Genomic DNA, 72,089 nt, shown 5'->3' on the forward strand with positions numbered 1-72,089 from the left:
GAAACCATACTGTTGCTCGAGGATACTTACTTGTGTCTCGAGTCTACCTACACTACTCTTTCCCATAACTTTATTGTGTTGCTCATCAACTTTATTCCTCTATAGTTCCCACAGCTCTGAGCATCGTCTTTGTCCTTAAAAATGGGAACTAGCACACTTTTCCTCCATTCATCAGGCATCTTCTCGCCCGCTAATATTCTGTTGAATAAGTTGGTCAAAAACTACACTGCCACATCTCCAAATTGCTTCCATACCCCCACCGGTATGTCATCAGGACCAACTGCCTTTCCATTTTTCATCCTTTGTAGGGCCTTTGTATCTTCCTCCTTACTAATCATTGCCCCTTCCTGGTCCTTCACACTTGCCTCTTCTACTCTTCCTTCACTCATATTTTCTTCATCAACTTCTCAAGGTATTCTTTCCATCGATTTAGCACAGTCCTGGCACCAGTCAACACATTTCCGTCTCTAACCTTATTCCCCCTTACCTGCTGCACATCCTTCCCATCTCTATCCTTCTGTCTGGCCAATCTGTACCGATCCTTTTCTCCATCTTTTATGTCCAACCTGGTGTACATGTCGTCATATGCCTCTTGTTTAGCCTTCGCCACCTCAACCTTTCCCCTATGTTGCCTCTCAATGTATTCCTTTCGCCTCTCTTCAGTCCTCTCGATGTCCCACTTGTTCTTCGCTAATCTCTTTCCTTGTATGACTTCCTGTATTTTGGGGTTCCACCGCCAAGTCTCCTTCTCACCTTTTCTACCAGAAGTCACCTGAAGTACTCTCCTGCCTGTCTCTCTGATCACCTTGGCTGTAGTAGTCCAGTCTTCCAGGAACTCCTCCTGTCCATCAAGAGCCTGTCACACCTCTTTCTGAAAGCCCGCACAACATTCTTCCTTTCTCAGCTTCCACCACATGGTTCTCTGCTATACCTTTCCCTTGTTTCCTTTACCAAAATGTCCATTACAATCTGCACCATTCAGAACTCTCTCTATCTGGGATGCTCAGAACTACTTCATCGAGTTCCTTCCAGAATTTGTCTTTCAACTCTAGATCACATCTTACCTGTGGTACATAGCCACTAATCACATTATAAACAACACCCTCAATTTCAAATTTCAGCCTCATCACTCTATCTGATACTCTTTTCACCACCAAGACATTCTTAACCAGCTCTTCTTTTAAAACAACCCCTACTCCATTTTTCTTCCCATCTACTCCACGGTAAAATAATTTAAACCCAGTTCCTAAACATCTAGCCTTACTACCTTTCCACTTGCTCTCCTGGATGCACAATATATCAACCTTTCTCCTAATCCTCATGTCAACCAACTCCTGAGCTTTTCCTGTCATAGTCCCAACATTCAAAGTCCCTACACTCAGTTGTAGGCTCTGTGCATTCCTCTTCTTCTTCTGCTGACGAATCCAGTTTCCTCCTCTTCTTTGTCTTCGACCCACAGTAGCTGAATTTCCACCAACGCTCTGCAGGTTAGTAGCGACGGGGGCGGGTGTTGTTAACCCGGGCCACGACTGATCCGGTATGCGATTCTTAAGCTGAACACTCCTTTTTCTTTGGCACAGTTTTATGCCGGATGCCGTTCCTGACGCAACCCTCTGCATTTATCCGGGCTTGGGACCGGCCTACAGATTGCACTGGCTTGTGCCCCCATAGGGCTGCATTAAACATTGTGCTTAGATATTGGGGGGAAATGTACTTAATGATTCCATTACTATGTATTGCACAAAAGTTAAGAACAGTGGTTCAAGATGAAATGCAAATGTATTTTACTAAAAAATAAAATACAATTAAATTGTACTTGAACAATAACTCAAAAACACAAGAGGGAGCCCAAATACCACTCATGGTACAAGTACCCCACTTTTAGAACCACTGATTTGAAGAATTGATGTTGAATGTGCTTTACTTTTTCTTTCTCTGTTTTGTGATGTAGGAGAGTTGTGTGCACATCCCTGCCATGTCCTGACAGTGATTAAGAAGGTGCACAATACTGCATGTTTTGTGGTAAGCCTTTTCTGCTAGATTAATGAAGTAATTGTGTTGCCTTGGCCTACTTGTGACCAAACAACCCTTCGGCCCCTTCTACTGTACTTTATATACAGACAAAGAATGAATATAATACTTGGCCAGTGTTCAACAAGGGTGAGAGGCATTCTAGGTGAATTGAATGCTTCCAGTTATGTGTTAAATGAGATTTTCCTCAGAATAGAAGCAAAGCACCAAATGTCAAATAGGTAACCTTTCCTTTGTTATAGCACTGACACAGTATACAGCACAACAGATTTAATGAACGACAACGCATTATCTCTCTGTACTACAATATCTGTACAAATTTGTATAGGTTCAATTCAAAGCGTTCATGTTAAAGTGAAACGGGAAGTATAGGTCTAATTAAGCTTTGCAAAGCTGCAGTCTTCTCTCACTGATAATGATTACCTGCCGTGGACTTGAGCTCATGCAATTTAAATGCATCCATGCTGTAGCCCTAAATTTGACAGAAGCAATAAATTGTTTGAATTCACAGTATATAAGAAGCAAGGTATTTTGGGCTACAGCAGGTAGTGAAATGATTAAAAAAAAAAAAAAAAAGATACAGCAGAGGTATGTACTGGAAAGTAACAGAAACAATCCCATTGTATCCTTTACTCTCCTGACAAGATGGCACACCACAGGAAAGAGGAGTCCTCTGCTGTTATTGTCAGAAATTCAGCAGTTCATTAGTCAAATAATGAGAATGAGGTGAAAGAGCTTAAAGGTAATCTATTTAACCAAGTCATGAACCATCAGCATGGTGAAATATTGATCTTGTCTGGTGGATATCAATGAATTGTCAATTACCATCTGCCGTTGCAAATGCACATTCCTTTGTGTTTGTATAATGTCATTTGCATTATCAAGGACACTTGACAGCATGTATGACGGCACAAAGTAAGGGTGCCAGATAGGGCAGTGGGGTAGGTTTTGATGCCGTTGCGGCTTTCTGGCTGGTGATTGCCTGCCTACTCTCACTGCTGAATAATGTAACAAATGCTGAGTGGTGTGGGTGGGAAAAAGGGATGGCCTCAACTTAAAATAGACTCTGGTCCACTGCAAAAGAGGAGTACTTCAGAGACAAGAATTCTAGTACTGCAGACTAGCTGCAGTGCAAGGATAGTTCAAGTAAAAAGAGGTCATAATTTAATGAGGAAATAACATCTGCAAAATCCTTTTTGATGGTGCATTGGCTTTTAATTGATAATAAATGCTTGCCCTTAGCCCTTACTTTATTGGTCAATAACAGGGGTCGGGAACCTTTTAGGGAAGGAGGCTGTTCCCCAAAATTTCACAAAACATGGCCCCGGTTGTCCTCCCCTTAATACGGTGCAGTCATCCTGTCCCATGTGCAGACCGTCCCTCAAAGCATGATGCTTCCTTCCAGCCGAATGCTTGGGGTGGTGTTTTTGTGATGGTATGCCTCAATCTTGTTCCTCCAAAGATGTTGAGTGGAATTAATACCAAAAACGTCTATTTTGGTCTCATCTGACCACATAACTTGCTTTCATGACTCCTCTGGATCATCCAAATGGCCATGGACAAACTTAATACTGGCCTGGACGTGTGCTAATTTAAGCAGGGGCACCTTTGGTGCCATGCGTGATTTTAAACCATGATGTCTTAGTGCATTACACGAATACATATCATATATACGAGGACATAATTAAACATATTTACAACACCTACTTTGATGATAGCACACAAAAACGTCTGCACACAAAATATTATATTTTCCTTCTTTTACTGACATTCAAAGTGTTCTGAGGAGAAAATCATATTACAATTACAATTGCATGTTGTCATTTCAGAGTTAGCTAACATTGGCTTGACTTTCATGCTATCAAAACAATGTGTTACCATAGCTTTGCTACCATTGTGAACAATTTCTGTTCCACTCAGGGTTGAGGGTGAGCTGGACCCTCTCTGAGCTGACATTGTGTGAGAGGCAAGTACACCCTGAACTGGTCACCAGCCACTCACAGTGATTGGCTGACATTATAGATAGGTGCATCCATCCATCCATCCACCCATCCATCCATTTTCTGAGCTGCTCATCCTCACGTGCGCTGCAGGAGTGCTGGAGCCTATTCCGGCAGTCATCATGCAGGAGGCAGGGTACATCCTGAACTGGTTGCCAGCCTATTGGAGGGCAACTATAGATAAGACAGAGTTTTAATGCCATAAACTAGTGTTAATTAGGCTGCTCCAAGACAACACATGAAACCGAAATCATTAGTCTTATCACCAATTTCCAACAGTTCTCTTAAGTAAAGCCATGGATGGGAAATATTTTGTTCAAAATCTGTTGCTGTTCATAATGCTCCCTGGTTCACCTGCCTCCAAGTTGCTGCCATCCCTGTTTTAGGCAGCCATGTATCACCCCAGGATCTCATCCAATCAAGACCTCAGCTAATCAAGAGCTTAACTATTTACGCGTTTTTCCCCCCCTGTTGTGTCTTTATCTGCGGAGGTTGAAAAAAGTACCAAGTTAATTTTGAAGTGGGAATATGAAGTACCGATAGCTGAAAAAATCTACTTAAAGGAAGATTTTGTTGAAACTAATAGAAATGGGAGCACACATTAAAATCCCACATATGGACAGGAGGTTTGATGCTTTTCTGAGGAGTTGGTTTCGATATAGAGATTATACTGCAAGCGTGGCCATACTTTTTTCCCCCCAAATTGTACTTTTCAAGCAAATGACGTGTGGAGGGCGGGGGCTTTGCACCCGCGGATCGCCATAAATAGTAACCAGGTTGTGTGCTCAGAGCCAACAAAACGAGTATAACAACGATTCGATGCTCTGTGCTATTACTACTCTCGCCATTGAGCAACTAAAACAAAAATAACAATTTTCAAGCGTTTGAGCCAAAATACACACACGCGGAAGTCGATGTATTGGGAGGAGCGTGGTGTTGATGACGAAACAATAACAGTCCCATTATATGAATGGCGGAGATTTGGTGCTTTTCTGAGTTGGTTCAGATGTAGACAATGTATAACGTGTGGGCAGACTTTTTTTTTAATACCATGTTGTACTTTTAAAGCAGCAAAACCTCTCATGATCCATCGGCGGTGAGGGTGCGGGGGACGGGGGGTTGCATGCGCACATCACCGTAAATACTAACAGGGAAGTGTTGTGTGCTAACACGTATAAATCCATTCATCTATTTTCTTAGCTGCACGATAGTCGCAGGAATGCTGGGTCCCAGCTGTCAATGGGTAGGAGGCACGTTTACACACATGCAGAGAACATGCAAACTCCACACACGGATGTCCAGGATTGAACAGCTGCGCCACCCTCATAATGTATGTTGTTGCTTATACAGTATTAGCAAGAGAGGCTATAACTCAGCAGCTAATAACCAATAATGATTAGATGTGTGCAAATTTCCCCTGCAGGTGTCACAACCCATCGGAACGAAGGTAGGACCCAAATGCAGGATTCGTCAGATGCAAGGTAGTTCGGGGAAATACGTTTATTATTAGAAGGTCGGGGATCGGGCAGGGAGTCAAGTGCAGCAACGGTAGTTGGGACGTAGGGTGAAGAGAGCAGGTGAGCGGGCAGGCAGGAGTCGGTACACGGGAGATCGATCAAGGCAGGCAGAAGTGTCAAAGGAGACAGCCTTACAGGGTCGGTCGGAGAACAGGCGAAGGGCAGTAGCAGAGCACCAGTCGTCATCAGGGTCCTATATATACACGGGATAATTAGCCCGCATGAGGCGCAGGTGTGTGCCTCCCAATTAATGCGAGCGCGCGGGCACCCGCACAGCCCGCGCTGGAGTGGCAGGATCATGACAGTATCCCCCCTCTGAGGCACGGCTCCCAGACGACCTCGGTGAGGAACCAAACGGCGAAGCAAGAACCAGATGGAGGCAGGCAACTGTTCCGGACAAGAACCTCCCATGCCGTGGTTGCGAGACGACCAGGGATTGGTCGCCACCGAGGTTTGGTTAGGAGGCAGCCGTGGATTGGTCACCAACGAGGCCAGGTCATGTGAAGCAGCTGGGAGCCAATAGGAGTGAAGATGATGATGGAGAGAAGGACCAGAGCCATGACCGCCACCATCACAGCCATCCCGAAGTCTCTCCAGCTCCGGGGTGGCTCAACAGAACTCCCCAGCTCCTGTCGCCGTCGAGACAGGGACGTGAGAAGGCGGCCGCGAATCGCCATCGCCACCTCCTCCTGGACGGGAACGTGAGAAGGCAGTGGCAGCGCAAGCATCACCACCTCCTCTTGGACAGCAACGTGAGAAGGCGGCGGCAGCGGCATCACCACCTCCTCCTGGACAGCAACGTGAGAAGGCGGCGGCACCATCACCACCTCCTGGACGGGAACGTTGGGCGTGCCCATCGCAGTCGGAGCAGGAACGGGGGGCGACCGCGGACCGGTCGCAGACGAAACAGGAGCGTGGAGCGGCCGCGGACCTGTCGCCACTGGTACTCCTGGACACGGACGAGAAGCGGTTGCGGAGACGTCGCCACCTCCTGGACAGCAACGTGAGGCGGCATCGGGTCAGTCTCCACTGCCACGTGAGCTTGCAGTGCATTCGTTGAAACAGCAACGTGGGTGTGGCGCGACGGCGGGTCCGTTTCCACAGCGACGTGAACAAGAGTAGGCAGAGAGTCAGTCGAAACTGACACGACGGCGTGTCTCTGGAGCGGGTCAGTTCCAACAGCCGCGTGAGCATGAGTCAGAAACGAGTCCGTTGAAACCGCAACGTGGGCGTGTCGAGGTGGCGGACCCGTTCGCATTGCAACGTGCGCCTGGCTTGGTAGTGGATCAGTTGCCACTGCCGCGTGAGCAAGAGTCAGTAACGAGTCAGTAGTAGTCGCGACGTCAGCGTAGCTCGGCTGGTTCTTCAATCCTTGCTGAACCTAGGCCCTGAGAGCCACCAATTCAGCGCTCCGCCACTCTATCTCTGCCTGGATTTCACAGCAGAACACCTCGAGATTTGGTGGCTCCTCCTCCCTCTGGGCTGGAAGCTTCGGCACCAGCTGCGGGTCTGCCGGTTTCATCGTTGCCAGCGAGGAGTGGGAGGACGGTGTCTTAGTTGCCGCGCAGCGGGAGGCACAAGGGAGCGCCCGGCCGGGGCGTCTCCTCTGGCTGCCACGCGGAGGTCCATTGGTATTGGTAGATGGCCAAGCGGGTTCCCACAAATGGGTTGGTTTACTCGGACCTACCGGGTGAAGACGCTCGGGTGCTGGAAACACGGGGAGGTGAAACAAACTGGCCGGGATTGAAGACCGAGCGAAGAGATACATAATCGAAATAATTAGTCGTACTCAGGCAGCCGTTCATACAAATCAAGGTCCTCCTTATAGTCCGAAAAGTCAGAGTCCAGAAGAATAAGCGGTGCCGGATGGGTCATGGTCGGGACGTATTCGTAGCTCGCCGGTGGAGCATATGACACGGAAGCGGAGGACGTCATGGAGCCTACCCGGATCGGACAGGCTTGGTCCTCCGGCAGTCGGTCTAACTTGTGTCGGTCCCGGCGACGCCGGTTCTTTCCCGCTGGGTCCTGTTTTGGCCAGATCGTTCTGTCACGACCCATCGGAACGAAGGTAGGACCCAAATGCAGGATTCGTCAGATGCAAGGTAGTTCGGGGAAAAAAACGTTTATTATTAGAAGGTCGGGGATTGGGCAGGCAGTCAAGTGCAGCAGCGGTAGTTGGGACGTCGGGCGAAGAGAGCAGGTGAGCGGGCCGGCAGGAGTCGGTACATGGGAGATCGATCAAGGCAGGCAGAGGTGTCAAAGGAATCAGGCTTACGGGGTCGGTCGGAGAACAGGCGAAGGTCAGTACACACGGGTTGACGATCAGGGATACGAGAGTGCTGGAACGGGACATGAACCTCAACAATGTGGCAGAGCACCAGTCGTCATCGGGGTCCTATATATACACGGGATAATCAGCCCGCATGAGGCTAAAGGAATATAAGAGTTTGAGCTTAAAGTAGTTCATTAGATGTTGCTACATCCCGTGTATGAAAGTGTGAGACTGTAAAGTGCTGAGCGTGTGACTGGTGGAACGAAACAGGGTATGTGGTGCAAGAATGGAATGTTTTAAAACAGACGGTGCTAACTCCAAGGAGGATGCGGAGACGAGAGGACTCAGAGGGAGTTGGTGGAAAAACTACTGTCAGGAAACCACCACCAGGAGGAGCCAGCACGCGAGTCTGCAGGGGAGGAGTCGGGCCAACATCCGGTGGACCAAAGGAGACCAATAAGAAAGCGCCAAGGATAACTGCAGGAGACACAGAACCAATAGTTAGTAGATTGTACTTTAAAAATTGTTCTGGGAAACTCGGATGTAGAGTACGTCTGCTGGTGGCAACAGAGACGTACAGGGTTGTAATGGGAGGGACCCGAGACCCAGGTGTGTGTTGAAGGAATAAATCCACTCTTGTGTGAAAATGCCAGCTTCCTGATACCTTTCTATTGCAGAACGAGCGCGCGTATTGTTGGATGAGTGGCAGTTGGGTAAGGTCACAAATTGGAGACAGATTACTCACTTAAGTTTATGATGATTTAGAAATAAATTTCCAACAAGGCGCAGGTGTGTGCCTCCCAATTAGCCCGGGCTGGAGCGGCAGGATCATGACAGTAAGTGAACGACCCTTAACTGTGACAGCCACAGTTTTATCCTGTCAGGTTAACTCCATGGGAGGTTAAAGAAGGAGAAATTTGGGTGCGTTTTCTCAGTTTTTTTGCACAACACGTCGGCATCTTGGCTTAGCTAGAACAAATGGTCTGTAATGCTAAGCGCCTGCGATGTCAGAGGCGGAGTCACTGTTTCTTCCGCATTTGCCTGTGGAAGCTGGCACACATCCAGATTTTTCTTGGATTTCAAAAATATTGTTTATTTTCATTTTTTTTCAATTAATTCCAAAATATATGTAATAATAATATTTCTTCACATTGTAGGGTTTATTGTACATATGCATTTTGGGGAGAGTCTTCCTTTAAGTACAATACTGGCCACCACTGCTGATGCATGCACTGTAATAGAATTATTCATTTTATAGATAGGAGATAGGTAGATCCTGTTTTACCCCCCCCCCCCCAATCCCCGGTCACTGCCAATTCGCAGCTGCAGACGAGCATGCTTGTGTCAACTTGAGTTCAAGGAGACATCGATATGCGTAAAGGCTTTCTGACAATTTGTTCACACTGTGCAGACGGCGAAGCATTAAAAAAAACCGTGCCAACATAAACTCATGTTCTGTTTTTCTAAAGAGCCAGAGAATCTGAGGAGCGGTCACTTGAAGTGACAACTTGAAGTAAACTTAAGTAGACTGTGAAAAGATGCGCGTCTCCGGGAATGCACTAGGGAGTCGAGAGACCGGTACGATGGCACACGTATCAAAGCGTGCACCTCATCAGATTTCCGTGCATGTAGTCGGCGGGTGCGTGTGCGGGTGCGTGCACTGTGTGAGGTAACCACATTGTTACTATTTTTAGAAGCAACGTTGCGGTAGTGAAATCAATCAAAGCGGGTTGGCATTCACTGTCATATGGTGCAGTTTTTAGTGCCTCCCGCACATTTTCCGTGCACTTGATCATCATGGGACCAGGTGTCGCTGACGTCTTTTCATTTCATCTCATGTTTGCTTCCGTCTTGCCGTGAGAAAGAACACCGGTGGATCGCAAACTTTTGCGCCATGGAATCTGCACGACTTCGTGGCAACCACACGTTGCTCGCCTTTGGTAGCTCGTATAGTGTTTTGCAATTTCTCTACATGTCAAGACGACGTTGCATACCGGAGTGAAATGACGAGTATTCAATGACAAATCACGCAGGCGTCCGGAACGCGGGAGGTGCAAGCCCTTTTCTCACCTGTCAAGTATAAAACAAATTTTCTTATGGGAATTAAGCACTCTACCCGTTGCATGCTCCTCAGGAGAAAAATGGCGGATTCTGAGAGCATTGAGGTAAGTCAGTAACTGTTTTTTTTTTTTTTTTCCTTGCGTAAAACTGCTCCGCTGCACTGAGTTGATAGGACTCTAATCCTTACATTTGCCATGATCAGGAGGTCCTGCCTCCGGTTTGAAAGTTGCATCTCGAGCAATATGTTGCAATGTCGTTTAATTCTCAACTACTATTTATTTAGTGCAGCCGGTGATGGAATGAATATTTTTCAAAATATCCAATAGACAGGTGATGCCCATCCTTCACATTAGCTGCATCGTCCGGTCTACATCATGCTCGCCATATTGTTAACGGTGCAGCTTCTGGGATTTCTTAGAGTCCATTGGGGTTTCAGCACGAGGAACATGATACAGCTTACAAAAAGTCATCAATACACTGCTCTCGTTGTTTTTTATATATATATATATATATATATATATATATATATATATATTCACACACCTTTTCTCACGTCCATTTTCAAAGACCCTTATCCTCACAAGGGTCCCACTGACTGCTGGAGCCTAACCCAGCTAACTCCGAGCAAAAGCCAGATGACACCCTGTACTAGTCACCAGTCACTCGCAGGGCAAATATTGACACGATCACTAAGTGGAAATTGATCCCCTTCATCAAATTCAGGCATGTGTACCACTATACCACCAGTTACACATATGTATATATCCATCCATCCATCTATCCATTTTCTGAGCCACTTATCCTCATGAGAGTCGCGGGAGTGCTGGGGCCAATCCCAGCTGTCATCGGGCAGAAGGCAGTGTACACCCTGAACCAGTTGCCACCCAATCACAGGGCACATGGAGACAGACAACAGTCGTGCTCACAATCACACCTACGGGCACTTTAGAATCTTAAATTAATGCATGTTTTTGGGATGTGGGAGGAAACTAGACCACCTAAAGAAAACCCACGCATGCTCGACGAGGATTCGAACCCTGGTCCTCAAATGAAAATCTCAACACTATGGAGCTGCAGCACCGTGTCACCTATATATTTATATATGTGCACACACATTGAGCTGCTGGTCAGTGAAAAAAAAAAAAAAAAAAAAAAAACACTACACTGCACAGGATCTTTAAAAATAGCATTTAACTGCAGCATTGGGCACACATGTACCAGTGCAATGCATAAGACATTCTGCCCTTATAAAGATAATTGTGATAATTATATAAACAGATTTTATCAGAAATGTGTTAGTTTATTATTGTTTAGTTAGTGTAGTTTACATGAGAGCATTATACGACGACATGTCTCCAACATTCTGTAATATTTAGCTAGATGGGTGCTGCAAGATATTTGAATTCGGTACACATTGTTTACAATTACTGTTGTTTTGCTTATTGTTTGCTTATTGTTTCCCCTCTTTTCAACGAAAAGCCTATAGCGCTGTCCAAGGTACTGCAGTACCTTGCTGATGGATCCCACGGATAATGAGAAACACCTTGCTTCGAACATCCTGTATCTATCACTCTATCCTCTGTGTATGCATGCAAACCAAAGGGTCAATAAATGCAGTGCAGTTTATTTTGAAGCGCCACACCACTTTAAAAAGGAATTGTATATGGCTCTCTTGTGGGTCAAGAGAAAAGGAATGCAGATGTTTTCTTTTTCTTTGTGATTGATTTGTACTTGTATGTTTGCGTTGACTATAGAAAAATTGGTACAGCAGTAGAGGTGCACTTGATGTCTTGAGTATCTCGCATATAAGGACAGTGGTGCCTTGCGGTTGATCATTCCGGTCCATCTGACATTGGGCCCAGCTCACACACAACTCCAATAATGATAAGCCGGCAAGAAAATGGATGTGAACAGTCGTATACTTTATACATTGTCTGTACAGTTAAAAAGTTTGATGATTGCAGCAGTTCTCTGCAACAAGTTCTTCGTCTATTGTTCACAAAAATATTTTAATCCAAGCAAAGTGTGTACTATTCTTGGATGGATTGGATTTTTACTTTAGATATATCATTATTCTTATTTTTGGGGGGTCAAAATCAAAATGGACTTTTTTTTTTGTTTACAAACATGAGCATCACCTCATGGGTCCAACAGTATGGCCTTTATTTTCAAATTTTGCTCATCTGTGGCACAGGACAAATATGTGTGTAAATATCTTGACTGACAAAACAATCATGGTGGGGAGAGATACATTATGTTCACTGACATATTTCAGTTGGTAGCGGTTATAACTTAATTTAATAATGCTCCAAAAATTTGTGGAACACTGCATCCTCTTCACACAGAGATGTGTCCATGTGAGGCTGCCATTGTACCGCATTTTAGGGGAATGTGACGAACTGCTTTAATTGGTGGTGAGTCAAGTAGGCTGTTTTAATTCCCACAGCAGTGTAGACAGCCCCTTTTTTCATCACACTGACTTGTGCGTATTCTGTGACATTACAGAAACCTGGTTTTAACCTCCCTGCTATTCCACATTTATGCCGGTCACACAAAAATGAGGCCATCCTCTGTCTCTGCCCTCACAGCCTTTATAAAGTCGAAAACAAATCAAACTACATTCCGCTTTAATTTGCTGTGCGCGTATGTCGGCACTGGATGCAAACAAGAGCAGTCATGTTTATATATTTTTTTAAAATTGAAATGAGAAGTTCATATTTATTCAGTAGTAGTTTTGTAATTATTTCACTGTGTATTTTTTACTCAATACATTTTTGGAGGACTCCTCTTTACTTCGGTCACATTATTCTCAAATAGCAATAGTCTCACTTGAGTACAATGCAAAATTTGGCTACTCTACCCACTTCTGGCTCGGACATACTCTATTGCTAATCTTGCGTTGAGGCAACATTTTTGCTCATCAGATTAGCCAGTGTGATAGTTGTAGCATTGGTCTTTTGTATTTTCACATCGAGGTGATGTAGTCATGGCCCTGGTTGTGGTCCCAATGCAACTGTGAAGCACACCTGACATCGGCGGCAATCGTTTATCCGCTAATACATCCATCCATTTTCTTTGCCGCTTATCCTCACACTGGTTACGGGGAGTGCTGGACCCTAACCCACCTGTCAACAGGCAGGAGTCGGAGTACACCCTGAACTGGTTGCCAGCCAATCGCAGGGCACATTGAGACAAACGGATGTAAATGTATACATCAATATGTACTTTTTTTTTTTTTTTTTTTGCCTTAGTGTACTTATCAATTTTTCAACCCCCTACTACCATTGTTATACAGTAGTGGTAAGGGATCCTGATTTACCAGGCCTTTTTGGCCTTCGGGACTCATAAGACACCTGATGGGTACTGACTGGCCAAGCAGACTTGCAGCTTTGGTGGTCGCTGTCACGTCCCATCGGAACGAGAGTAGGACCCATGCAGGAACTCGGAAGACACAAGGTAGTTCAAGAAGAGACACGTTTATTGTATGCAGAGGTCAGGGATCGAGCAGGCAGTCCGGTGCAGCAGCGGTAGTTCGGACGTCGGGCGAAGAGAACAGATGAGCGGACAGGCAGGAGTCGGTACACGGGAGAACAATCAACGCAGGCAGAAGTATCGAGAGAGTCAGGCTTACGGGGTTGGTCGGAGAACGGACGAAGGTCGGTACACACAGGTTCGATCATACCGGAGCACACGAATGGGACACGAAGATTATTACGAACTGGCGGCGGCCAGTTGTCATCGCGGTCATATAAATCCATAGTATGATCAGGCTGCATGAGGCGCAGGTGTACACCTTCCAATCAGCGCACCTGCGCGGACACCCGCACAGCTCGTGCTGAAGCGGCAGGATCATGACAGTACCCCCCCCCCTCAAAGGCACGGCTCCCAGACGTGCCTAAATGAAAAAAAACAGACAATAATTAACACAGGCAGGGGTGGGCGGAAGGGGGTCCGGAGGAGGGCATGCCCCCCCCTGAACCCCAGACTGGTGGCCATCCAGGCCACCAAACACGAGGCGTCTGGGTGGACAGGTCAGGAGGACGACCCGGACGCCAAGCACCAGGGTCCCCGCGGGGCGATTCGGGCGGACGACCTCTGTGAGAAACCAAACGGCGAAGCAGGAACCAGAACAAGGCAGGCCACTGCTCCGGACGAGAACCTCCCACGCCGTCATTGCAAGACGACCAGGGATTGGTCGCCAACGAGGCCAGGTCATGAAGTGGCTGGGAGCCATCTGGAGCAAATAGGATGATGGAGAGAAGGACCAGAGCAATGACCACCACCATCCCGTAGTCTCTCCAGTTCCAGGGTGGCTCCACAGAACTCCCCAGCTCCTCCTGGACAGGAACGTGAGAAGGCGGTGACCCCATCGCCCCCTCCTGGACAGGAACATGAGAAGGCGGCGACCCCATCGCCCCCTCCTGGACAGGAACGTGAGAAGGCGGCGGCGCCAGTACCGCCCCCTCCTGGACAGCAACGCGAGAAGGCGGCGACGCCATTGCCCCCTCCTGGACAGCAACGCGAGAAGGCGGCGACACCATCGTCCCCTCCTGGCCAGCAACGTGAGAAGGCGGCGGCGCCAGTACCGCCCCCTCCTGGACAGCAACTTGAGAAGGCGGCGCCAGTACCGCCCCCTCCTGGACAGCAACTTGAGAAGGTGGCGCCAGTACCTGCCCCTCCTGGACAGCAACTTGAGAAGGCGGCGCCAGTACCGCCCCCTCCTGGACAGCAACGTGAGAAGGCAGCGCCAGTACCGCCCCCTCCTGGACAGCAACGTGAGAAGACGGCGCCAGTACCCCCCCCCCTCCTGGACAGCAACGTGAGAAGGCGGCGCCAGTACCAGCCCCTCCTGGACAGCAACGTGAGAAGGCGGCGACCCCATCGCCAACTCCACCTCCTCCTGGACGGGAGTATGAGGCGGCTGGGGAACTGTCGCCACCTCCTGGACAGGAACGTATGGGCGTGCCCGTCGCCGACAGAGCAGGAACGGGGAGCGACCGCGGGCCGGTCGCCACTGCCACTCCAGAGCGTGGACAAGAAGCGGCTGTGGAGACGTCGCCACCTCCTGGACAGCAACGTGAGGCGGCATCGGGTCGGTCCCCACTGCCACGTGAGCTTGCAGTGCATCCGTAGAAACAGCAACGTGGGCGTGGCGCGGTGGCGAATCCGTTTCCAGGGCAACGTGAACCTGAGTAGACGGAGAGTCAGTCGAAACTGACACGTGGGCGTGTCTCGGGAGCGGATCAGTTCCAGCTGCCGCGTAAGCTCTGCTCGGAACCGGCAAAACCTTGACGTTCACTTGAGATGGCGAGTCCGTTCCCACTGCGGCGTGCACTTGGCAAGGGGGCTGGTCGGTTTCCACGGCAACGTGAACCTGAGCAGGCGGAGAGTCAGTCGAAACTGACACGTGGGCGTGTCTCAGGAGCGGGTCAGTTCCAACTGCCACGTGAACCTGCATCAGCAGCGAGTCCGTCGCCGTTTCGACATCAGAGTAGCTTGGCTGGTTCGCCAATCCTTGCCGGACCTGGGCCGTGAGAGCCGCCAATTTGACGCTCTGCCGCTCCATCTCCGCCCGCATTTCACGGTAGAACGCCTCGTGATTTGGCGGCTCCTCCTCCCTCTGGACTGGAAGCTTCGCCACCAGCTGCGGGTCTGCGGGCTTCACCGTTGCCAGCGAGGAGTGGGAGGACTGTGTCTTAGTTGCCGCGCAGCGGGAGGCACAAGGGAGCGCCCGGCCGGGGCGTCTCCTCTGGCCGCCACGCGGAGGTCCCGGGTAGATGGCCAAGCGGGTTCCCTCGTACTGATAGGTGTACTTGGACCTACAGGGTGAAGTCGCTCGGGTGCTGGAAACGCGGGGAGGCGGAGCAAACTGACTGGGATGAAAAGCCGGGCAAAGAGATTCAAACTCAAAGTCGTCGGAGTCGTACTCAGGCAGTCGGTCATACAAATCGCGGTCCTCCTCATATTCCGAAAAGTCAGAGTCCAGAAGAATATGAGGAGCCGGACGGGTCGTGTTCGGGACGTATTCATACCTCGCTGGCGGAGCGTAAGACACGGGAGCGGAGGACATCAGGGAGCCTACCCGGATTGGACAGGCTTGGTCCTCGGCAGACGGTCTACCTTGCGTCGGTCCCGGCGACGCCGGGTCTTTCCTGCTGGGTCCTGTATTGGCCAGTTCGTTCTGTCGTGTCCCATCAGAAACAAGAGTAGGACCCAAATGCAGGAACTCGGAAGACGCAAGGTAGTTCAAGAAGAGACACGTTTATTATATGCCGAGGTCGGGGATCGAGCAGGCAGTCCGGTGCAGCAGCGGTAGTTCGGATGTCGGGCGAAGAGATCAGATGAGCGGACAGGCAGGAGTCGGTACACGGGAGAACAATCAACGCAGGCAGAAGTATCGAAAGAGTCAGGCTTACGGGGTTGGTCGGAGAACGGACGAAGGTCGGTACACACAGGTTCGATCAGGGATACCGGAGCACACGAATGGGACACGAAGATCATTACGAACTGGCGCCGGCCAGTTGTCATCGCGGTCATATAAATCCATAGCATGATCAGGCTGAATGAGGCGCAGGTGTACACCTTCCAATCAGCGCACCTGGGCGGACACCCGCACAGCTCGTGCTGAAGCGGCAGGATCATGACAGTCGCTGAGGCAAAAACCCGGGCATGTAAGGTGTTTGTTGAGGCCATGAAGAATGACTTTTGAAAAGCTTTGAGGAAAGTCTGGTGCAGCATCTGGCATCTTAGGAGGGGTAACTAGTGGACCATTAACACTGTCTAAAGTGATGATGGAGGAGGGGGGGGGGTGCTGCCCTCAACTCGGGACATTGTGAGTCAGTAGGAAGAATATTTCAAAGACCTACCCTTGAAGAAGCGAAGTGTGGAATCTCTGAGGCAAGCTTTCCTATATCTGTGGTTTTGGTCACCGTGGTGATGAAAAAGCTTCTTGTTGACAAGACCCAGGGGGTGGATGAGATCCTCCTGGAGCTCCTATAGTCCCTGGATGGTGTAGGGCTGTCCCGGGTGACATGCCTCTTCAACATCGCGTGGACATCAGCGGCTGGAATGGTGGGTTCCCATTTTAAAGACCGGAGGGTGTGTTCCAACTATAGGGGGACTCATACTCCTGAGCCTCCCTGGTAAGGTCTTTTCAGGTGTGCTGGAGAGGAGGGCCTGTCAGGAAGTCGAGTCTCCAATTTAGGAAAAGTAGTGTGGTTTTCGTCCTGGCTGTGAAACAATGGAGAGGCTCTCCCCCTTCTGGCAGAGTCCTTAAGAGTGGATGGGAGTTACCCAACCAGTCTACATGTGCTTTGTGGACTTGGAAACACTGTTTGACCATCTCCCTTCAAGAGCATGGGGTACAGAACCCCCTGATATGGGGTGTTTGGCCAAAAGGCAATGCTCTCAATTTACCAGTTGATTGACATCCGTTCCCTTGCCTATGGTCATGTAGCCAGCAAGCCCTTCCACCAGGGGACCCACACAGAGTGATTACTTACTTACTTACTTACTGATCTCCCGCACCCAGGGTGCTTCTGACTCCTGAGCCCAAACAAAGCTGCCATACCAGTCCCAAAGGTAGGGGCACAGGCACCGGGCTTCTGCCCCCCATGGAACCCCCTACCCACCCACACCCAGTGGGCCATGCAGCGGCCTTTGCCCCCTCAGCTAATTTTGACCTGATACCCCAGTGACCAGAACAGGGCCCAGAAGGCGGACCCAACAAAGGCGCCAAGCCAGATGGGAACCTCACACTGCCTGAGGGAGAGAAGGACAATGACCACAGTGGAGCACCTCAGCGAGAGGGAAGAGGACACATGCCCAGGATACACCGCCTCCTACCCCCCACCTGTAAACCAGAATGAGACCCCTGCAGCGGGGGCCAGTGGGCACCTCCCTGGCACCCAGTGATGAACAGCCTCCCCGGGACTGGCATCCCCCAGGAAGGCAACACGGACGCAACCAGACCCATAGGAGAAAGAGACTCTGTTTTCTGATACATTTATGCATTTAGCTAGAACTATCAATTTTTAATGATTGAGCTATTAATGGCGGCACAGTGATTGAGTGGTTGGCACATCCACCTCAGAGTTCTGAGAACCTGGGTTCAAATCCAGCCGCACCCGTGTGGAGTTTGCATGTTCTGCCCATGCCTGCGTTGGTTTTCTCCAGTTTCCTCCCACGTCCCAAAAACATGTACAGTAGTTTAATTTTCCCCAATTGTCTGTAGGTATGAATGTGAGTGCAAAGGGTTGTTTATTCAAATACATCACGATTGGCTAGGAACTAGTTCAGGGTATACACCGTCTTCTGCATGCAGTAAGCTCGGATAGACTCCAGCATACTCGTGGCTCGAGTGAGCACAAACAAAAGCAGTGTGTAAAATGGATGAATGGATGTATAAATATAAATAAATTATAGATTGGAATGTATGTAATAAAGAGCTACTATTACATCTTGATTTTGCATAATGTATCAACCCCTCTTATTTTTCTTGCTAAGGTCAAACTTTTATTATATAATATTGTCTGTCTCCCCATCTGTATCCTTTAAATTTTGAGTTCATGGGATTCCACTGAAATGAATACATTTCAAATTGGCAAGCATGGCATGACTAAACATGATGGTGCAGTATAGCATCAACAAACCACATATATAGGGACCAACCCATTCATCCAGTTCCTCCACCACTTAATCTCATTGCCCAACAACCATTCAGCCCATTCAGTCACATTCATACCAGCAGGGTACACTCGGTAGAGTTTTCAGTTAACCAAAGAAAACTGAAAGAGATGTGGAAGGAAATCATAGAGATGCCAAAAGAAATTCAAACTGGGTTCTTCCAGCTTTGAGGTAACCAATAGTCATGCAAACCACAATTTCACCGTGTTAAATGAAAGCAATCCATTATGTTGAATGTGGGGGTTTTGTCTCTGGACCCTTTCGTGCTGAAAATGTGCTGCTTATGTCACTGGCATCAATTAAGGTCAGAAGAAGTGTCAGAACTGGAATGACTTACCCAGTCACTGTATCCGTTGGCTCTGTTGCACTCACTTACAAATGCACAGCCTGATACAGCCTTCCCAGCAGGCCTTAGAGAGGGTAATGAGGTCATTATGTGCAGAACAACCATTTATTACCTCGTGCTGACAGACAGGCTGACGTCAAGGTGGAGATCAGAGTATGCTCCAGAACTGTCCAACTGTTTGGACTGACTAAACGGCCACAAGTAGCAGCCAACTGTCAGTTACAATAACAGTCAATTCTTAGCAGAGCCACACTGTTTTTTTTAATATTATAAGTGAACGTATGTATTTCAAAGTGCATTCCTAAAATCCAAACGCGTCATCTTTGGGGAGTAATTTCAATTTACTCTTTTTATAACAGCAACAGCCAGTCCGCATCATCGCATCGCAGTCGGCTCAGCCAACCTCTTTGCCGCAGCCTGTGTCTTCAGTCCACCCCACCCCAAGACCGATTCTCGCGCCGCATACACCACATGCTGCCAGCCTTCCCAGCTGCCCTGGACGGGGAAAGATGGGAAAGCTGTGTAATCCTGAAGAGATGACTTCAAAAGACTACTACTTTGACTCTTATGCCCACTTTGGTATCCATGAGGTACGTTACCTCATGTATAGGTACCTCTTCCTATAGCATCATCAGTTGTCCCTCTGGTGCAGCATTAGCCTCAGCAAAACATTAGACTGTACACAAATTCTTACATAAGGAACTTATAAAAGGTAAAATGGTCCCCTTGGGAATGTTTTACAGCAGTCAACTTTTCATTCACTGGAATGCAGTTTTTCGTGTGCTGACACTCCACGTCTGAAGAGTGGGAATCCCCACAATTTGTAGGGAATTGGGATCGAGCCCTGCTGCCACTAGTGAAAATACAAGGGTAGATGTCACCTAAAACACTTTACAAATGCTTACAGATGCCACAAGATGGTACCACTTTTGGCTAATTCAAACTACTCAACTCACCTTGACGTAGTTGCTTGGCACCAAGATGCCACAAGAGGGCGCCAAAGCAGTACTTTTATTGCTTTGGTCTGAAAACGAATACAAAAACAAAAAGAAGTGAATTTTTCAGTGAATGACAGGGAATATGTTATCCCCAAAAGCAGGAAATACATGATGCCATTCTTTGGTTTATTATATACTAGAATCAGAGGACTGCAGACCTCTGTTTAGCCAAATGCACCCTTAACCTCTGTTTTGATTTGCAGGCTAATACTTTTTCCACTCTAATTCTGTAGGTTGTGTTTATGCGTATGGAAAACTCAGTTTATTGTTTACTACTGTGTTACCTATTCAGTACTGCCACCACTACTGATAGTGAACATTATTTCAACTATTCAGCATCTACTACAGCACTGACCACTCAACTTGAAAATGTCACAGCATAAATATTTCCAATCTTCAAAGAAATATCCGCGAGAAGGAAACATTGCAGAAAAGCATGAACATATACCTAACAAAAATATAAAAGGACAAATGTAAATGACATGTAACAGAACCAATACAATTGCAAATGACTCAGGCCATCCATTTTATCCAGCTATAAGCCACATAGCTAAAACAAAATACATCACTTGATAACACATCAGTATTACGCCTATCAAAATCCTTGTTTTCTTCTAATGAAAATAAATGCTAACCTTTTCCTGCAGCAATCAGTGGAATTCAAAACAAGAGACTGTTCGGAAAGTATTAAAGGCTGGACTAAAAGTGGATGTGAACTTAGTCTGACCTGTGGTGTCACTTTTTTTTGTTTTTTTGAAAATGATTGCAGAGCAAAGTCAAGTGTGTTTATGTCCTTTCTGACTACACCTCAAAATCAAAAGCAGAAATGGATAGATTGACCCAAAGGCTTATGGGAGTTTTCCCGAAACACCTTTTTATTGAGTTGCATGTAAAATCTCAAAACTCAAAAGTGAGTAAGTCACAGCAAATCTACATCACAATTGTCAGACTGTACATTTTGAATTCAGGGTAACAAATTACGACTTTCCCAAGAGGTTATAACAACAGGATCTTCCTGACCACGTTTTGTTGTACATTTAAATCAGGAGATGCTGAAGGATGAAGTGAGGACACTTACCTACCGTAATTCCATGTACCACAACAAGCACGTGTTCAAGGACAAAATAGTTCTGGATGTTGGAAGTGGCACTGGGATCTTATCCATGTTTGCAGCCAAAGCCGGAGCAAAGCATGTGTATGGGGTAGGTCCTGTATTTTTCTGTATACAATGGCACTACAGTGGCAAAGCATCAGGCTCTAAATCTCTGTACGGTACATGGAACTGTGTATGACACGTTCCTTGTGTATCCTGACATATATTTGAACCATTGCACTATGGGTCGGGCTCGCTATAATCTTAGAAGGATCTTCTGTCTCACAGGAAGATGATAAAAGTCTTATGGCCTCACAGGCCTGTACGCATGGCGTGGAGTAACGATTTAAGAGCCCTCTCTTTCACTGCGTACCGGGGGCACAAGTAATTGTTAGTCAGGTCATGTCTGAGGAATCACAACACTTGCTCAGGATAACCACATGGATCCTATTTCGGGACCGGGCCAGAGAGTATATGTTTGCTTCAGGGGAGGAATGATTAACTTGGAATTGTCATGAGAGTTGTAAGGTACTGGTTGACATTATGCATTTGCGTGTGTATTTGCCCTTGTCCTTCTACTTCGTCTCTTGTTTACTCTCCCTCTTGTCTTTCTCCCGCTTTCTCTCAGTCGAGCAGCATTTACTGTATGTTTCTGCTTCGGCTCACTTAAGTGTCACTGACGCCCATCTGGCTGCACTCAAACACAGCAAAAAAATGGGACTATGACTTGAGGGATGGAATCTACTTTTGAACACGACAATATGCATTAAAAAAAGGCCCATGCTGCTCTACTCAAACATTAATAAAGCTATTGTATGAAAGATGGGCCATTGTATGAAAGATGGGCCATTGAGGTGAAAAAGGCTGTACTACTGCCCAACGGAATATAATTATATATATTTATATAATTATAATATATTATCCCTTTGCACCTTAAAAAGCAAGAAATTGATATCCAGGAGTGCCAATAAATCACTTGTGGATTCTATATGTATGTATAGTACTTTATAACTCTGATCCCATAAGGTCACATGTGCTTTATATTTGAATCTTCTCACAAAATGATAAAATGTCATTTACTTTCAAACTTTCTCGCCAACGATTGGTTGAGCAAACCAAATCCGTATATTGTGGTATCTGCTGGGTGCATTGAAGAACGAATGTGTCACTATAGGAGCAGGCCACTTCTTTTTCACTGAGCGGTGATATTAAAAAAAAAACAAAAAACGACAAGATGGACAAGGCGCTACCAAAAAGGAAGTGAGTCAAACAACAAGGGAAATGCCTTATTTCCATATTTGCATGCACATAGGCTTCCCTTCTGTAAGGTTAGATGGAAATTCGTTTTGTAGTTTTTGTATAATCCTCCTAAGAAACCAAAAAGTGTTTAGTTTTTGCTGTCACTGTCAGAGTGGTATTAATATAGCTCATACTGTATGTATTATGTGATCATTGTTGGCAGTTATGTAAGACTGAGCTGAAAGGTGTTTCTCAAAAATATTTTCTTTTCTTTATTTTCTAATACTCAATATACTACATTATTTATATTGTTGTTGTGATATTTAATATGATTGTATATCACAATATGAGAAGGCCAAGACAATCGAAACAAAATATTGCACACTTTTCGTGCAGTGTGCTTGTTTACCAATAGATTTAACTGCTCTAAAAATAAAATTTGTCGATCCATTTTCTGTACCGCTTATCCTCACTGGGGTCGTACACTGGGTGAGTGGTGGGCTACACCCTGAATTGGGGGCCAGACAATCACAGGGCATGTAAAAACAAAATATAAATTCATGTATACACAAAATGTCTTATGTACACAGAGTCAATCAAAACATCCTTGTAACTGTAGTCATAAAAATGAGGATTTCATTAATTAATACATCTCAGTCTCAATCCAAAATCTGGCATAAAAACTGCACTGATTCACTTAAGTGCTTAAGAAGATGATATAAATCGGTCAATTGTATTAGAAATATGGCACAAAAGCACTGATTCAAATCTTAATTGGTAACATATAAATGTTGTCGCACTTTTTTAATTGATTAAAAAATAATGAAAAAATTCCGCATGTAATATGATTGTCTGTCTTGAATTATTGAGGGAAATCACATTTGAGAACATTCCAAAGGGGAGGTTTGATCTTTCTGTCTAAATAAAATATCTACAAGGACATCTCTATTGTGGTCTGCTTCCCAGTTGGTGTTTCCACAGATACTTTTGCTTATCAGTTTCTTTCCCTCCAACAAAAGACCTCGTTCTTGCATGTAGTATTCATACCAAAAGGCTTTCATTGAGTCCTAGCTCGACGCCTTTCAATACAATATATCAAGACTTATTATATCTTTTTCCTCTTCTGATGTCTTCTTCATATCGACCAGATGGCCCTCCTGTCGCATGACAGCAGCACTTCGCAAATTACCCCAGAGAGATGAAACATAAAATGCAGTTGATAGATATATATTTTTTTCTTTTTTTTTTTCAGTGAATAGTTGTGTATGTCACTTCACGCTTCCTAATCCTGCAAGAACTTTGAACTGAAATAATGTCTCTTTTATAAATGACAGACAGACCTCTTTGGAAAAAAAAAAAAGTTTTTTGTGCTTTTCTTTTCTCCCCCAGGTTGAATGTTCCAGTATTTCAGAATACTCAGAAAGGATCATCAAGTCCAACCACCTTGACAGCGGTAAAAACTACTTTCCATTATAGTGACAATGGGCAAAATGTGTCAGACAGCTAAACTGGTACTGGTGTGCAACTGAATCTTCTGAGTTAAATGATCATTAAGGGTGTCACAGGAAATTATCCATTTCATGTAATTTGCCCAGTAATTGTCAACACTATCTATGCCGGCCTGCAATGTACATTTAAAAGTAAAACAAATAAAATGCCAAATGTGATATACAGTTAAAAGAAAGTGGTTGCATGTATAGTTTGTGGTGCAATGGGTAAATATCACACATTCATCAATGCTGAAGAATGATTTATATTTTTTGGACCAACTGATATCTGAATAATTAAACTGTGTCCTGCGTTTACCACATGAAAAACAAACAGTACCTACGGAATCCAAATTATCCTATTAGGATACGTTTTAGCATTTAATTAATGGTAAATGAATTATTAGGTGGAACGGTGTAAGACTGGTTAGAGGGTCAGCCTCACAGTTCTGAGGACCGAGCTTCCAATCCCAGGCCCGCCTCCGTGGAGTTTGCATGTTCTCCCCATGGCTGTGTAGGTTTTCCCCAGGCATGCCAATTTCCTCACACATCCCAAAAACATGCATGGTAGGTTAAGTGAATTGCTCGTAGGTGTGAACGTCAGTATGAATGGTTGCTGGTTTCTATGCCCTGGGATTGGCTGCCAACCAGTTTAGGGTGTACTCCACGACCCTTGTGAAAATACCTGCCTCAGATAATGGATGGATGGATAGATGAATTATTACTACCCCGACCATGCGAATATAATTCCATTCCACCCGGCAATGTTCTATTTTTTAAGAGCCGAAACTTTTGATATCACTCTTTAGCCCTTGATGGAACAAACGAAAAGTTACAACAACAAAATGGTGCATGCTCGGATAACTAAACACCACAAGACATGCTGAATATTGCCATTCATTAGCACACAGCCTTTTATTTTTTATTTTATTCTTTACATGTATACTGAACTGATGAATAGCTTCAAAAGGATGAAAATATATATATTTTTAAATGTGGAGGTCTGGGTGAGTCACAATTTTTAGTATCTTCAAAATAGCTTTATAGGGTTTCAAAAAAGGGGTCTTCAGTGTACTATCATGGTTGCAGCTCACAGTGATGAGAGAAACTGAAGCACAAGAATGATGGAGCCAAGCGTAGTCACAATACCTCACTGCTCAGCATTTTGGTTGAATCCAATTCCGAATCATATGTCCTCAGTATGGACAGTACGCCCATGCACATGGATTCTTGGGAATACAAAAAGAGAACAACCCAGACAAAGAAAGCAGACACATTGAAGAGTAGTGGGGTTCATCTGTCATTAGGATGAGCCTTTGTATGAAGACTCCACAAGTTCAAGCAAAACAACCAAAAGTAGGAGTCAGTTGCTCTCTCCCAGACCAGAGCTTTACAAGATCTTTGGTGAAATTCCAGCTGGACCACACATTTGCATAACACCACCACACTGGTACAAATAAGCGCTTCATATAAGCACTCTCTATCTTTGTGGTTCCGTTTTTTTCCCCTCCTGACCTGAATATGCAAATGTTTCCACATAAAGTCCTACACATCTCCCGTCTTGACAACTGCATGCATTCCTTTCCGAATGGGATCTATAATATTTTCCATGAATATAATAATGGGTTCAAGATTTTTGGATAAAGTCTAAAAAAAATAATAATAACATTTGCATTTTTACGAGATTTTAACATGTGCTTTAGTGATCACCATCATCAAGGGAAAAGTGGAGGAGGTGGAGCTCCCGGTGGACAAGGTTGACATTATCATATCAGAGTGGATGGGCTATTGTCTCTTCTACGAATCGATGCTGAACACGGTCATCTTTGCCAGGGACAAGTGGCTGGTACGCACTCTTCACGACACAAACTATGCTGAAATATTTAATTTTGGTGAATATTTGTTGGGATCAGTTTATTTGAAGAAAAGTAATTGGACTAAAGAAACAACTCTCATAAGGGAAAATCAACATTCACCATGCTGCCTGCTGCTATTTATTTTTTTTTCCAAATAAAGCTAAAAATAAAAAGATTACGAATGACTCTGAATTCACCTCTGATTGACAATTTCTGTCGTTTTCCTCCACATGTCTGAAAGAAACCAGGTGGATTGATGTTTCCTGATCGTGCCTCTTTGTATGTGTTGGCCATCGAGGACAGGCAGTATAAAGACTTCAAAATACATTGTAAGTTCAATACAAGAACGCATGTTACAAGTCAGCAAAAAAGTATGTACACAATAAGAGTTTTCATAAATAAAATGTGATTGAAGTCTTGACTCTGACTGCGTTATAGTACAAAAATTTCATATGCAATATGCCCAATTTATTGGCCTTAAAAGTATTTGGATATTTATAATAAGTGTTTGAATTTTGTCCATGGGCCTCATCCAATTAAGAGTTTCCTTGCTGGAGATACTTTGCCAGGCCTTCGGCACATTCACCTTCACTAGCTGCTTAATTGTGACTTTTAATGCTTTTTTCACTTTTGTCCTAAAGAAAAAGCATGCTCTTGTTCGTTGAAACCATAGGATTGATTTGACAAAACAATTTTATTCAACTTATCCGCCTTTAAAAAAAAATCTCGAGTTGTATTTGGCAATCCAAATATTTCACAATATGGCAACTAAAGTGAATAAACAAATGCTTTCTTTAAAAAAATACATACATATATATATATATATATATATATATATATATACACACACACACACACACACACACGCATACACACAATATGTGTCAAGAGTATTCTGGGGAATGTTGGCAGACAAGATTCTGACTCTGGATAATCAAAACCAATGTCAACTTGTATTATGATGACACGAAGAGAAATGTGGAGAAGGAGGGAGAACCACACCGCGTATCTGACATGGGGTACACAGTGGAGTACTTTCTGTGGTGTAAATTAATGTTGATATATTTGTTCTCTGCTCGTATTCAGCCAAATGCAATAAAAGATAGGACAGCACTTCACAATGCAGATGCCAAAGAACCCCAAAAATATTATGAAATGATTACAACTAGGGACTTTTGAAAAGAAAACAAATAAAGTAGTGTTTGTTGGGACGCACTGTATAGTTTTTATTTTTTCACTAACTGAATAAAAAATGACGGTAGCAAGATCCAGGCTAACTGTAGTGATATCTTGGAAAAAAAAAGATAATCCAGGTGAAAAGCAATTGATTTGCAAACAAATATTGTCTTAAAGGGAGAAGTGTACACTTCAAATCACATGGTAATTTTGGATCTTTCTATCTAGCTATCCATTTTCTATACTGTTCTCCTGAGGGTTGCTCCTGGACTCAATCCCAACTGACTTAGGGCAAGAGGGAAAGTACAACATGCGTGGACTCGTCACCAGTCAGTTTCAGGGCCCATACAATACACACACAAAAAAGTGATTCACAAATACAACTGTGGAAATTTTAGAATACACATTTGGTTAACACGCATGTTTTATGTAATGTGGAAGAAAGTCTGTGTAGCCGGAGAAAACCCATGCAAACACAGGCAAAGCAAAACTTGGAACTTCTCATTCACAAGGCAAACATGCTAGCTAATAGATAAACATACTGCCACATCTTGCTTTTTTTTTTCTTAAATCATCAATTCTGTGGTGTATAGAAGAAAAACTGTTCACCAAAAGTTGCCACTGTCCAAATACTTCTGGATTTGAATGTGTCTTTATACTGTATGCATACAGTAGCTGAGTTAAAATATACTTATTGCCATAGCTAGCATACTACCCAGTGAGTGGATACAAAGAAAAAACTTTGCACATCCTCACATTGTCAACTGGATGCAGCTTTTTCGTGATTTTTTTTTTTTAAACTGCTCTTATTTAAAAACTATTCAAAAATTCTCTCAGTCCTGTATCATCTGACTCCAAAAGCACAGGGAGGGCTGAGGGTGAAGTTTGCTTCTGGATACAAAGCAATAGAATATCGCCAAAGCAATTGTTGTACTGATCCATACATCATACAAACAGATCACTTAACCATAAATTATTTGAAGTTTTAATGAAGACCATCTGCAACACTGGTGTGCGACTAAATGACAACAGCTGTAAAAGTCCAAAATTCCACAAAGGAACTTTTATTCAACTGCCAGTCAAATTCATGTAACTTGCTCGGTGATGACGCTTATCTCAGTTTAATAATTTCAGCAAAATAAGTTCAGTATGGTTTGGAATGTTTCAGTCATTATCTATCTTTTCCCTGCTCATAAGCATGAACATAGAACATTTATTTACTATTTCACTGTCTAATATCATCCAAAGAAAAAATGATGTAGCAAGAACTAGTAAATCAATAAATAGCACACCCAACGAATTTACAAGGGATGGAAGACTTACACTGCAACAATACTGAATGGAAAGAGTTACAATGTTTTTGTCCTGTTAGGAAAGCCTATTTTCCCACTCATGATTGAAACATTCGTTTGATTTTTTTGTATTTATTTAATTTTGACAGAAAGAGATTTTATATGATACCATGTTTCCAATTCAATTTAATCGTAACATCCTTAGAATATTTATATACACATAAATATAACTTCAGATCAATGTATTTAGAACTTGAGACAGGAGGTGGCACAAAAACAGATATACCCTCTTCAACAAAATAAGAAGCCAGCATGTTGACATTTATTATTTCTGTATCAATTTATGTAACAGCTAAGGTGGAAGTGGGACTGCATCAGGGATCAGCTCTGAGCCCCTTCCTGTTTGCAGTGGTAATGGATAGGCTGACAGATGAGGTTAGACTGGAATCACCTTGGACCATGATGTTCGCAGATGATATTGTGATATGCAGTGAAAGCAGGGAGCATGCAGAGGAACAATTAGAAAGATGGAGACATGCACTGGAAAGGAGAAGAATGAAGATTAGCCAAAGTAAAACAGAATATCTGTGCGTGAATGACAAAAGTGGAGGTGGAAGAGTGAGGCTACAGGGAGAAGAGATAGCGAGGGTGGACGACTTCAAATATTTAGGGTCAACAATCCAGAGCAATGGTGAGTGTGGTAAGGAAGTGAAGAAACGGGTCCAAGCAGGTTGGAACAGCTGGCGAAAGGTGTCTGGTGTGTTATGTGACAGAAGAGTCTCTGCTAGGATGAAGGGCAAAGTTTACAAAACAGTGGTGAGGGCGGCCATGATGTACGGATTACAGACCGTGGCACTGAAGAAACAACAGGAAGCAGAACTGGAGGTGGCAGAAATGAAGATGCTGAGGTTCTCGCTCGGAATGACCAGGTCGGATAGGATTAGAAATGAGCTCATTAGAGGGACAGCCAAAGTTGGATGTTTTGGAGACAAGATTCGAGAGAGCAGACTTCGATGGTTTGGACATGTTCAGAGGCGAGAGAGTGAGTATATTGGTAGAAGGATGCTGAGGATGGAGCTCCCAGGCAAAAGAGCGACAGGAAGACCAAAGAGAAGGTTTATGGATGTGGTGAGGGAAGACATGAGGGCAGTTGGGGTTAGAGAGGAAGATGCAGGAGATAGGCTAAGATGGCAAAAGATGACACGCTGTGGCGACCCCTAACGGGACAAGCCGAAAGGAAAAGAAGAAGAATCAATTTATGTAACAGCTATGGTGCGTTATAATATTATTCCATGCAGTTTGCAGCATGCGGCTCGTTGTGGGGACATGTCAAAGTATTAAGTTCATCTGGGAGCTCTGCTGGGACATTGGAATATTTTTACTCTTTGGAAACTAGTTATTTATTTAGTGCAGTGGAGTTGTGTAAATGTGAATTTCACACATGAGCGAACGGAAACGAGCGGCGCACAAACTGCACTCGTCTTCGTCTGCAAACAGATGGCCTCATTTGACCTTTGCACTGAGGTAGAAGCGGCCTTATGCGGCACTCAATCAAGATGCCGCGCTCATTATTGCTCCTCATTATACAGAGTATCATTAATTATAATGTAGAACATTGTAGGTTCCGTGTGACCTGCAAATTTTCATCTACGCAAAATAATGTCCGCTCATTAGTTTGGCTCAGTTGTTTGTTACTATAATTAATATATAGAAGTGTACTTTGTGTTTTTGTGGGGATTGTGAAATCAGTTTTCAAAGAGGCACATGTTGACAAAGTGTTTGACTTTTATGTGTCAAATTATGCCAAATTGCTTCCAAACCCCGAGATCCAACTTAGGGAATTCTAAGCGCTACATTCTGAGAAACTCAGTGATGCGCAATCCAGCCTGTTGTGGTTTTCTTGCTGCACTGTAGAGGTCAGCAATGTTTTTATCCCTTTTTTGGCTTTTCAACACATAATAAAAGAATCGCTAAGTCGCCTTTTGCATGATTTGTACACATTTTAAAGTTGAACATACTTGAGTAATTATACTTTTCCAAGGGTGGGAGAATGTGTATGGCTTCGACATGACGTGTATCCGCAATGTGGCAATGAAGGAGCCGCTGGTTGATATCGTGGACCCCAAACAGGTGGTGACCAACTCCTGCCTGGTCAAGGTAGGTTACATTCTGTATTACTACCAATAAAAATGGTTTTGTCACTGTTAATCTAGTGAATTATCCATTCATTCCTCCATTTTATATTCAGTTGTTTTATCGTCACACGGGCAGGGGGCTGGATGAACCACAGCTGCTTTAGCAAATGGTGAACGAGGCCCTGAATCGGCCCCCACTTTGTTCATGGGGCGCTGAAAATGACCAAATGTACTGACCCAAATAAGGATCTATGTTATTTCGGCGTACTTATTAAACCCGATGCATTCATGCATACTAGTAACACTACTATTGGGACATCGATTACTATTGGATCCAATTTTACTCAGTTAATACGGAAACAATTGTTTCCTGATTGTTACTTAATGTTGTAGTTTGAAGAGGTGCTGAATTTTGGTTTTCCATTTGTATAAGCAGTAACCATAAAAAATAATAGATATATTTAAACAAAAATCATGAAATATTTCCCTTTGAGTGTATGTAGAGCATCTCTATATTCTGAGTTTATTGATAGAAACTATGCTTTTGACACTATTCTAATTTATTGTACGCTACCTGTATTGTACTCTAATTACAGGTGTATACAGAATGCAAGTTGTGAAATAGTTACAGTTATGAGGTCATTAAACAAAAAGTTGTATTCCTTTGCTTGCACAGAAAATAAGTAACAGATTGGGCATACGTTTAACCGACGAGGTTGATGGGTCATGAAAATATGAACACCAAGCAACAAGGTCTGGTACTCATTTGAGAACAAGACCAAAATTATCTACACCCAGGATACTGTGCGGCGATATTACACATTAAACACAAATAACATTTTGTGTTGTGGCCTGTCTTGTAGCTGCATCTCAGTGCATTTGTTGCATTGCATGTAAATTTTGAGCCTTCCCCAAGTCTTGGTCAACGTTTCATTGCTAAATTTGATTCAAACCAATTTTACATTTTGATGTGATTGCTCCATCAGGGCTCTCTGCTTGCTTGCTTGCTTGCTTGCTAGTTGGCAGGCACCCTGTTCTATTCTTTGATATTAACCAATGTTTGATGCTAATTATGAAATATTGCAGAGAGCTTGCGCAGAGCCACAAGCGCTGTTCAAATAGAAGCTGGTGGCGAAGCAGTCCGTCATTGAGGAGAAAACAATACATCCAATGATAATACCCCGCCTGCGGTTTTATTTTAACAGATTGCGCTCATTATGACTGTATGTCTGTGATATAGTGCCGACAGATCATAGTTATTATACTGCAGATGGGAACATGGATTAGAAGTGAAATCCATTTGCAAAAAAAAAAAAAAACCTTTATAGTACACATCATCTAGCACCAAAACCAATGGCAGGTTTGCATTTAATACAGTATAGCTAAGTCATGTAAGTGTAACAAATGAAAGTTTCACACTTGCCTACTTAATATTAGCCTAAGGTTTGGGATGAACTTCTGTCCTCTCTGGGACTCGACCAGTTTTACAAACAAAAGTAAATCGTATCGATACATTGAATTTGGAATACGTGCTAGCTTATGCTGATTACCTGCACTGTCCGATGGCCATCACATCCCCGACCTGCCAGGATCAATTAACATTATATTCAACAGCTAGCAGGCTTTTAGCAAGAATTGTTAGAAAATCATTATATACTGTAAGTGTCATGCTCCTGGCTTCCTGCCCAGGCTGGGCGTGACCAGCCAATTAGTCTGAGCACACCTTCACCTTGTTCCAGCTAATGCCTCCCAGTATATATAGGACTTGGGGGACGACTTGTCCTTCGCCAGATCCTCATCCTTGATGCTTCGTTCCCGCACTCCCGTTCGCCTGACTTCTGCTCTCCGTGTACCGACCTACGCCTGTCCCTTGACCCCGCTCTTGAGCCTGCCGCACGATTACTTCTGCCTAGTTTGGACTGCCTGCCTGATCCCTGACCTTGGACCAAATAATGGTTTCCTCTATACTCTGCTTATCTCTGGAGCCGTGTATTTGGGTCCACCCTCGTGCCCCGTTCGTGGCAGAACGATCTGGCCATAACATGGACCCAGCCGACTCTGAAGCCATCCGCCATTCGCTGCAAGTCCAGCGCAAATGCCTGGTCGAGCAGGAGGCTGCTCTCCAGGTTACTAATCAACGTATCCATGAGCTCTGTGCCCGGCTGGAACCGTGGATAGCTTCTCAAGCTAGCGCAGCTGCTACGCCGACGATGGCCGTTCTGCCTGTTACGGAGCCCTCCCGTGCCGGCATAACTCCACTTTCCCGACCAGAACGATTCTCAGGCGACTCCGGCAACGTCAAGCCCTTTCTGGCGCAGTGCGATCTCCATTTTGAACTGCAAGCATCCGCTTTTCCCACGGACCGCTCCCGAATCGCCTTCGTCATTTCCCACATGACGGGGAGGGCGGAGGCGTGGGCCACTTCAGAGTGGAGTCGCAACTCGGAGATCTGCCGTTCATGGACGAGGTTCGTCTGCGAGCTCACCCAGGTATTCCAGTACGCAGCTCCGGAACGCCAGGCGGCGCCCTCGCTGATAACAATTCGTCAAGGCCGTCGCCGCGTGTCCGACTACGCCATTGAATTCCGGATCCGGGCTGCCGAGAGCCGGTGGAACGAGGAGGCCCTCCATGACGCCTTCTAACAGGGACTTTCCCCACAAATCCGTGGCCACTTCATTGCCATGGATCTTCCGCCTTGCTGGATGCCCTCATCGCATTGGCCCTCAAGGTGGATCAGCGCCTGACCGTGCAGGGTCAGATGGACGGCCTGAGGGAGGAGGAGACGGAGAGGCTCAGCCCGGTCGCTTCCCGGCCACCCACGTTGCCTTCTACGTCAGAACCCATGCAAGTGGGGGGGCTCGGCAGCCCAGCAGAGGACCGCTTACGTCGGCGACAAGAAGGGCGCTGTTTCTATTGTGGACGTCTGGCACATGTAATCGCCCACTGTCCGGCTTGGCCAAAGCGCCCCGACCTTGGGATCTCGACGCCGGTGAGTGTGCGGTATACTGGCGCTAAGTCGGGGCGATCGCTTTTGCACCTCACAGTCGGTACAGACTCTCACTCGTGCTTAGTGACCGCGTTCATTGACTCCGGTTCGGATGCGAACCTCATACATCCTCGGGTGGTCGAAGCGTTGCGGGCGGCAACCTTCCCCACACAGCGTCCCCGTATTGCTTATGCCGCCAACGGCAAGTTCCTCTGCCGCGTTACACACCGCACGCAAACCATACGGATGGACTTTCCGGACATCCACACGGAGCGCATTAGTTTCCACGTTTTCAATTCGAGCAACAGTGATATAATCCTGGGGAGCCCGTGGCTCAAGAGACACACCCCCACATTGACTGGGTCACGGGTCGGATTATGGCTTGGAGTGAGGACTGTCACAAGCAGTGTTGCGCCGCCGGGGAGGACGGAGGGATCCAAGTTGCTGAGCTTAGCACCGCCTCCGAATTAGCCACGTTACCCTCTTGCTACTATGATTTGAAGGGATTTTTTTCGGAGTCAAAAGCATGATCCCTGCCGCCGCATCAGCCTTATGACTGTGCCATTGAACTCCTCCCAGGTACCTCACCCCCCAAAGGGAAACTGTTCTCTTTGACAGGACCGGAGCACCAGGCAATGAGGGAGTACATCGAGAAGTCCCTGGCAACCGGACTCATTCGCCCGTCATCCTCACCGGCCGGTGCAGGGTTTTTTTTTTTCATTAAGAAGAAGGATTCCACTTTGCGACCCTGCATCGACTACAGAGGATTGAATGACATCACGGTCAAGAACAGGTACCCTTTGCCCCTGATAGCTACAGCCTTTGAACTCCTCCAAGGAGCCCGGACCTTCACCAAGCTGGACTTGCGCAGTGCGTATCATCTGGTGCGGATCCGGGAGGGTGACGAATGGAAGATGGCTTTCAACACTCCCACGGGGCATTACGAGTATCTCGTGATGCCCTTCGGATTGACCAATGCCCCGGCCGTCTTTCAAAACTTCATTAACGACGTGCTTCGGGAGTTCCTGAATAAATCTGTCTTTGTATACCTGGATGACATTCTTATCTTTCGGCAGACCTAACCTCACATTCAACAGGTCTGAGAAATGCTCCGGCGTCTGTTGCAGCACCAATTGTTCGTAAATATGGACAAGTGTGAGTTCCACCGGGGATCCGTGTCCTTCCTGGGCTTCGTCCTGGCAGAAGGAGAGATACGTATGGACCCCGGGAAGGTCGACGCGGTGCTGCGGTGGCCTACCCCCGCCAGCAGGAAGGACGTACAGAGGTTCTTAGGATTCGCTAATTTCTATAGGAAGGTCATAAGGAACTTCAGCCCCGTGGCTGCTCCTCTCCATGCGCTCACCTCGCCACACACCGCCTTCGTGTGGTCCGGGACCTGCCAGCAGGCTTAAGGCAAGTTTCACTGCTGCGCCCGTTCTCATTGTTCCGGATCCAGATAACCAGTTTATGGTGGAGGTTGACGCATCTAATTCGGGAATCGGAGCCGTCTTGTCTCAGAGGAGTCCCAGGTACGGACGGATCCACCCGTGCGCGTTTCTGTCTAGGAACCTGACCCCAGCAGAGAGGAACTATGACGTGGGAGATCGGGAACTGCTGGTGGTCAAGACCGCGTTGGAGGAGTGGCGGCACTGGCTGGAGGGCTCGCAAGTACCATTCGTGGTCTTCACGGACCATAAGAACCTAGAATACCTAAAGTCCGCAAAGCGGTTGAACGCACCCCAGGCCAGGTGGGCCCTGTTCTTCACCCGCTTCCGCTTTACTCTGTCCTTCCGCCCAGGCTCCAAGAACGGCAAGCCAGACGCACTCTCACGGTTCCACGACGGAGGGCGCACGGACTCAGAGGCCGCTACTATCCTGCCAGAGGCGTGCTTCGTGTCTGGCTTCACTTGGGCGGTCGAGTCACGGGTGAAGGAGGCCCTGGGAGAGGCTCCGCCACCCGCGGATTGTCCGTCGGACTGCCTTTTTGTCGTTCAGTCTCTGCGGGGAGACGTTGTCAACTGGGCTCATACCAACAAGATGTCTCGCTTACGACCTGTAGGCGAGTTGCGTCCGCTGTCCATCCTCTTCCCCCCGTGGTCACACATTGTGCTGGACTTCGTTACCGGCCTGCCGCCCTCCCAAGGGAACACAGTTGTGCTGTCTGTAGTGGACCGTTTCTCCATGATGGTCCACTTCGTGCCGCTTCCGAAGATCCCGTCGCCCAAGCAGACAGCCCAGATGGTGTTGGACGAGGTCGTCTGTTACCACGGGCTACCCCAGGACATCGTGTCGGACAGGGGTCTGGCGTGGCCAGCCAATTAGTCTGAGCACACCTGCACCTTGTTCCAGCTAATGCCTCCCAGTATATATAGGACTTGGGGGACGACTTGTCCTTCGCCAGATCGTCATCCTTGATGCTTCGTTCCCGCACTCCCGTTCGCCTGACTTCTGCTCTCCATGTACCGACCTACGCCTGTCCCTTGACCCCGCTCTTGAGCCTGCCGCACGATTACTTCTGCCTTGTTTGGACTGCCTGCCTGATCCCTGACCTTGGACCGAATAAAGGTTTCCTCTATACTCTCTGCTTATCTCTGGAGTCGTGCATTTGGGTCCACCCTCGTGTCCCGTTCGTGACAGTAAGTAGCAGTCCATTTGTGTCCCTCAATATAGAATCTAACACTAATATTGCTGAAAGGCTACACCATATGGAGCAAAAATGAAGTGTTCCATGGGAGCTTTTAAACGCAATGCAGTCACTGGTTCGTGTAAAACTCAGTGACATTGCAAAAAAAAAACAAAAAAAAATAATCACCTCTCTTGTGCCCTGTGATTTTCTGGTGAGCCTTCCAGGGCATAGTCTAGTCTACCTTTTGGCCCTGGTTCCTATTGACCCTCATTTTAACAGCACAGTGGTATAATAATTTTACCAGAAAAAGGAGACCAGATAACCACTTACAGGATGATAACAAATGGCGGCTGGCTCCAGAGATTTATGATGAGTTTAATTTGTTTGTGAGATATCTGTCTCTTTCTGCTCACAGGAGGTGGACATCTACACGGTGAAGACTGAAGACCTCTCTTTCACATCCGCGTTCTGCCTCCAGATCCAAAGAAACGACTACGTTCATGCACTGGTCACCTATTTCAACATCGAATTCACCAAATGTCACAAAAAGACGGGGTTCTCTACAGGTAATGTGCCTCAGCTATTCTCTTAGCTTACCTAATTCAATGACATCGATTGTTGGAAAGATTTTGCTGAATATAAGATAAATGAACCAATGTCAGTCAGTTATACAGTGTTTTTCCAAACAAAATTGGTAACACTGCAGAGTCGATGCAATACATGTCTATCATCTGCTGCACTCTAGCTGAACTACAATTTAATTATGAGACTCCAGACATTCTAGATGATGTACTTTGTGTTCTTTCTCAGACTCATTGTATTTTATCTAATATTTAGAAGAACAGGGGCACAATTATACCAACCAGCCACTTGCACAACACAGTACAGCATTATATCCAAATCAAGAGCTTTAATGAAAGTTTTGGTTTTTTTTTTTTTTTGCTAAAATAAGATTAAGAGGTTTTACACTAAAAAGTTTCTTTCGGCTTGTCCCATCTCAGATGAACGCACATATATGTTTGGCACAATTTTTACGCCGGATGCCCTTCCTGACCCTGGCAAAAAAAAAAAGTTTGAATGTGTGCCGTTTCATTTGTAGTTTCCAGTCACAGTATCAAACTACACTGCACTATACTCGAGCTGAGAAATGTTTCCCTATTAGCGTCATAGGAGAAAAACTTTGTAGTTTGTTGCTAAAGTTCTTTGAACGAAATTGTCACTGGGTGAGAAAAGGGTTGCCTGGTAGTGTGGTATGACACTGACGTCTAGTGGCGATAAGGTAACATGCATCTGTTAAAAACAGTTCCCGTTTTTGACGTTGCACCAATCCAAAATAGTCATCTATCATGCAATAGTGGCAATGTATTTCTAAAAAGAAAAATTGAACTTTTTTTCAGTTTCCCTCACTACATAAGATAAGATCCAATTGGCATGTCCATACATTACAATTTGCATTTTTTTTTTTTTTTTTTTTTTTTTTTTTACAGTCAGGAGAAAATATAAATTCGCACAGCAGGCTGAACACATTCTGATTCAAGAGCACCTTGTATTTTGAATGTCAGCCAAGCTATTGTCAGTGGTCAGCACACTAGAGCATGTTCGGAATTGTTTTGGCACTGTGATATAAACAAACATTTTAAATTTTTTTTTTTTTTTTTTGCTAAATCGACACGTGTTGTTCCTTCACACACAATATATGGACAAAAGTACGGAGACAACTCTCAATTATCAGTCAGTTATCTTGGAGCCATCACACATCCGTCTTTCTTTCACACAAGGGTTCCGAACATGTAAATGCCATACAAAGATGCACCAGTGAAGATTTGAACTCAAATCTTCTGACTGTGATGCAAACATGTGTTCCGCTATGTCGATGCTGTCTTCAAATTCATCCTTGGCATGATTGGATGAGTCTGGTGAAAGAAAGCGTGAGTCAGGCATCTCATTGATCTGTGACTTTGTCCCAGCCCCCGATGCTGCTTACACCCACTGGAAACAGACAGTCTTCTACCTGGAGGACTACTTGACTGTGCGAAGAGGAGAGGAAATCACTGGCAGCATTGCACTCAAGCCTAATGACAAAAATATTGTAAGTGTTCATCAACACAACTTTTTTTTTTTTTTTTTTTTTTTTGGGTGGGGTGGGGGTTGCCCGATGTCTGTAACTAGATACAGTGGCATAAGTGTATCACCATGTCTGACTCATCCAATGAGCTAAGTGTCCACAGCAGGCTCTTTGTACTGGAACTGGATGGTGAGTAGTCAAGCTGGCACCAGCAGCAATCCAGATTTTTTATTTATGTATTTATTTTAAACCTTGTCCTCTGGGGTGGATAAGCAGGCACTTTTACTCCACTACGAACACTCTGCGCCAATTGGAATGACTCGAAGACCTCACATTACAACTGTTGAGTTTCCAAAACTGTTCTCAGACATACAGAGCAATTCGCACTAACCTTTGGGGTATTCTAAATTATTTTCCATTTTTATTTTGTACCCATACTGCAACTTCAACAACTAGTGCTCCATGTATAGGCATATTGGTTTTTTGTGACCAAATTTGAGTTGCTGTTTATTGTGAGACGCTTTGATTTTCTCTCTTGCTACCTGAGCTTATCAATGTACAAAACAAGTGTATCAGAGTGTAAAATGCATTTTAGTGGGTGAAATATGTGAAGTTGTGTCTCACAGTGGAAAATGGTTAAAGTTCTACCAAAAGTGTCCAATTAAGTGGGTTTAGGACAACAGGATTTTGTGTTTCACCAATTGAGAAATAAGACTGAGGAACAGAGAGGGCAAGGGGACAAGGGGTGAAAACCACAACAGAACACTAGTGAGACCGTCTAGAGATTTGAATACAAAGAACATGACAACAGTCAAATTGTGATATTATTGGGGGGAGTGGAGGGTCCAAGATGAGAACAAGATGAGAGAGGATGGAAAAGGGAGGCCATGATTTGGGAAAATGAGCAAGGCTGACCAGTGGTGTGGTGGAATTCTCTTTTTTTTTTTTAATGTCTAAACACCTTTTAAGAACCGGTGACTTGACATGTTAGGATAAACTGTGTTATTAGTGGTCCGAGGACAAGTAATTAAAGAGGGACCAAGCCAGCAAGCCCGTCCCAAGAGGGGATCCACCCAGGGGGACGCCACTGATGCCCTAGGATGAAATGAGGTCACGAGCACAAATGAAGCACCCCGACCAGACCCAAAAGAAGGGGCACGGGCAACATCCCACCCCACCACCAAATTGAAAGTGTGATCTGACCACATATTCATTCCAGTATTCTCACATAAAACAATTGCTTTTTTTTTTTTTTTTTTTTTACCCCCCTCTGCAGCGGGACTTGGACTTCACCTTTGAACTGGATTTCAAAGGACAACTGTGCGAGGCAGCTATAGTCCACGACTACAAGATGCGGTAAATTTTGCAGGAATCCGGGATTAGGACACCTGTGAGGAGTAGAGGAAGACAAAATCCATTCCTGGACCACAGACATGACGAAGAAGATGCGACAGAGACTGAAGGATGGGGCAGAGTACAGCGGTGACTGTGTTAACAACTCTGGAGGGATGGTGTCAGAAAGGAAGCCATGGGCAGAGACTGTTAAAAAAACATTGAATGTAAAATTGGAGAAAAAACTAAGTTATTCTAACTTATTCTGAGTTAGTTTCTTGCTGTACATGTTGGTGAAATGGAGTGCTGTATCTGTGTCGTTTGTTTTTCACCCTAACCTGGAGCTCACTGGGTAGGGGGCTGTATGTCAATTTAATGACTGCATTTTGTTTGTGATGTGTTTTTATTTAGTTGAGTTTGACTTTGTACTGGCAATCAGAAAGACAATTTCGTTAGTAGTTGTATCAATTAATATTCAGTAATAGTAAAATATTCTTCTGGAGACCACAGCCAAGGACAAACCTGCTGCAGAACTGTGCAGGTAGCAGGCCTACTCGGTGTGTGTTTGTGTGTGTGAGCATTTTGTGAAAGGTAGGAGTCTAACAGTTTGTGTACTAATACCTCACATCATCCACAATGTCAAAGGTGAAAGTGTTGCAGAAGTCCATATGTTCCCTATTTTGTCATTTTGAACAGGCAGTGTTTGATAGCTTGACCTGCTACTTCAGTAACTACTAGTGTGTATTCTATCGTGATTGAGCACAAGAGCTGTATGAAAAATTCTGCTGAAAAAGAGCAGTATGATGTGGAGCATTTCTACACCACTGCAAATTACAACAACAATAATAAACATATCACAATATCAGGCCTTAATACTGCTCTTGTACTGGAACTCCGATTACAGTGACTGGTGAGTGTTTTCTTCTTGCTTAATGCCTTGACCAAGTTCCCAAGTGTTCCTAATTGTCAATGCTGCATTTACATGTTACATTTTACTTGTAAAAAAAAAAAAAAAAAAAAAAAAAAGAAAAAAAATCAATTTGTTTCACATGTGTTGAGTTAAATTATTGTACAGTTTAGTAAGCCATGAATATGATTTTAGAGCATTATAGTAATGCCTTGTATAACATTTTTTTTTAATTCTACACATTAGACAAAGAAGCAGGAGTTGTTTTTAATTGGTAAGAAAGGCAAGACTGTCCTGTGCAATGTAGTTCAGGTGTACCCTCTGAAGACCAAAAAGACCACATGAAAATATAATACATTATCTAGAAGGCATGCAACTAATGATACTGACAATAATTAACTCGCTGTTTTATGAATGTGAAAAGCTCTTGAACTGTCTATTTCACAGACTGTTACAACTGGGTACATACTGTAGTATACATTGTTAAAAGTAATCCCTTAAGGCTTATCATTTTCAGGAAAAAATAAAAACATTTGTAAGTCTTCAGAATGTGTCCAACCCCCCAGCACCACTAAAAGTTAAATGAAATTTAATACACAAATATAATGATAAACAAGCATGTTTAATTGCATCTATGTAATTTCATGTCAAAATTTTCACATCTTATGATTTCTTCAAAAGGGAATAAACTGCTTTGTGTAAAATCATCCACTGGTTGATCCTGTGAAAATGTACTGAAAGAACTGTCACCCTTTACAAATAACACCCAATTGTTTATTTTTGTGACATTAAATACATCTCCCTGTGTAGTCATAAAAGTGATGTGCAAGACAGTGGTAAGCAAAGCACTAATAGTAAATTAGATCAACAATAGTATCTGAACTCCAAAATCACAAACAATACTTGGTGTTACATTAAGTAATGAGTTGCACATTGTGTATAAAATACTTGGCAAGTCAATTAGGCGCATCTGATCTAAATGCACATCTTGAATGCAGTCCTCAGATGAAAAGTGACGTGTATTCCTCCAAAATACCTTAATGAAAAGAAAGAAACTGCAAAACAAGATGGAAAAACAACAACCACAACAACAACAAAAAGATGGAGGAATCAAATAATATAATCAATTAGCAGCAAATACTACGCTTTCACATGACAACATTCCAATGAACCCAACACATTAAATTAACCACACAGCGGAAAGAATTGTTACAAGACACCAATAACTTAAAAATGCGGATAACCCCAAGACAACACAACTTCATATTTTACATATATTTATGACATGTTGGATTGCAAGTGATAATGGAATTGTGTGAAAAATTCACTTTGAATTAATACATAAATACACAATTAAAAGCCTGCCCGTGAAAAGTCAACATTTAAAAAGTTTTGATGTAACTATTTGTGCGACCCAAGTTAGGATAAGAAGGAAAAAAAATGGTCTTTCGTCTTTCATTATAACACCCCTGGATAAGAATTTTGTGTACTCCAAGTTGAGATAGTTTTGTTGACTTTAAGAAGAAGGGCGAGTGATAGTGTGCAACTCTGTATTGTGTGTGTGTTATCTGTTAGCAGCAGGAGTTCTTCTTCTCCAATGAGCTGCTGACCAACTGGACAGTCTTCTCTTTTTCTCGGTCCTCTTGCTGTTTCAGGGTTCTGAGAAACACAAAACGAGATGTCAGGATCTGTTCAGTAGATGCAGACGTGTTCTGACCACAACTGCTTCACTTGTTCCTCGTATGTGCATTTATATGAAGCATTATTATCTATATGTTGCAAAAGCTAAGTGTTGAGGATGGTGTTGCATAAATTATTTGAAGGTGCAGGAACGAAAGTCAACCTAAAAAAAAAAAAAATTGCTATTGCTATTATATAGCAAGACTAAAACCAGACCTTTGCACTAAGTCATCTTACCCAATACTTTTTTTTTTTTTACCTCGACAACAAAACAACTGATATTGTCACAATTGGAGTTTATCGTAAGCCATGATAGAAGAAACCATAGAATGATCTCCAGAGCAAAATTCCAACATTATTTCAGTACCGCTACACATCAAACTTGTAAATGGGTTTTCGTATTGTTGCAACAAAGACAAAAACTGCTCTTGCTTACCGAGCCAGATGAAGCATGGCCTCCATCACATTGTGACCTGAGCATGCACTGCACTCAAAGAAAGTCATCTGACAGTCCTTAAAAGCACAAAAATTCAGTTTTTGTCAGTGGTAGTGAAAAATACAGATCAAACTATAGCTGGTAACAGAAGTCTCTTAATAGTTAAGAATTCTGCAATTTCAGAAATAGAAAGACAAGACAGACCTTAGCTAGCCTCTCACCCATCACTATATGCACTTGTCTCTCGATTTCTAAGTCTGTTTTGTTTCCCAACAGCATTAAAGTTACGTCTTCACCTGAGCCCTCCTATGAAAAAAAAAAAAAGTGGGAATGTAGACAGGCCATTAAGAGTAAATCACATATTCACATATTGTGGCTTTTAGGGTATACCATGAGGGAAAAGGGGCAAACATTAAGCATTACCTTCACACTTGTCAGCCACTGTCTGACAGCTGTGAAGCTCTGCTCAACTGTTATGTCGTACATCACAACCACACCGTCAGCTTTACGGAAAAATTGATTGGTGATACTTCGATACCTGAGCAGAGGAAGGGGAAGGAGACAGTATATTTGAAATGTTGGAGGGTGTTTTTATGGGGGAGTATCTTCAAAGCATCTCCAAAAAGCCTAGCCTTTTAAATAAAAATCTATTTTTCTTTTGAATAGAAACAAAGTCAAACCTCTGTTATCATAAATTATGAAAAGAAGGAAAGTACATTTTGTGACTAGTAGCTGAATTACCTTTCCTGTCCAGCAGTGTCCCAGACCTGCAGCGCCACCTGGCTGTTGTCCACCATTATTGTTTTCACACTGTAGTCAATACCTGCAAAGTATTTGCATTATATTTGGCGTACAGTTAATACCAAGCTAACAACAAAGCTAACCTGTAGTGAAATATAAATAATCCATTGAGTATATGACCTAAACACAAATTCAGACCACTAATTTCATCATCCAACCATCCATCCATCCATCCATCCATTCATTCTATACACCGCTTATGCTCATTATGGTTGCATGGTGAGCTGGGGCCTTTTGCAGAGAAAGGCAATGTACTCTCTGTACTGGCCGTCAATTAACTCCATATCACAGAGACAAACAACCACCCACGCTCACATTCACACCGATGGAAAATTTGCAACAGTGATTCTCAAAGTGTCCTCCTAGAAATGTAAACAATACAGGAAAGCTGCAGCTGAGATTATGAACCCTAAACCTCAGAACCATGACCTAATTACCGCCCCATTAATCATCTAACAGCAATTGTATTTTTTCTTCATCAACATTATTTGTTTTATGCAGACTTGAAAAAACAAAAGGGAGATGAATGCAAACGTTTTACCTATGGATTTTAAAGAACAGTATGTCCTACTAAGCTTCACAATGAAAACCTTCATGGACTGATTTCAATTCATACCGACAGTGGCGGATGTGTCGTGGTTGAAACAGTCATCACAAAAGCGTCGAAGGAGGGAGGTCTTTCCGACATTGGAGTTCCCCACCAGAACAATTTTAAAAAGGCAGTCTGGCAGTGACAGACAGCTTTCATCCTATACACATACAAGCAATACTCATCAAATAAAAGAGTGAGACTGGTGAATCCTAACTGAAAAAGGGAGGGAATGGAAAGATGCTACTAAGCTTACATTTATGCTGGTCTCCTTGCCAACTGGTTGACCCCTTGGAGACATGGGAGCCTTTCGACTTATTTCACACACTTCCTCTGACAGTTGCGGCTGAGTGGGGTAAATATCGCTCATCACCAAGTCTATAGTCTCTTGATGATCTGACACTTCCACGCCTTCGCTAAATGGCCGAAGAGGGATTTGGTTCTGGCCACCATTTTGGAGCAAATGTGGGAGGTGATCCTCCTCGATCGAGATGATCCTCTGTAGGTAACCTCTGTTTATCTCTGGACCACAGGCGTTGCTTGACACATGGGCTCGATTTTGCCTTACATCTGCTTCCTCGTCCTCACTGGAGATACATTTTAAAGATGGGTTAAGCGTCCATTCAAGCCAAATAAAATCCAAGACTCTGTCTTGACAAAATATTCTTATTAAATATGACATGCACATTGGAACCTCTTAAGTCAAACACCAGAAAATTGGTGAGAGTTGGAGTTCAAGATACATTTTAGGAGCGAGAGAAAAAGAAGACACATGTATGTGTGTGAAAACAACAGCAATACTTGTTTATCTGTGTAAACAATGGCCACTGGAAGTCAATCAAGTGCTGTGGAACATATTTGTGTTGGACTTTAGAGTTTCCAAAGCACATACAAGAGGATGAGGTTTTACCTTTTTGGGTAGCAAGTATGTGTCCCGGTATTATATAAGGGCCTTGGCAGTAATCCTGTATTCTTCCAATTTTTGGGTTTCTGTAATTCCAAACATATGACTGATCAAGTTTATCATTTTTTTTCTTTAGCTTTTGAGTGTGAAGAGAAGAAATTTGGTACACAAAAGTTAAATTGTACTCTCATACATGTCACAAACCTGAAAGAAAATGTCTTTTTCATCTCGTAAATGTTTATTCACTTCCCTGAAAGAAAACAAAATTGGACACAGGTATTCGTCATATATTTGTGTTAATACTGTACATTTGTAATCACTGATTAAAAAAAAGAACCCTGCACATCCCGGGCAAACTACTCACATAAGCAGAGCCAAAATTTGTTGAAGATAAAAAAGGAAAAAAGTTTGAGACGTGGCCTGCAGCTTGAATCAGCGACTCAGCTAAGAGTCTATTTGATCAAAAAAAATAAGATTTCCCCAAAAATAAATAATCCAAGAATATGTAGTATCCAGTTAAATTTCCAAGGCAAAAAGTTTGTTTTCAATAAGTTTTCAAAAGTAATCAGTGTTGCTGAGGCAAATATACACACCTCATCAGGTCCAATTGTTTAAGAAGGCTTGCTCGCTCACGCTGGAGTCCCTCCGTCAGTCGATATATTTCCCTGTTACAAATAACATTTAGTTGCAAGTGCAACAACCATGATGCCGAACCCAAAGAGCTGGACTCTTGTGACTCACATCTCCTTTTCATCATTGAGTCTTGTGGACTGCTCATGGAGCAGACTCAACTGCTCCTGTGCCAGGAGCAGCTCTTGACTAGTGTGATCCAGTTCCTTCGCCAGTTCATCATTAGTCTTCTTCAGCTTCACATTCTCCACTTTGGTCACATGTTGCTCACTATGAAGCTCCTGACATTGATCTTCCAACTGCGAATGGACCGGTTGTGGCAAAAGATCCAATAATAGTAGGATGGCTCACTTATTTGACACCCACTGACCATTGCATAATAATAATGATATAGTGTTAGTAACAATATAAAACAAGGTTCTCAAGCTAGTTCCGATTCCTAAAATACCCAACATACAACAGGAGAATCAAATAACTGACAGTTCAATGGCATTACGATGCAAGTTTGTCAATCAATATCACAATGAATACTTCTTGGTATGGATGACTGCTTTTCAACACAAAACAACTTTGTGACGTAACAGTTACAGAAAGATGACAAATTATTTCCTGTATACATTTTCAGCATCGACCTTATGCTGCATAACTAAAATCTTAGCAGTCAATAAGTGCCCAGGAAATTAGATTAAGGTTTTTCAAAATAATACCATTGGTGTGCCTTTGAACGTGTGAAAAAAAATGTGCAAGATTAACTGTTCACTCACCCTCTTTTGCTTGTGAAAGAGCTTCTCCAACTCTTTCTCTTTGGTGATAAGCTGTTTCTCAAGGTCTTGACTACGAGACACAAACCTCTTATAGTCCTTCAGAGATGTGGGAAGAAGTTATGTTACAAGCACAAAGGCCAAGGACAACCAAGAAATCTGAGTTTTTGATAGCAAAACCTCCAATTTCAACGAAGTTAAATAAAACCAGAATACAACGTCTAGCAAATTCTTTTCATTATGTTTTCAAATGAATACACTACAAGGACAATACATTTAATGGGCATACTTTTTGAGTTTGGTTCCGGCAACACATTCCAAAAAAGCTGGGAGAGAGGCAACAAAAGACTGAGAAAGTTGAGGAATGCTCCAAAGACATGTTTGGAACATTCCAAAGGTGAACAGGTTAATTGGAGACAGGTGAGTGTCATGGTTGGTTATATATGGGGCAAATCCGAAAGAAACGTTTCTCAAAGGAAAATTGCAAGGAATTTAGGTATCACCGGCAGTCCATAACACCTCAAAAGATTCTGTGAACCTAGAGAAACCTCTGCATGTAAGCAACTTGGCAAAAAAAAGCAATACTGAACACGCCAACCATTCCCTCAAGTGGCACTCCAATAAAAAAATTGCATCATTGTTCAAGGGACATTCCGGTGATTTACATTAACAATGTAACCGAGAGGGCATATCATATGTAGTGTACCTTGACAGTTAATCCTCTCTCATTTTTTTTTTTTTTTTAGAAGATTTTTTTTAATCGGAAATTACGAATTTTCATGGGCGCCCCCATTTTGGCGAGTCACATGACCTACTTGCGCGGTTAATCCAAACCACCGGAATTTCCCTTTAAGGATATCGGCTGAGGAACACTTCAGAATACCACTGTTAAGCAACAGATTTCATTGCTACCAATAGGTCTGCAAGTTAAAATGCTTCAAAGCAACACCCAAAAACAGCACCAGCTTTTCTGGGCCCAAACTCATCTGAGAGGAACTAATGCAAAATGGGTAACTGTGCTGTGGTCTGATTAGTCAATTTTAAATTGTTTCTGAAATTTTATGGATGTCGTCTCCTCCGGGCCAAAGAGGAAAAGGACCATCTGGATTGCTATCAGTGCAAAGTTCAAAAGCAGTTATCTGTGATGGGAATGGTTGTGTTAGAGTTGTTTTATCAAACATACTGTACCAATCTGGTCCCCGGGCATTATTCTGCCCATCAAACGAGTTTTAGTTTATTTATAGATTCATCCAGATGATACAGCCCTTATCCTTACTAAGGATGCTGACACCTATCCAAGCAGATTTGGGGCAAGAGAGGCAGAGTACACCCTATACTGATTTCCAATGAATCACAGGCACATTAAACCAACAGCTACGACATTCACATTCACGCCTACAGACAATTTAGAGAACCAGAATCCAGACAACCTGGAGAAAACCCAGTTAGGCATCGAAAGAAAATGCCAACTCCACACAGAGAGGCCGTACTTTGAACCTGGGACCTCAAAGCTGTGAGGTAGATATGCTAACTAGTCGGCCACTGTTCCACCTTTCTTTCATACATGTAGACTTTTATTTTAAAAATCGGGCTTTTATTTTGACACAAGCACCGTCAAAACAGAAGTGCTGTGAGTTCCGTATTGTAAAGAAATTAAAAAATGTATTATAATTGACACAGTGGAGGTTGTCTCCAAATTACATGCAGTAAGAGCGTGAGGCTCTGTGTAAAACAATGCCTTTATACTGTATCATATCATGGCTTGCATTGAAAGTTGAAGTTCACTGGGACATGGATTTATTAAAGCCTCGATAAAAATGGATGTGCTACATCGGAGAAACAAATCATGTCATTAGCAAGGCAATACCTGCACTTTCATTCCGAAAAGTTCCCTTTTTGATTTGTAAGGTGTGATGTGCCAGTTGATTAGTTTGACCTGAATATACAGTAGGTTGAAAAGCATTTGTAAATCATTGTGTTCTGCTTTTATTTACATTTTATACAATTTCACAACTTAATCGTAAGTATTATTGTTGAATTTAAAACTGGTACTTTTTTTTTTTTTAACCTGCAGAACAAGCCGTTCTCTTTCAGTCTTTATTTGCTGCTCCATTTCCTCATAGAGACGATGTATCTCATCATCGTGTGTTGCTGCTTTTCTATAAGACATACACAGTTAGAGCCTTGTTTGCATCACAAATCACATTGAAACTGTTTTATACACAATTTATCTGTATGTGAATGTTTTTACAACTGTTGCTTTTGCAAATACTTAAGAATATCTCTCGATTTTAGCTGTACAGCCAAGGAACATTTTTCTTAGCAGAGGATTTTTTTTCCTTTTTTAATTGAAACAACTTATTTTCCAAATGTTTTTTCTTGTGTAATAAAAGCTTTAATAAGATCAATAAAAGCCACAGGAATAAGATATTGCCCAACCTTTTCAGCGCACTCTCCATTTCTCTCTTTTCCTGGTTAGCCACAATTATCTGGGATGTTACCCTTGCCAGGAAGTCTTCAAAATTGGATAACAGATGAGGTTCATCTCGACGCAGCTGGGCCCACAAACTGCGTACCGCTGTAGGACTAACGACAGAGAGGGTAACATGCAAACATCAGCATCATAAAGGAAGTGCACCATTATTGGGATATAAATGTATCATACTTATTATGTGTGACATGAAGTTTTCATCAGATGCAAAAATTCACACAGCAAAATTATAGCCATGTAGTTAATTCAGTTTAATTTTGGGAGGCTACAATGACCTTAGCCTTGAGAAAGTGGACCAAATCACATAATAATTCTTAATAATTGAAGAAATAGCCTTTGTGGGATCAATAACAAGTAATAGCCACAATCATGTGTAAACATACCCGGAAACTGGTAAATGGACAAAGAAAGGGCATAAATAATCATGACCCATTCCTCTGAAGCATAAAGTTTAGACAATTTTCAAGAAGGCTGTCTTTTTCTCCCTTGTTATTTTGATATTGTAAACGTCAAATATCTGGCCAGGATCAATACTAGTTAGTGCTGTCCAAAAGGACGTGATCTGAAACGTCATGTCTCATCGCTAACCTCAAATCTGGTGGGCAAGATGTGCATTACCTGCTGTATGAATCTTTTTTTTTTTTTCCAGTTGCCTGTGAAAAGTGAATCCAAGATAGCGCATTCCAAGTTTGGATCACCGGACAGTTTCGTTAAAGTCGAAACGGAGCACTGAAGGAGTTAATTACCACTGATAACTACAACAGAAAAGTTCTGATATTGAAAACAGATTTCAAGTAGGATTTAGTTCAAGTAAGATTTTACCGCAATTGTTGCAGTATAGTTTTAAAACTAATGTAGTGTGGTTAGTAGAAGACAGGCATAGTCTCTTCCAATGTTCCTGGAAACTAAACCCAGCATCCATAAAGAATGGAAATCTTTATGAACAGCTGACTGCGGTCTAAATTTTGGGGGCTCCATTTAGGAGATCCAAAGCACAAAATCTAAAATGTGCCAGTACTGTGAATAATAAATCATAGAAAAATTGCAAGTAAACGTGGGTTCACGGAATAAATGAGGTTCTAATTAGTGCACCACACGACATATTTTTGTTATGAAAAGCCATGTGTGATTGTAGTAGCACAATGGCAAATACAACAGTTGTATAAATGATGATTTTCCACAGCAGGAACATTATTTTTGTTGCTTTGAGTGGAATAGGAAAAATATTCAATTGATGAACAGCTACATTACTTGAAGGATATATTTACAATATAGAGAGTAAAAAAGCCTTTGGGAACCGTGCAAAAAGTACACAGTGGCTGACATTGAACAATGACAACAAAGGGGCAGAGCTTTCAACAATTTGAGAGTAACTAAAGACGTGACTCACACAGTACTCACTCTTCAAAGACATTGTTGGCTCCAAGGCTCTCGATCAGCATGGAAAAATGCTTCTCCTCTTCATCCTCTGATGTTGGCAAGATCTCATCCCACCGGCTGTGGTAGGGAACCTCTGGAGGCTTCATACAATGAGAGTTATCCCCCATGCCTTCGTTTAGAGAAATTCTCCTGCCATACAAAAATTCACCTAGAAAAAAAAAAAACAGTTGAGTTGCAAAACATAAGACATGTAGCAGTGTCTTCCTGAAGGAAAACATATGAGTGAACATACTAAAGCCAGTGGAGAACTCTTCAAGGGTAAGAAACCCGTTGCTGTCAGAATCAAGGGTGTCAAAGACTTTCTCCAACTCGTCTGCAGTGAGCGGGAGCTCGCCAAGCAGCCTCTGTTTTACATGACACACAACTGTTACTGGCATGGACACAGCCTTAAGGACAATGACAACAGCGTAGCTTCAACAACTATAATAATAAGAAGAATTGATTTAAACAATGCACTGCAAGGGCACTTAAAGTAAACTAATAGCCCCTTACTTCCTTAGTTTTAAACACAGCAATGTTTGACCACAAGTTACATACACGTGTATCAGGGAACCTCACACTCTGACCCACCTGGAATCTTCCCAGAAGAGACATATTCAGGTCCTCAATGAAAACCAGATCAGCTGATCAGAAGCAGCCCTAATAGACCCGTTTTACTTGCAAGATCAAATCATAGCCTTTCCAACAATTTACAAGTGTGACAAATGCATACTGCACTTTATCACATTAAAATAGTTTTTATTTAATTTAAACACGAACATGGAAGCGTTCTGTCAAATCCTGCTCAAAGGTTTTGTTCTGTCTGATGTGATTTAATTGCAATAAAGTAATTTAATTACATTAAGTTAGCACCCATTATTTAGGCCATGTTGGTTGGACCTGACCTGAGCAGTGACTTCTAACCTTTACAGAGCCATCACACATATTTTAAAATTGAAAAAAATCTCACGGCACACCAACAAACAAAAATATCACATAAACTGACGACATTAATTACTCTATGTACTTGCTGCCATCTAATAAGACACACACACACACATTATGTATATATATATATATATATATATATATATATATATATACATATATATATATATATATACACATATATATATATATACACACACACACAGACACACACACTCATTTGTTCGGTCTGTCACTATTCCTCGCTCGCATAAATGAGCAAAGATAGACAGTTCATATATTTTTAAATTAAGATATACTGTACAATGGAGGAAAAACAAATGTTAATATACCATTGTCATGAATAATAAGTTGAAGTTTGATTAAAAAAAGTTTTTTAATTCGTGCCCTACATTAAACTAACTTTATGAAAGCCATTTAAATGCAGGATGCACCCTGGGTTGGTCGTCAGTCAATAGCAAGGCACGTATTATATAAACAAATACTGTAACCATTCACAGTCATGCCGATTGGAATATTTAGAGTATCGAATTAGCATGTTATTTTAATGAGGGGGGAAAGCTAGGAAAAAAGGAGTCCAAAACTGAGACTATTTCACATGGGAGGGGGGAATAAAGGTCAAATACATCTGAGGTCATGCCAAAAACACCTGAGATTGACAGTAATGCTGCAGGGTTTATAGAAGGAGAGAAAACACAGCCACACCTCAAGAGGCAGTGAGGTACTAGGATATGTTTACATTGCTGGAACTGTAGACAGAGGCCACCCATTTTATCCAGGGCAGGGCAAAGGTAAGTGTAGGGTGAATATCACACTCACAGGTGCTCTTGAAACGTCTGTTACAGGCATATTCATTACATCAGAAAGCTAGCATCTATGGCATTATTTGATGCGGCGACAAAGAGTGTCTAAAAGCAGCAGGATAACAAATACACAATATTATAAATAACAACCAAGTGGTGCTCTAAAGCCTCAGTAGGCTCTGATATCAAAGCTCCACTATGGGTGTTTGGGTTCCAGAGTGCTTCATCAATGGACTGGCAACATCCGAGGCCCAAGTAAATCTGCACAATAATGCGAGTGGAGGGCTTGGATCACAAAGGATCCATGTTGCTCTCTTTATTCTGTCCTTCCCACATCCCCTTTCACTCTTTCAATGCATCTTTGAATAAAGTGCATGTGTTCCCTTCATCTGTAATTTAGAAACATTAATAGGAGAACAGATTGTACTTGCATTGCAAATTCAGATTAAATAAGACATGCTCAAAGGAAAAAAAAAAGATAGTTTTGATATTTTATTTAGATGTTGAAAAAGATAATTACAGCTAGGATGACCCATTATGAACTCAGATGTGAAGAGTTTTCAAATATAAAACTAATGTCACAAACACACACACACACAAATATATATATTGATCACCTCACCTTCATGTCACGTTGGGTGATGAAGCCTTTTTTCTCGATGTCACAAACCTGGAAGAACTCCCGCGTTTTCTCCAGGACAGTGTTTTGACCAACATGCCCACTGTCTTGCTTCGGCCACCCGCTCTCACATTTGAGGAGCTCGCGGCTGCTTCCGTGCCCTTGCTGAGCTTTCCTGGACCCAGCGTCGGCGTTGGTGAGGGCAGAGGGGACGATTAATGCGGCCATGCTCAATGCGCTCGGAGCACGTTGCTGTGATGTGAGCACCTTGGTCGTACTTCACATGAGCCAGGTGTGCAGGAGGCAGATTACAGAAGAGGTCGTCCTTACAGGCTATAGAGCATCACAGGCTTTGAGCGCTGTAATGCTTCATCTCTTAGCAACCGCCTCGTTAATTTGACACTGAAAGCAAGAAAAGAGACATAGAATATTTCATTTCATGTACTCAACTTACTTAGAAAATATTTAATATTTGCAAAAGTTTTTATTCGATGAAGTTGAAAATATTAAATAGAGATAGCCTAACAATATTTGTGGATAAGGTTCTTTCTTTGCTTTCAAAATATGTTTAGGGTCATTATTTATGTCTACGGTGAACTACGGTCCTATTCTGAAGGCTTTGTGGCTCGATACTAGCAGAGAATAAAGATTTATTCACCTCAGCACAATTCATACTGTTACTTCTGTCAGAAGTCACATCATTAATTAATACCAGTCTGTTCCATTAGCAGCCATACGTGCCCATTCCAAATCATGCAGTCATCATGTTTGACACATGATGCAGCATGATTTTGATGATAAGAAATTATTTTCAATCAAGTTGTCCTTGGTTTCATCCACCCTAAGAATGCAATTCCAGGACAGACTTTTTGCACCTTGCTTTATATCCCTCTCTATTTACATTCATGAAGGTGTGTCTTCTTTGGAAATTTTGATTTAGTCTTCTAGATTTCTATTTACGTGATTTGCTTTTCCTCAAAGAAAAACATTTTCCTATCATCCACCAGAGTTTTCTTAATATTAGTTAATACAAAAAAAAACAACTCAAGGCTTTTTGAAAGTAAATAAATTGAGTATTCGGCAAATCCATTGTGGTTGCATATAAAGGCAAAAATACTAAAACCTGACGATGTTGAATAATTTCTGGACTTTAATAAACAAGTGGATAACTCATAGGAAAAGAAGGTGAAAAAAATAAAGGAAAACATTTGCTCAAGAAATGTTGTGCACCCTGTTTTAATAGTACATATAAAGAGTAATTTTGATTACAAGTCACTTGCTATTAAATAATGAGTATTCATTCTAAACTCACTAACCACTACATAAACGCAGCAGCAAAAGTATTTAAGAATCACCCAACTGGTTATTTTTCTGTCAGGCTACTAAAGAAGAAAATAGGGGAATTATATTTTCATGGTTTATTTCTCCTAAATTTAGAAAAATGTATAGAATGTTGTCTGTGGGGCTCTACATGTGAAAAAAAAATCTGATTGGAAAAGATAGCCTTTGTCTGGGCAAATTTTCTTTGTAATCCTATTTCTCGTAATCCCACAAATGTAAGAAACTCCTAGCCGGTAAAACATTGAGCATGGGTGTCAAACTCTGGCCCGCGGGCCAAACATAAATTTCAAATTCAGGCAATTTCAAATTAATATTTGAGCTGGCCCACCGGTATTACAAGTATTATACACTTGTTTGGTTCGATATTAAAAGATTCATTTGTTCAACCTTGCCCCGTGGCTTTGTTCAATTTAAAATTTTGGCCCACTGTGAATTTCAGTTTGACACCCCTGACACAGAGGGTCCTGTCTGTCTGGGTTTAATTCTGGCACAAAAATAAAATAATAAAAGAAAAGAAAAAGAAAAAAAAAATCAAAGTAACTAGTTTGAAAGACTCATTGCATGTTAACTGGATCAGTCAATATCTAAACATTGCATCGCATTGTCAACGCACTCAGATCACCAACAACACCAAACTAATGACCCGAAACACATGAGCAATGTCAAAAACGATGCCTTTACAACTATGATTCATCACTGATGCTGCCTTAACATTGTATTGAGTGCATAATAGTCAGAAATGACATCACCACTACCTCAACCTACAACCACAAAACAATTAAAAAAAACCCCATACATACATAGGACTTCCAAATAATATTAACCTTAATGTGACAAGAGTTTTATGGAGCACTTGTCACTTTCAGGTGCTGGCATTACCCTCACAAAAAGAGCATCTGTGCAAATTTGACAAGTGATCCACAACAGCAAGGTGCTCAACCTTAAACATTCTTCAACTTCTTACAAGCACGAGGGCTCACAAAAGAAAAGTTGCAAAACCACGACATGAAACGGATCCAGCTTGTGTCTAAAAGAGGAAACAAGAAGGGGAAGTAAACATCTGCTTCTTCGTTAAACCACATTTTCTCATTTTGAATCGGATGCTCTTTTAGCTGGAAGAAATGTTGTATTGTCGGAGGTTTTCTGGGTGCTGACAGAGGTTTCTAAAACAAAAACACTTAAGACGGGCTCCAGTTTTTATTGAATTTTGTTAAGCGGAATGGAAGGTGACTGAATGAATGGATTCAAATTTTGTGGACTACAGGTGATAAGGGGAACGCACAGACTAGATATTAGATTTACTGAATCTTAACTCAGCCTAAGCATCATAACATTAACGAATATTAGAGCACTAAATTAAAACGTCATAGAGTAACATTACATTGCATATAAGGACATCACATTTAAAAACTAGTTCAAGGCTTGCAGGTTCTTGTTTAACATTGACCAGCTGCTACCAGATAAGCCAGGAGGTGACTCCAGGAACCAGGAATCAACTACCTGTGCATTATACAAGATTAATTTTATAAAGTTTCCTTGTTGTTGACTTTTTTTACGGTCTTAAAGATACCACTGCATTTTACAAGAACGCTGGGGACCACGTCTCTACATATAAGCTGTCACATTAATAGAGCCTTTGGCATTCATCTTTTGCACATGATTATCATTATGTTTGCTCATGCCATTTGAAGTAGCCCGCCGCTAAAAAAAAAAAAAAAGCACTTTTTTTATAGTGATGTTCTGCAATTGTACGAAAAAGGCTTCCGTGATGTATCGGATTAGCAAGTAAGCAGGAACTGACTCGTACTCTTTTTACTGGCCTCAACACATCACCAAATGACTAATTAAAACATGTATATAAAAGTCAAAAGATTTCAGCGTTTGTTCAAACCCACTTCCTTATCACGCAAAACTCCCCGGCTGGACAGCTGCAGGTCTCTTGACGTTGCAGTCGGGCGTACACACTTTTAACACTGCAAGCTCGTGCAAATCGTTTTTTTTTTTTTTATTTTTTTTTTTTTATTATTATTTTTTAATGGGAGCAGTCACAACCTTTAGCCAACCAAATTCGGTGAACAACTCGGAAAACGTACGTACCAGAATGTGGAAAGAGACAACCCTCTTTGGAGTTCTTCCTTGAACTGGTTGGTGTCAACGTGTCGCATTTGACAGAGATCAGCGTAAATATTGTGACAACTGCGCCAGTGGTGGAATTTGACTGACTGCGTGCCGGATGCGCAAACAACGAAAGAGGCGGGGCCACCGATCAGTGGGCACGACGCTTACCTGGCCCCTATTGAATAATATCCATTCGTTTTCTTCGCCACTTATCCTCACGAGGGTCGCGGGAGTGCTGGAACCAATCCCAGCTGTGATTGGGCAGGAGGCGGGATACACCCTGAACTGGTTGCCAGCCATTCGCAGGGCACATAGAGACAAACACTCACAATCACACCTGGGGCAATTTAGAGTGTCCAGTTATGTTGCATGTTTTTGGGATGTGCGAGGAAATCGGAGTGCCCCGAGAAAACCCACGCAGGTACAGGGAGAACATGCAAACTCCACACAGGCGGGACCAGGATTGAACCCTGGACCTCAGAACTTTGAGGCAAAAGCTTTCCAGCTGCCCCACTGAGCCGCCCGATTGAATAATAATAATAATAATAATAATAATAATACAAATTCACGTATGCAAAATAAATCGACATGAAAAGAAGGAACAACTGTTGTCCACTGGACACTTTCATTGGGAACACAGTCAAAGTCTGCACAATTGAAATAGGGTGGCTCTCTCCATATTTAAAACTTTCCAACACTGATCAGATACTTATTGCGTCATAATTGGCGTTGCTGAGTTCAGTGGCAACTGTCCTTGAGGCATTGGGGCAGAGAGCACTACCAATAATATCCTGCAGATGGCAGTGCCTATCTTTAAGTTCCAACGTGAAATCATTACAAAACAGACTACAGTAATGGCCGGGTGGTTGAAGGTACGTGTACTACAGTATACACTATGTAGTCTGCATTTGACTGGTGACCAGGCCAGGGTGTACCCCAAATCTCTGCCGAAATCAGCTCAACCGTGACCATGAAGACAAGCAATGTAGAACATGTATGGATGGTGCTGATTAAAAAACCAGAAGTGATTAAAATAAATTTGTCTCCTGATAGTAATAGTAGATAGTAATGTTTTTAGTTCATCGGTTGGGGAGTTGTGTTTTATGTCTGTTTAAAATATGGATACCTTCCCTCAATTACTGTGTGAAAAAAGTTACCTATTTGCCTTTTTTTAACTCGGGTAAATGAAATAATATTACTATGGCACAATCTTTTGGCATCTTGTGTGAATTAACCTGGTTTAAATGAGAGGAGGAGCTTTATTTGGTCAGGCCATAGCCTTGTCTAATAGAAAGAGATGCTTTATTGCCATCTTGTCACATGTATAATTACAAAAAAAAAAATTCTGGGTGGACCTCAGTCACGTTGCTCACTCTGACTGTCCCTGCATGTTGTAACTCAGATTTTGAATATTAGAAAAGACCCATATATTGACAATATCTCTTTTCTACCCTTGAATAAAATTATATATATACTTTTTTACTCTCTGACTTTTTCACTTTTTGACATAATGACATTTCGCAAATTGCTCGAGATACATCACTCTCTGACACTAAGTGAGCGAACCTCCACTAGCTAATTTTACATTTAAATGACTTTTCCGCATCTACAGAATGTATGCAATTTTGACAACACATTTGTAGCAGGCGATCGCTCCTTCCACCTTCCTTCGAAATAAGTATGAGCGGTACAGAAAATGCATGGATGGATCAATGGATGAATGAATGTAATATTGTACTTAAGTACCATTTGTGGAGTAACTTCTGTTCAGTGTTAGCTTCTGTTACCTCACGATGCTTTTTTTTTACAATTTAATACAGTCCAGTGTCTTAATAACATCTATGACACTTTTTATCAAAATATTCACCCAAAAAAGCATATATTACACATTCTTGTTTTTTTTTTTTGTTTTTTTTTTTTTTTTCCATTTTTAATCAGGCCATTTGAGAGGTCTACCCTGTTTCGTAACACTCAGCCAGACCTCCTCCTTGCTCTACTTGTGAGCATGACGTGGAGCTTTGGGTGGCTGACCTCGACACCCAGTAGATGAACAAGTGATTCTGAACTGCCGTGAATGTCTATTGTAGGCTGAGAATGTGGCAGTAAACACATCAAACACAAATCCACCCCCATCGACAACGTCACCCAATACTCAAATTCGGTGCAGTTCAACGTATACTGTGTTAATGTGGTGTCATCCCTCTGCATCAAAACTAAATGAACAATGCTTATGTGAAGCCACCACTGGCTAATTTAACTATAAAACTATCTCTATAATTTGGCACGAGAGATGAACTTAGTTGTTGTTGTATTTCATTCTAGATATCTGCCTTTCAGTTCTGTAGTTCAGAGTTCTACTCTGCACTCTGGCCTTTCTTTGTGAAGTTTGAGTGGTTTTCCTGTGGTTTCCTCTAGGTATGTTTTTCATTTTGTACATGCAGTAAACACACAAAAAATGAGAAGAGCTTTTAAGGAATGCAAACAAACTATGTTTACAGAAGGCCCAAAAAAAAGTCTTTAAGAAAAAAAAAACACTGTGCCAAAAGTCAAACAGGGTGGAGGATCCATAATGCTGTGGGGTTGTTTTATTACATGTGGTGCCGGAGACCTTGACTCTATCACAAGTATCATTTAATCAGAAAAATATCATGACATTTTTGAGTGAAAATCTCTTATCCAGATTAAGAAAATTTGGTTTGAGGCGAAGATCATGGGTCCTTCAGCATGACAAAGACCCAAAACATACATAAAAAAGCACATAGGATGGTTGGAAAGGGGAAAAAATGCACTGTTTTAAAATGTAGATATCCAGCAATGAGTCGTAATCTCAAAACAATTGAAAATATTTGGGGGGAACTGAAATCTGCCACCGGGGAAAAGAAACTTGCAAATGTTCAAGAGCTTGAACAAATTGCACAGGGAGAGTGGAAGGAAATATCACCTCAGAGGTGCAAAAAGCTGAGAGAGGTGTACAAGAAACATTTGGAGGTTGCCATCGGAGCCAAAGGTTGTCAAACAAAATATCAAGGAGGGCTGTCAATACTTCTTTGCAGGATGTTTTCGGTTTCCTTTTTTTCTTTGAAATTACAATATCTAACTCATAAAAAAAAATTTCTGTTACATTACTTTGGCAACCAGTTCAGGGTGTACCCTGCCTCCTGCCCGATGACGGCTGAGATAGGCTCCAATCACTCCCGTGACCCTTGTGAGTATAAGCAGCTAAGAAAATTGACAGATGGATGGATAGATAGATGGATGGAAATGACTTTGGACCTATAATTATGAAAAGATCCTGATTATAAACATTTGGTCCATGTGCATGTTTTTTTCTGAGGATACTATAGAGTATGTAAAAAATGAAGGGGCGCCAGTAATGTGAGCAAGACTGTAGCTCATGTCATTACTGTCATCACGGTTTTGATGAAAAATGAAGTGGTTAAAGGTCTCCGCCTCACTGGAGAGAGAGGTATAACTTTTTTGCTGGTAGTCTACTTCAAGATGTTGGCGCAACCGTCTTTTTAGTATAAAAATGATAATGTCAAAATTAAGTGATGCCCATGAAACTGCTGAAAGTCTATTTCATCGCTTTACAAAAAAATAGAAATCTGTTTTTTGTAAGAGACTGAAGCAACATGCATGCTTCACTTGAGTAATATAATCATAAACTGCATGTCACAATTTGCTTTACATGAGACAAATGAATCTGAGTTTGGCTCGCAACCTGTCCATGGTGGACCCCGCCTTTCCCCCAAACTCAGCTAGGATAGGCTCCAGCTCACCCTAAACGCCAATCAGAATAAGCTATACAGACAAAAAATGGAAGGATGAAAAAAGGATGGAAGTCAGTGCATATTTAAAGAGAAATAATCATCTGTCAAAGTTGTTGATACATTTAATCATATGTTTTTTAATTTCAAAGTTTAAAAAAAGAGTTTTGCTCCCATTGAGGGACTTTGAGTGTTTTGAGTTAACAGCCACTTCTTTCGACCCTATCATTCATGAGGCCCAAGGGGAAACTTAAGACTGACAATAAAATCTGTCAGAGTCACACTTGTACAGCGAAACAGGGCAGCGTAGCAAGAAACACGGCTCAGTGGGAATAAATAAGCAGAGGAGCAAGTCTACCACACTGTTCTGGTTTGAGGCCTTGGAAGGACTGACATCACACTTGGAGACGTTCATTCTGTTCTGCAATCTCCGAGATGGCAGGGTGTGTGGTTGGAGGTTTAAAGTCATCTGTGCCGCTGATTTAGAGGTCTTTGCTAGCCTAGCGCATCACGCGATGCTGCGCTAATCAAGTTAATGCTTGCGGATCTGTCTGGGGACACTTTGGAGTCTTCCCGTTCAAAGTCACGTGTGCATGCTGTATCAAAGTCTGCCTTTGTAATTATGAGTTGAGGTTCAAGTTGTCTCTAAAGGGGCTAAGAAGATCTCATTTAAAATGGTTGCTCTTGTCCACAGTCTTAGTTTGTGTCCACACCACAAAGCTACTTTGAGAAACCTGTTTTTATGTATATTTTGGCCTTTTTTTTCCACCCAAATGCATTTTCATATGGGCAGTGAACTAAGTTACCTTTTAATTACAATATGTAATTATGACATGATAAGACTTACAGTATTTGTGCCACTGTCATGAAATGCATGATATTTAGTATGTTATCAATGAAAAAACAGCAGCCGACATGGACCCATGCGTTTTTTTTCACCACAAAACGTGATTTTGGCATATACAGCTTTTTGTAACTCCCGCCATGAAAATCATCTTGAGGGATTTGTTTTTGAGAAGAAGCAGGAAGCGACGTATGTGAGGTTTAAAAGCTTGACTCTATCAAAAGAAGGCGAACAGACAAGGCTTCAAGTTTTACTTGCTGCAAGGGGAGCGACAGGACTTCCCTGCTTCCAACCAACTCCAACTTGCAGCTTCTTTTTATTCAGTGAATCACATAATGAGTGTGTGTGAGTGTGTCACAACCATTGAAGGCTTGCGACATATAAACTAAGACGTGTCAGACTGTTTGATTGTTTACATTTGTTAGCTTGTTTACATCAAGTTAGATTGATTACATCAACACAATGAGTTCAAAGGTACAAGCTTGGTGGTCATGTGTAACCAACTACAGTTTGAACAAAATGAGAACATATGGATGATTATTTTAACAACGTACATGGCAGAACCGCCCTCAAGTGGACTCGTTTGTTTCTATTAGTTTTACCTCCAGGAAGGTAGATCGTTGTTCCTTCGTGTTAGCCAAAATGCCGGCTCGTTGCATTGCTGGATATTGCTTGAACACTCGGGAGGATGGATTTACCCTTCATAGATTTGCAAGAGACCCGGTTTGTCGTGAGAAATGGATTGCACGGGTGCAAAGGACGAGAGCTTCATGGGTTCCAAATGACACCGCTAGCGCTACTAAAAAAAATAATAGTTTGGGGCGGACCATGTAATCCGTCTCTCATAATGTAACAAAAGATTGACAGGGGTGCTAAATGTGTCAATGTGCGCGTCGGACGGCTTCCACATTGGGCTGGCCCGCGAAGGCTGCCGAAACGGCTCGCCAGCGAAGGCTACCACATCGTTCCTCGCGGAAGAGCACGGCTTCGGCCAGGCTGGCTCATACATACTCTCTGGGAGTCTGCCGCCGCCTCAGCAGTATGTACTGTATAAGCCAGCCTGGCCGAAGCCGTGCTCATCCATGAGGCACGATGCGGCAGCCTTCGCCGGTCATGGCTTCGGCTGGGGTGGCTCATCTTCGGCACTGAGGTGGCTTATCACGGTGCCGAGCCGGGCCACTTTTCGGTGTTGTCATCGCTCGCGGCTGAGTACGCTACATACTGTCATACTGTCCGAGAGTCTGATGTTAGTTAGAAGTGATCCGCATACAATCTAAATATGGTTTGAAACGATAGGATAATATTGCCCCGGGCACCTGACTCGATTGTGAGACATTCTCTTCTTCGAAAAGAGCTTCCGTGTCTGAAGGGGCGTGTCCCAGAATAGGGGCCACAGCGTGTTTTCAATGGCGAATGTCCGGCATGATGTCACGGACAGTAAATCCAGCCAATATGGTGAGCACTTGGATGTCGAATGAGACTTCCGCGACTTTGCGCATGGATGACGTGCTCTCCGCTCATAATTATTTTTTTGTGTAGACATTGGAGTGAATAATGTTATATGTATTTTTCATTTGACTGTCTATTTTAGAATGTTTATAGGGATGACACTTGACCTTTAAGAAGCACCCTCAATGTCTCTGGGTTGTGCCAAAGTTACTTTTAATCAAGATTCAACAGGGTACTTATTATTATTATTAATATTATTATTCATCTCTCCAGTTTGTAATGGGTATAATTCTGGGTTGTGTACTTTGTTGTATAATGAATGAGAAGACACACACGGCTGGTCTCAACCTGGTTTAATCCTCTCTCTGTAGTATAAAGAAGACACATTCACAAATGTTCACAGAGCTCTCTTAACAAAGACCATCAAAGTAAGGGTGGATGACTTCAAATACTTGGGGTCAACAATCCAGAGTAATGGTGAGTGTGGTAAAGAAATGAAGAAACGGGTCCAAGCAGGTTGGAACAGCTGGCGGAAGGTCTCTGGTGGGTTATCTGACAGAAGAGTCTCTGCTAGGATGAAAGGCAAAGTTTATAAAACAGTGGTGAGGCCAGCCATGATTTACACATTAGGGAAGGTTGCACCGAAGAAACAACAGGAAGCAGAACTGGAGGTGGCAGAAATGAAGATGCTGAGGTTCTCGCTCGGAATGACCAGGTGGATAGGATTAAGAAATGAGTTCATCAGAGGGACAGCAAAATTTGGATGTTTTGGAGACAAGGTTAGAGCGAGCTGACGTCGGTGGTTTGGACATGTCTAGAGGCGAGAGAGTGAGTATATTAGTAGAAGGGTTCTGAGGATGGAGCTGCCAGGCAAAAGAGCGAGAGGAAGACCAAAGAAAAGGTTATTGGAAGTTGTGAGGGAAGACATGAGGACAGTGGGTGTTAGAGAGGAAGACGCACGAGATAGGGTTAGATGGAAAAAGATGGCACGCTGTGGCGACCCCTAACGGGACAAGCTGAAGGGAAAAGAAGAAGATCATTCATCTCTCTCAACATCATCGTGCCCAGCACTTGTGTCACTTTTGGCTTACAACTAAGTTCTCTAACATTTTTCATTATGTGGAATGTCTGTGCATTTTTTTATTAATATTTTGCACTGCAGAGCAGTGCACTGTGGAAAAATGATCTTTTTCAGATTTTATATTTAGATAGGGTCTTATTGCTCTAACCTGATAAAAAGATTAAAATGGCAGTTCCCAAGCAATCAAGGAAATTGGGACGCTTTAGAAAATATTGAACTATTGAGAATGGGAGAACTTTGAATGTTTTATTTTAGGTTTTCCTATATAAAATTGCCATGTTCCACCTTTTGGCTGGCTTGGTTTTGTTTCGTGTTTCCTGTTTTCCATGCTTTCCATGTCTCGTGTGCTGATATTGTTAGCTGTGTCCACCTGTTTGCTTTAACTGCCTCCCCTGTGTTGACCAATCAGCTCTCTCCAGACTCTTGTTTTGCCCAGGTGTTCCTCTTGTCTCGTCACTCTCTATGTATTTAACTCTCTGGTTGGTCCACTGGTGGTTGTTGACAACATGTCTTTGTGTGCCTGTGCCAGTGTGACTCTCTATGGCACATCTTGGTTTGTGTAGAATTTTGGTAGTGATGGGCAAGTTCAGCCTCATGAAGCACCGAGGATTCCTATCAATCGTGCCGAAGAAGATTCTAAGGTTCAAGACTTCAGTGATAGTGACATCTTCCAGAAATAGCAATCGCTAAAGAACATGACTGTACGAGCATCATTTCCCTTGACAGCAATAAAAGGTCAGGAAAGTCTATGATCATTCAAGTGTTTTTGTTCATTCATGCCAAAAAATGATTAAATGGCTATTACAACAAAATATGCAGATGCTCACCTTGATACCCCAAAACAAATTCCAAATTAACCCAAACAATAATGCAAATGATGTTAAATGATGTTGGTTATTTGAAGCTTTGAGTTTTATATAAAAACTGCAATAGAAGTCCCAAACAGGATGAGAGATCCTTCCTACTTTGCACATGATCATTGTGTGTGAATTCTACAAAAAATATTTTCTGTCTGTTTGCGTGCATGTTCAAGTATGTTTTTTTTTTTTTTTTTTAATGGTTTGTCATTTGTGGACCTGCATGGTAGACTTGCCCAAATACTCTCATGCTCCAAATCTCTTATCTCCTCAATGATGCATTTTATACAGCTACTATAGTGCCAAACCACTCAAATCTGTCAAACCTGTAGAACTGTCATTGACTCAGAATGTGTTGAAATGCCTTGAGCCAATGAAAATGTTTTAAACATTTTTAACATTTGGCCTGAAGCGAAACTGCGATGACGTTCAAAAATTCAAACGCCATCGGTCACTTGATGCTGGTCTTTCGAAATAAACTCCGACACAGCATTTCAAATCACTTTGGTTCAGGACGACTAAGACAAGCTCCAAAGCCTCAGTATCATTTGCCTGTCACTAAGTTAAGTTTGATAATTTGGTTGTTGGACTGTCTTCCTCCAAACACGGTTAGTGGAATTATGACCAAAACGTTCCATTTTGGTCTCATCTGACCACAAAACTTTCTCCCATGACTCCTGTGTATCATTCAAATGGTCATTGGGAAACTCAAGACGGGTCTTGACATGCGCTTGTTTAAGCAGGGGAACCTTACATGCCATGCATGATTTCAAAGCATGACATCTTAGTGTGTTACCAACAGTCACCTTGGAAACGGTGGTCCCAGTTCTTTTCAGGTCATTGACTAAGTCCTGTAGTGTAGTCCTGAGCTGATTCCGCACATTTCTAAGGATCACTGAGACTCCACAAGGTAATATCTTGCATGGAGCTCCACTCCGATTGAGATTGACCGTCATGATTAGCTTTTTCCATTTTCTAATGATTGCTCCAACAGTGGACCTCTTTTCACCAAGCTGCTTGGCAATTTCTCTGTAGCCCTTTCCAGCTGTGTGAAGTTGTACAATTTTGTCTCTGGTGTCTTTGGACAGCTCTTTGGTCTTGGCCATGTAACAAGTTTGAGTCTTACGGATTGTATGGGGTGGACAGGTGTCTTTATGCAGCCAACAACCTCACACATTTCATCTGATTCAGGATAATACATGGAGTGGAGGTGGACTCTTACAGGTGGACTAACAGGTCTTTGAGGGTCAGAATCCTTGCTGATAGACCAGTGTTCAAAGACTTATTTGCAGCTTTATCACACAAATAAATCGTCACAAAATCATATATTGTTATTTTCTCGATTTTTCTTTATAGATTATCTCTCTCACAGTGGGCATGAACCTATGATGGAAATTTCAGACCCCTCCATGATTTTGTAAGTGGGAGAACTTGCAATACAGCAGGATGTTCAAATACTTATTTTCTTCACTGTAACTACCTGGTTTCTTTCAGTTCTGGTTGGTCCACTGGTGTTTGTGGTTGATGATGTAATCTCTTTCTGTGCCCGTGCCGTTGTCTCTCTGCACCATGTCTTATTAACTTTTATGTAGGATTTTCTTTGTTACTTTATTTGGTTGTCTGACTCTTTAGATTGCATTTTTTTAAATTAAATAATTTTTGGAGAGTCCCAGACTCTTGCCTCGCGCCCCTGCTTCCCTGGAATTTGCTAGAGGACCATTTCTGTGAAAACCTTTACACTTTATTTAACTTTAAGGCAGTATTTTCCAGGCGTATGAATGAGTTCAGGTTTGACTGCAAGTATTTTTATTCTTGGGGAGGAATGACTCTGACTGCTTGTGTATGAGCCATAGTACTGATGGTGATAAGACGTTGCTTTCACTTTACAGAGTGCTGAGTCTGACTACGCCCTTGGAAAAAAAAAATCAAATTCTTATCTGTTTGAGAGTTTTTAGCAATACAAATTCTCAGAATTTCAACTACTGTAAAATCACATTGCAATATATAAACCCATTTTGGCACGGTTCACGGTGGATAAAAGTTTGTACATCACTGTATGCAGAACATCAACCAAGTGCATGTATTTCCATACTTTTTATAGTGGTCTGGCAGCAGAGCTCTCATTGATTTGAAATGGTGAGCGTACTATAGTTAAAAATACTTAACATGTTCCAGTCTTGAAAAAGCATGACCAACAAAATATTCAATGGGTTTTAAAGCTGACACTGTATGGCAGCTGTGATCTCTTCATATTTATTGTCCTGCATCACAAGTGGGTTACATCAATTGTACCTCTATCTGACCGCAGAACAGATGTCTTCTTCTGTGAGCCAGTTTACATTCCACTTTCTGAATAGCATCTAAAAAGGTACAGTATAGACATTTCAACATTTGTTTTTTGTAGGCACTTAGTAGATGTCTGGATCTAACCTAGCTATTGTGTAGTGAATACAACTGGGGAAAAAAACAAACATGCCTTTTTAAAATACATAGGCCTTCTGGAAATTGAAGGAGAATGTTGTCAAATTAAAGTGGGGTTGTCTGAAGTGGGCTCGAAATAATGCATGCATGGCCTCACAATCTTATAACCAGGAGTGGAAACATTGATTTACAAACATCATTAGCTGTTTAAATATTTTATGAGTGTAAAGCAGGCCTGGAGCCTCACTATTTTTCAACTTAGAAATGACATGAATCATCAGTTATGAATGTTAAATCAGTATTGGCAGCCGTCCTGATATAATTCATGCAACATCCATACCGAAATTCAAGCAAGTGTGAATGCTTAACCATGTTGGTGGCCTACTTGGTGAGTCATAGATTTCTCCTTCCTTTACACATTCCCTCAACAAACGTATTTTACGACCTGCGCAATTTGAATACTATTCAGGGGAAGTGATATGGCTCTGAAGCCATGCAGTAGCCTGCCTCTTTATGGTTGTGTAAGTCTCATTTCCAGGTTTCATGAAAAGCAAGCATGGTGACAGACTGTATTATAGCACAAGGAAACCAATTATAAGTTCATTTAGCGGGATGGTTCCAGTTATAACCAGCGTTAACTATGGTTTACTCTAGTGTATGTGACATCACGAAAAGAGAAATGAGAATTTGAATTGTTGTGTCACAGCCCACCCAAATTCCTCGTGCGAACACACCCATAACCTCCATTTGATTACTGGAGCACTCCTGGTAACCTGAAAGGGATAGCTGACCTGTATGCACACAATATTAGTGTGGCATCGGAAATGTCATTCCTTTTTAAAAAAAAAAAAAAAATGATTCATGCCATTTAGACCTGATTACAGTTCCACTTGACATATATGCTTTAACCCTTACCCCTCATAGGAATATGGGAACATGTGTTTCTCATAGGCCCATGGTTTCTACTTATGGACACCATGGCCACACTGACTTTCCCACGTCAAATTGAGCTCAGGCAGTCTTCTGTTTATGTGCTGACATCCCTCTTGATCATATAACCTGAAGAAGAGGATGGAGAGACAAAACGAAGGGTATTCATCCAATGTCAAATGAAAAAAATGTGAATCTTTGGTGTTGGAAGCCAATATGATGTATTTTGTTCCCAATGGGTTGAAATATTTCAGGTATTTCTTTTTACAAATGCAATTGAAATGTTCTGTCTGAAACACTTCAGAATTTAAGATAGAATTTAAAAATGAAGACTAACTACACATAACAGACATGTATGCAAAATATACATAGGTAGGCATGTATGTAAACAACATGTTCTTACAAGTTTTACTATTCAACATGTGTAACGCCGAACTCGGCAAGGGTTAGGGTTAGGTAGCAGCTATAGAATTTTTAACTCCAAAGCAGAGCCAACATGGTAATAAAACCAAATAATTCCTTTATTTACTGTAACCAAGGTTGCAGTCCCCAAATGAGCAAGGATAATAAAGAAATGACAGTAATATAAAAAAAGGCTGGCGCAAACTACAATAACAAAAACACACCAGCAATGGACGGGTGGAGCCTGATGGAAGCTAGGTGTTGATAAAACAAAAGTAATAAAACTACGCGTGCAGTTCGTGGTCCACAAAATCTAGACAAGAAGAGCTAACAGACTAAGGATAAACGGAAATAGTTACGAGGCAAAACAAGTGCAAGACACCACATGAACGCAAAACACACAAACGCATAGGCAACGACTATGAGCAATACTATTCCAGTGAATAGCTTCTATCGCTCCATTGGTTATAAACCTAACTAATTGTGTGCCGGATTGTCCGCCATCTAAAATGCTCAGGGAATGGAAAAATGCTGAGTGACAGCAGGCCTTAATTTGGAAAAAATAGTGTCAGGACAGAAGACACGATTATGACAAAAAAAAAAAAAAAATCAGCAGATTCTTTCTGTCCTTTTAGCAAGATAGACTGATTTGAAACATATGCACCTGAGAAATGTGTGTTGCAGCCCTAATTTATGCTTTATTTTCATTTACTTTTATCTTTTACGTTACCTTCCTCTTTAACTGCACCCAAGGGCTGAACTTGGAATTCCAAAGGAGCCTAAAAAGGCAATTACTTGGCTTGCACAACTTCAACATCAATGCAGCTTGCAGAACTATGGTGCAGGTGTTTTTCTCATCAGAACAGTACAGTATACCCAATTGATGTTTGAAATCGTCACAGTCAGACAATTCTCTTGTAACAATTAGGGATTGGGAGTTTACTGCATTTCCTTTGATTATGGGTTATGTTAATGATCAATTTATTGTTATCGCTTATTATTTTAATCACATTTTTCAGGGATGGTAGAACTCTCTTTGAATGTTCTCAACTCCTTCTTCATGCAAGTGTTGTCCTATAGAACTCACACTGCCCGCAAAAGTCTCCATGGGTGTAGCTCAACTTCCCAAAGTTGATATTGCGCTGGTATTTTTTTTTTCGACCACAAACCAGTTAAGAGTGAATAAACAGCGCCTCTGCTGGCTGCAGCCAAGTAGTAAACTCAATTTACCACAGTGAACAACTGGTTACCACATTCGTCTCATAGTTTTGAGGACTTGAGTTCAAATCCTGCCTTGTGTGGGTTTTCTCCAGGTGCTCTGGTTTCCTCCCACATCCCCAAATCATGCATGGTGGTTTTTTTGAAGACTCTAAATTGCCCTCGCATGTGAATGTCAGTGGCTGGCGACCAGTTCAGGGTGCACCCTGCCTCTCAATCAGAGTTACTTGGGATAAGCTCCAGCATGCCCACGAGTCGCAACCCTAGTGAAGAGAAACAGTATAGAAAATGAATGAATGAATTACTTTTATGACACGTTAAGAATGTAAAAGCAATGTATAGTTGACAAAACATTGTTCCCCTGTTAACATATCCAACTTCAATGTGGTCAGTACACTGAAAAGCAATTATATATTAAATACAGTGTAATTGTCAATATTGACTGTTTTGATTTGGGCTTTCGGGTAAATGGCCAAAATCTCGATTTCCTATGATGAAATAAAGGATGCACCAATATAGCAGTAGTGATATCCTGCTTCGCTCATCTTGAAATGGTTTTGCGATCCAATACTGTTAGCAGTAGGCCTTTGTCAGATCTACAGAGACGCGTGATCTTTCAAAAAGATGGTAACAAGCTAGAATTGCTTTCCATCACTTTTAAATGTTGATTATGCAGTCTTTTTTTTGTCTACTTGCTGAAAGGGAGTCATTAATTGTTGCTAGTGGGAGTTGCATATGCAATTTAAATTTAGACAATTGAGTGAATTCTCTAAATTGTTTTTTTACATTTTTCAGTCACAAAAAAAAAAGACAACTGCATATGCTCTTGTGAGGAATGCCGGATCATAAGTACTTTGGCTCTCACAACAGTTGTGCCCAGCAAAGTTAGACTGTGGTGAGAAGTGTATCTTCTTTAAGGGATCAAGGATCTTGGCATTAGAGGTATTACTTATTTCCCTGCCCAGTCTATTTGTGATACTTTCCATCCCAGACCGCTTCCAAAAAGTGATTTCACATTGTGAGAGCGTATAAACTGACAAGAAGCACACACATCACTCAGCAGATTCAGAGAGGGATTTGACCGCATGGGGCAAGATAGCTGACGTCTAAAGGTGGGAATGGGTTATTATGGATATTGAATCCATGGTGTCATCCTGTCTTTTCACAAAAAGATCAGAAGGAATGTACGTATGAGGATAAGCCAACCAGTGAAAGAGAGAGAAAAATGGAAAGCTGATACCTCAATGTGCTGGAACGACTGCTTTCTCAATGGGTGGCACTCATGCAAACGTCTAACTCTGACCAGAATCCAGACACCACAGTGGTACCAGCCAAGAGTTAGGCCAGTCCTGAAGAAGACCAAAGTATGAGTCAAACTGTGTGGGAAGACAGTGAAAGTTTCATAACCTCAACCAAAGCCAAACAGAATGCTTACTGTATAGCAAGTTATTTTTTTATTGGGACGAGATGATTTTTAGTAAGTCGTTGTCAGTGAGGGTATCTTTATGCTGATAACACTGATAAAATGCTGGCACGTATAAATTGCTTTTAAGGAGCCAGCATCAGTGACTATAGGTTGGAATTTATGTGTTGATTTGGATATAGCTATCATTCATCCATCCATTTTCTGAGCTGCTTATCCTCACGAGTGTCACAGAGTGCTAGAGCCAATCGCAACGGTTAGGAGGCAGGGCACACCCTGAACCCTTTTCCAGCCAATCGCAAGGCACATGGAGACAGACAACAGTCGCACTCGCACAATTTAGAGTCTCCAATTAATGCATGTTTTGGGATGTGGGAGGAAACCGGATTGTCCGGAGAAAACCCACGCAAGCACGAAGAGAACATGCAAACTCCACGCAGGCGGGGCCACGATTTGAAGCCCGGTCTTTAGAACTGAGGCCAACGCTCTATAGCTGTGCCACCTTCCCCCCAATCCAAGCTTATAATCAGTTAAATAGAGAATTAGAGTGAGCACTTGTCAGAGGTCAGAAGGACTACGTGGTGTCAAGAGCTTATTAGTATTACAGCAATAGGATGAAAACTTCTTTTTGAGTCTGGTGGTTCCAAACTGACAGTGTTATTTAGGCTTCAGTCTAATGGGAGTTGTGCAAACAGGCCATATGCTTGTTATATCTTCTGATTCAGTTTGTTGCTTAATGCGCCATCCTAAAACATTTTGAAATATACAAACCTAACATGAGACCTCCCTGAAAGTGCATCTCATGCTTGAAGAGGGAAAGCTTTCACTGCAAACATCAGTCAGTTCACTGTACAGTATACTCCAGGCAAATCTTATTCAGAGTGAATAAAGTATTTTAGACATTAAGCTGCTGCTCTTTCCAAACACATGAAAGACACATGTCAAAGTGTGGAGTAGCATATAGCATAACTATCTAGAAAGAAAAGTCACTTCAAAGTCATCTTGGTCTCATTTGAAATATATCAAACTATAGGGCCTTTCTTGAACCCACATCCTGGAGTTGTTGCAGATGTTCATTTGAATAGATATGAATACTCTTCGTGCATTCGTATGCAACTGGTAGTCGTTATGCATTGTTTGAACAGATTGCCATGTCCATATAGATTCATAGTGACTCTCGCTACTTGCATTTCCCTCCTAGGAATATCAATACGCAACAATGTGTAGCTGGAATTTTAAACTCAGTTGTTGTCTACAATATGTATTTTTACTCAAAGTGATCTGCGCACAATTATAGAGAAGTTCTCACAATGGTAGAAAAGCAACAGTGTCACTGAAGTAACTTGACTGGAGTAGGAAATTACATATAAAAAAAACAATAATTCAGGAATCTGTCCAATGTATGCTCAACCTCTCACCCTAAATTCAGATGGGAATAAAGATCCAGTCCCTTAAGATCTAGCAAGTACAACAGGAGTTAATGTCTGGACTGGACTATATTCCTCCATTTCAAAAGTAAAGCCAAGTTTTGTTGCAACATACTCAACTATTCCACAAATATGGCATATATACCAAAAGATGACATTAACAATAACCCCTAATATAAAGCATACAAATATGCTCTATTTGTGGGTGCAAGTCACTTTTTACAATGGTTTCCCAACTTGTTTCATTACAGTAATACAAACTAAAGCAAAATAGCTGCACACAATAGTCCTTGTTTTAGAGTAATTGCACTTATTTGTGTATTTTGAGGGGAACATTTTTTATATTGTCCCCCAAACACACCCCCACCTATCCGATACCATTTAGAAGAACTGTATAAGGAATACAGTGTTATTTTTAACAAGTATACAGAAAAGATTTGTCCTGAGCCAGCGGTCTCCACCACAGCGAGGCAGTCACATGATTTGTATGTCTGACATGACCCTGCTTTTTTGTCCATTTGTGAATAAACCCATGACCCAAGGAACTTCACAAGTTCTTTTTTAACTGCACATTTTACATGTGAAATTATTTAAGAAACGATGCATACTGTACAGTACATAGGGGT

The 72,089-nt window shown here is 42.5% G+C and overlaps 2 protein-coding genes across 8 annotated transcripts; one reads left to right on the plus strand and one right to left on the minus strand.

Moving 5' to 3' along the window:
- The first annotated feature begins 1,955 nt into the window (after positions 1 to 1,955).
- LOC133502083 (protein arginine N-methyltransferase 8-B) lies at positions 1,956 to 40,092 on the plus strand. Of its 5 annotated transcripts, none has more exons than XM_061822480.1 (10): positions 1,956 to 2,022; positions 19,272 to 19,502; positions 20,957 to 21,112; positions 23,632 to 23,695; positions 25,433 to 25,575; positions 25,827 to 25,914; positions 30,095 to 30,210; positions 36,216 to 36,366; positions 37,768 to 37,889; positions 39,142 to 40,092. In XM_061822480.1, exons 2-10 carry the CDS (start codon positions 19,422 to 19,424, stop codon positions 39,223 to 39,225), a joined length of 1,005 nt encoding a protein of 334 aa, XP_061678464.1. In that variant the 5' UTR covers positions 1,956 to 2,022; positions 19,272 to 19,421; the 3' UTR covers positions 39,226 to 40,092. The 5 variants fall into 5 exon arrangements, with proteins under 5 accessions (XP_061678464.1, XP_061678461.1, XP_061678460.1 ...); XM_061822477.1 differs by lacking the exon at positions 1,956 to 2,022 and adding an exon at positions 8,384 to 8,429; XM_061822476.1 differs by lacking the exon at positions 1,956 to 2,022 and adding an exon at positions 8,640 to 8,656.
- Positions 40,093 to 40,857: 765 nt separating this feature from the next.
- Positions 40,858 to 55,824, minus strand: cracr2aa (calcium release activated channel regulator 2Aa). 3 transcript variants are annotated; one of them, XR_009795486.1, is made up of 18 exons: positions 55,624 to 55,824; positions 52,189 to 52,587; positions 50,069 to 50,180; positions 49,798 to 49,984; positions 48,345 to 48,491; positions 47,974 to 48,064; positions 45,909 to 46,004; positions 45,256 to 45,443; positions 45,108 to 45,179; positions 44,719 to 44,764; positions 44,521 to 44,600; positions 43,867 to 44,197; positions 43,638 to 43,770; positions 42,962 to 43,043; positions 42,644 to 42,758; positions 42,442 to 42,526; positions 42,221 to 42,297; positions 40,858 to 41,763 (listed from the first exon to the last, which is right to left on the minus strand). XR_009795486.1 is itself a non-coding variant. In XM_061823333.1 (18 exons), the coding sequence occupies exons 2-18, from the start codon at positions 52,411 to 52,413 to the stop codon at positions 41,676 to 41,678; spliced, it is 2,172 nt and encodes a 723-aa protein (XP_061679317.1). In that variant the 5' UTR covers positions 52,414 to 52,587; positions 55,624 to 55,824; the 3' UTR covers positions 40,858 to 41,675. The 3 variants fall into 3 exon arrangements, 2 of the variants coding, with proteins under 2 accessions (XP_061679317.1, XP_061679318.1); XM_061823333.1 differs by having other exon boundaries at positions 42,425 to 42,526; XM_061823334.1 differs by lacking the exon at positions 55,624 to 55,824 and adding an exon at positions 55,422 to 55,546 and having other exon boundaries at positions 42,425 to 42,526.
- Between the last annotated feature and the right edge of the window lie 16,265 nt (positions 55,825 to 72,089).

This window comes from Syngnathoides biaculeatus, chromosome 6, assembly GCF_019802595.1.
Source record: "Syngnathoides biaculeatus isolate LvHL_M chromosome 6, ASM1980259v1, whole genome shotgun sequence".
Taxonomy (NCBI): Eukaryota; Metazoa; Chordata; class Actinopteri; order Syngnathiformes; family Syngnathidae; genus Syngnathoides; species Syngnathoides biaculeatus.

Bases quoted from the DNA above. Each gene is read 5' to 3' on its own strand.
- cracr2aa (XM_061823333.1), bottom strand. From the start codon at position 52,413: ATGGCCGCATTAATCGTCCCCTCTGCCCTCACCAACGCCGACGCTGGG. The intron at 49,985-50,068 runs GTATGTTCACTC...TTTTTTTTCTAG, and splicing joins AGAGTTCTCCACTGGCTTTA to GTGAATTTTTGTATGGCAGG. The intron at 42,527-42,643 runs GTAATGCTTAAT...TTTTTTTCATAG, and splicing joins AGTGGCTGACAAGTGTGAAG to GAGGGCTCAGGTGAAGACGT.
- LOC133502083 (XM_061822475.1), top strand. From the start codon at position 9,917: ATGGGAATTAAGCACTCTACCCGTTGCATGCTCCTCAGGAGAAAAATG. The intron at 9,986-19,271 runs GTAAGTCAGTAA...TTTTTATAACAG, and splicing joins CGGATTCTGAGAGCATTGAG to CAACAGCCAGTCCGCATCAT. The intron at 23,696-25,432 runs GTAAAAACTACT...CATGTGCTTTAG, and splicing joins GTCCAACCACCTTGACAGCG to TGATCACCATCATCAAGGGA.